This window comes from Haemorhous mexicanus, chromosome 26 (assembly GCF_027477595.1).
Source record: "Haemorhous mexicanus isolate bHaeMex1 chromosome 26, bHaeMex1.pri, whole genome shotgun sequence".
NCBI classification, from domain to species: Eukaryota; Metazoa; Chordata; class Aves; order Passeriformes; family Fringillidae; genus Haemorhous; species Haemorhous mexicanus.
Window position 1 is genome coordinate 6,741,885 of NC_082366.1, and position 62,676 is coordinate 6,804,560.

At 39.6% G+C, this 62,676-nt stretch overlaps 1 protein-coding gene across 1 annotated transcript; it reads left to right on the top strand.

Annotated features, from left to right (window-relative positions):
• Positions 1-51,562: 51,562 nt before the first annotated feature.
• Positions 51,563-60,594, top strand: ZC3H15 (zinc finger CCCH-type containing 15). The gene is made up of 10 exons (XM_059868096.1): positions 51,563-51,727; positions 53,578-53,679; positions 54,978-55,089; positions 55,794-55,946; positions 56,784-56,875; positions 57,907-58,089; positions 58,775-58,921; positions 59,124-59,228; positions 59,458-59,584; positions 59,802-60,594. Exons 1-10 carry the CDS (start codon positions 51,650-51,652, stop codon positions 59,993-59,995), a joined length of 1,293 nt encoding a protein of 430 aa, XP_059724079.1. The 5' UTR covers positions 51,563-51,649; the 3' UTR covers positions 59,996-60,594.
• The last annotated feature ends 2,082 nt before the right edge of the window (positions 60,595-62,676 follow it).

Below are 62,676 nucleotides of genomic sequence, written 5' to 3' on the forward strand. Positions count from 1 at the left end.
GATGATAATGAGTGCTCAGCTCCAAGGAGTGGCAGTTTTCTCACAGAAGGTGCTTTAGTGAGTAATTACATCCCTTCACCTGGCCTTCCTCTATTCTTAAGAATAAAGATTTTATTTGGGGCAAGGATAGCAGTAATGTTTTATTTGATGCTATGTAAAATGCATTTTCCATTATGTTTTAAATAGGTGAATTCAAAAGGCCAACAGAAGCAAGAGAAGTGTTTTCAGCCCGTTGATCATTTTGAGACAAACTGGAAAACTGCCTGGATTCAACCTGATAGCAGATGTATTTATTCTCTATTTGCTTGTTCCAACACAGCAAAACAGGAGTTGATGTGCTGCTTGCATTTCTGCCTGGGGGACTGAGGCTTTCTATTGCAGTTAATGGACCATCTACAAACAGAAAATTAATTTGGCAAGAACTCACTGATGTTGTGGCAATCAGAGGAGCATAGTCCATTCTGAAAGTAATTAATCCAGCCAACAGAGAAATAAAATATCAGTTGTTTGGAGCACAAGAACTTCGACACACGGACAGCAAAAGAAACAAAGCCTTTTGAAAAAGAGTTTAGCTGCAGAGGGACACGTACCAGTTTGGAACTGGTGCACACAAAAGGGTAGTTAACATTTCCAGTTATGGAGCAAGGCTGAAATGTCAGTGGAATGATACACACCTTACTTTGTTTAAAGCTGTGCTGCCTAGCAAAGTGCCATTTCTGTGGCTCATGGTTTCCTGACAAAAGCAGCACGCTGCTTTGAAAAACCCAATTGAAAAACCACTGAACCCATTTGCTTCCTCAGGTTGGTACTGGGCGTTTCCTCACAGTTAGCTGCTGGCCACCAGGAGGACGGGGAAGCTTCTGCTCAGAGCAGCAGCACACTCTGCCTCTGTGTGTATCCATGACTTCATGGAACCCAGGGCCCTTGATGCCAAGATTTATGCACATTTCCAACCCCAGGTACACACATTTGCAGAGAATTTCACTGGCAGGTTCATACAAAAAGGGTGCACATGGTTCCAGCAAAAATGGGTTTCAAAATCAGGCACCAGTCGTGCTGATGGAACATCCACATCCAGAAGCTGGATTTGTTAAAGCAGTAATGGGTGACTATTGGATAATGAGGTGAGCAGCAGCAATACTGATGGTTTTCTAGTCCCACAGGGGCACAGCAGAACCTCAGTCCAAATTCTATTGTATAAGACTTTCTTAGCTCTGTTTTTAAAAATACACTTTGAACATAGCTATAAAATAATGTCATCAAAAGGCTTGAAATCAGCCTACACAAAAGAACAGGAAACTGAATTGTCAGAGAGAGGAAGGACATTCATGGACAGCCTCCACCTGAGGAGTAGGAAAAAATAAGAGCGAAGCTGTTGGTATGTTTTGGCCTGTTGCACCTGCATTACTGGGGATGATACATCAGCAAATAAGGTTAAAATTTCATCTTACAGTGTTAAGCTTTGCTTGAAAGACTGACTAAAATAACCTGTTGATCAAGCATGGATTTGCAGCTCAGCTTTTCATTCCTAGACTATGAAATATACTTTGATGAAACTAGCAACTTAAAAGTTTTAAAGTTAATTTATATATAAAGGCAAGAGCATCTTCCCTCAAGGTAGATGCAGAGAGACACTAGGAATTCATCAAGGGGCACTCTGTGCTCCTTACTCTGTCCACTCCAGCTTTCTCATCACCCTCTGAAGACAGGCATATCTTCTCTCATTAAAAAGTGGCAGAAAATTACATGTAACAGCCTAACTTCTAATGAAGAACTCACGTCCAGCCAGCCAAAGGGAAGAGATTACAAAGCAACTTTGGGAATAACAACCATTAAATCAACCCAACACTGATTCACCTCTTTGCAATGGAATTCATCACAATTGGATTTATGGCCACGTAAGACTGAGTCAATCACTTAACAGGAGGCCACAATCCACTAAAAGATCAGTATCCAGAGGTCAGGGAAAGACAAATCCCAGCTTCTGTCTCATGGGCTGGTTAAGGAATTTAAGCTGTCTGTGAGGGCGTGAATCAGCACAGGCACAGATGCCCAGATTTGGCTCCTACTCAAGGAGAAGAAAATGCATTTGGAAAGCAAGTACACAGTATGTATCCTGCCTGCATAAACCCAAAATAATAGCACAGTGAACCTGAGACAATAGGGCACAGTTTACAGGACAGGTTTCTTCATCACCTAAGTGTCAGGGTGCCTGAAGAAAACAGGGCTGGCATTAAATGAGGATATATTGCTCTCACTGAGCTGCTAATAGATGTGATAAAGTGGCTGTGTGTCCAGTTATGAAACTCAAACTTTTAAGGCAGAATGCTTATAAACAAAAGAACATCTAAAATTTCATATATTCTGTAGTCACAGAAATAAATCAACATAGGCATTCTGCCTGTAGATGCTCAGATACAGTTAGCTCTAGACTGAAGGGAAAAGCTTGAGCAGGCACACAGACATACACATAAATGTATTACTGAGAAATAGTTTGGCATGCAGACCCTAAAACACTAAGGTTCTGGTCCTGATAAGTATTTCAGCAGTGGCTCAAAGCTTTGTCTTAGAGCAGAATCAAGTTTTGGCAATGAAGCAGCTCTACAATGTGTTGAACAAAAGCTGTGTGATTAGAAGAGGACTATGAAGGCTGGAATGAGGAAGAGAAAAGGAAATCCAAATTTCCCATTTTGTCTAAGAAGAGTCATGGACCTTATTTGCTTTTCTCCTTGCTGCAGAGAATTGGTGTTCTTTCCAGGATTATTTTTTTGTATTCTACTCTCTAATAGACTGTCAAAAAGTAAAGACAACAAAAAGCACAAACAACAACCAGAAAAAACCCCCAAACAAAGCAAACAAAAAACCCCATGAAAACTAAACCAAAAATCAGACCTAAACAGAACACCCACTAACCAACACCCAGGCATTCCAGGACAATCCGTGTGTCATGGAGGTGAGAAAGACAAGCTCCCAGCTGTGTCCTAACTAAACACCCATCACAAAAGAGAACCTCAGAGTTAGGTAAGCAAATTACCACATTTGGTAACAAGTGTTCTGCTTAATGGAAGTAAACAGCAAAGACAGGTACAGACTGATGCCTTCAGCCACCCCAGAAATATCTAGAAATAGCAGCAACAAATCCCAGGCAAAACCAAAATGTCAGAAATTTACCCCACTTCTGTAGGGACTATTCCCTATGGAGACAATTTGGAATTTGAAAATTATCTGTACTGAATACAGAGAATAAACAATACAGCAGAGAGAACAGAGCTTGCAAACATCTGGGGTTTGTTTCTTTAATTTTTGCCTAGCTTTAAATATTAAACTTCTTGGCAAACAAACATTCTAATAAAAACAGACTCCTCATTAAATCCCCCCGTCCATATTTTATTTGAAAACCACTCCTCTTTCTACTCAATTTTACAAGAACTTATTTGTACAAATTCTACTCTAAACATCCTAGCCCAGAATAAGGATATTTTTTATTAGAAAAATTGGAATTTATATTTTTAAAACTAACAACAGTTTCATTGTGAAAACCTTAAGCTTAGTCTTCTCTCTGCAGCCATTTTATCAGGCAAGAAGAGAAGAAATCACCCAAGCATGCTGCCAAGCAAATTAATATTTTTAATTAAAATTTTATCTTCTAAAAAATTGAGTGCTTATTAATGAATTCAAACATGTTTATAGGAGGGATTTTGATTGTGCATGTTCACTCTTTCTTGGCTGATGAGCAAATGAATCTAATATAAAATTAAAGTCTTCATTATTGCTGTGCCTCTTTCCCTGCCCAGCACTCTGCTGTGCCCAGCTCCCTGCTGCACAGGAACTCTTCTGGGGACACCTCATCTCAAGAGGGAAAATTTGTGTCTCATGTGGAAGCCAAGCATGTTGAGTGTCAGAGCAGGGAGAGCCTGCTCTGCTGGTACCCACAGCATCCTCTAATGGCACCAGAGCTCAAGGGTCCCTGTCCCAGCCAGGCAGGAAAAGAAAGAGAGCTCCTCCCTTTCCCCTTCACATTGCCTCCTGCAGTAGTTTAAAACTTTATTCCAACTTTTAAAATATATTTATTTTAGTTAAATTTGACTTTTTTAAAAAAATGCTTCTGCTTAACTTGTCATTTACTCGTGTGTGGGGATGTTCTTAGGGGTCCCAGGACGAGGGAAGAGATGAGAATCTTGACTCCATGTTTCAGAAGGCTGATGTATTATTTTATGATATATATTACATTAAAAGAAAACTATATATTAAAACTATACTAAAGGAAGAGAGAGAGGATTTCATCAGAAGGCTAGCAAGGAAAGGAATGTAATGATAAAATCTTGTGACGCAGCTGGACCTGTGATTGGTCATCAAGACCTGGTGATGCCACTCAAGGTACCAATTTCTCACCTCAGAACAAAGAAAGGGAATGCAGTGGGTGCAGAAGGAGTTTCAGGCAGAACTTGCTGAACCACAGCAGCCATGGAGGTCTGGTGAAATCTGCTGCAGCCATGAGACAAATTCCAGTTTCCCAAGACTGGAACATGTAACATCAGAGTTCTAGATCTGGCAAGAGGTTTTGCCTCTTCCTCCTCCTTGGAAGCCTTGGCCACTGGATGAGGTGGACACAGCCCCTGTCCCAAGAGTAATCTGGGATCTGACCAAGAAAAGCAGCACCTTTCCATGCCAACAACACACACTGTATAATACAAACTAATAAATTCAAAACTTTGTCCTGTTTTCCAGCCCAGAAGCCCAATAACTGAAATGTAGAAGTTATTTCTTCAATTATACCCAAAGGAGCCATAACTATGTATCAAAAGAAAAATCCCTATCCAAAAAGCTCTTGAATATAAATAGGAAGCATTTCAGAAAAATTATAGATAGTATATAATAAAACTGGTTTTCTTAGTCTATTTTGGACTTTGCTTTTTTGGTTTGTTTTTTTTTTCAACTCACCTCCCAATTTTTTGTTAGAGTTTAAGGAATTTGTTCCTTTCACAAAGATGCAAACTCTTTGAATTCAATCATGTGGTAGGGACCTACAGAGTATTTGCTTTTTTATGACTTTCAAAGAAACAGTGCTAAACTAAAAGTTTAAAGATAACAAAGAAACAGTGATAAACTAAAGATATCTAGGTTTAAAACAAAAATCATAAAGTAATGAACACCTCAAAAATTTAATTTAATTGGCAAGTGCAGCAACCATGAGGGATGTATTTTCAGTTTCCATCTCTTACAGCTTAGAAGCACCCCCAAGAGCAAGCAGAGGCTGTTTTGTATTCCAGGTACTTGCCCAGATCATTAATAGTATTGTGAAGATCAATACTTGAGAAATCATATAAAGTTTGCTTCCTACCCAACTCCTCTGCAGCAGAGTCATAGCAATAATTCAGATGCACAACAAAGAGGAGAAAACAATCTTAACTCCTGCTCCACAGCTCCAGGTAACTAAATTCTGAGTGAAATAAATTCACTACAGCCTTTTCTACAAGCTCACAAAATGTCTGGTGATTGTCTTTTTTCTCCTAACACCAGTTTTAAGCACCTGCTCCAAATCCCACATAAGTCAATGGAGCTCTTTCTGTTTACATCAACAGACTTGGAGAGAAAGTCCAAGTCAGATTCTCAGTTATCTCTGCAGACAAGTACAGAGCTTAGCCAGGGAAAAATCATTTCTTTCCTCATGAATTCAGGTCAATGGGAAAACTGCAAGACTGCTGGCAGATTATTTTTCTTCTTCTAATTCACTCCAGCTTTCTGCAGCCCAGCAGAGGCCCCTTGACACAGGCAATAGATGTGCTCACTGAAACCCCAGAAGAAATCAAAACAGGGCAGTGAGCCGTCTCTGAACTCAGCTCTGCTACACTGGGCTGAGCAAGGCAAAGCCTCTCAGAACCACAGAAACAAGGGAACTTCAGAGAAAAACAGAGGCAAAAAAAGGTACACAGGAGAACAAAAAAAAAAACCCTATGTTTCTGGAGAGCTATTACTATTGCATTCCTCAAATTCCACCCATTTTTCACACTTCAACAGTGATTCTTAGGAAATGTTTTAAACATAAGCTTGAGCAGTGCAGGTTTACCACATGTGATATTTTCCTATGACAAATTCGAGTTCCTTTTCTACATGCTACCAACAGGAAGCAAATCTAAACCTAGAAATTTCATTCTATATCTCACTGCAAGGGTCTGTAGCTTTGCTAGAATTACACCATTCAATTAACCCAGATTAATGGAAAAAGGAAGGAGATCAGAGCTTGAGAAGCTGCGGAGAATAGTGACAGAGAAGCAACCATGTGGACATACTGCTCTCTCCCACTAGCCACCCTGAGGTCAATACTGCCTTCTCTGGGGCTGCTCAGAACACAACCACAAGTGCTGGGAGGCCTCTGGGTCCCTTTTGCTGCTGTTCTGGGTCAGAAAAAGGCAAAGGTCTCTGTGAGGGCCATAAACACCACCAGGGGAAATGGAGTGAGGGTGTCCACAGCAGAAATGCCACCATCCTCCTTACCCAGCAAACTGGGATCTGCTGTACTCCATTATACAAAACAGATTTCTAATCATTTAGAAATCCACAAAAGTTTGGTTTCAACAAGCAGAACTTCTGATACTTCATCCTACATTTTCCACTCTGTTCTCTTATGCAATATCAAGAAAATCATTACATGAGGAAATACATGTTCACATTCTTTGCTCTGAATTGATTCTCTTCAGTAATTTCTAATATGATGCTCCAAGGGTGAAATGAGCCATATTAAATGTCTATACATGTCTAGGATAGACAAGATGTTTCCAGATGCTCAGATAAACTTAACTCCATGCACTCACAACTGGCACAAGTGCTGGATCTTCCTCTGAAGCTCAGAAATTTTTGTCTGAGGGAAAAATAAAAACAGAACTTTTCCAACAACTAAAACTTGCTAAGAGAAGTCAGACTTCTTTTTGCTGATGAAGGCTTGGGTGTTACTTTGCTGTTGTGCACCGTGACCCCACATTTCCTTCTGTTCTCAAACACATCAATGCCCAAGCATGAGATCTACAAAAAACAACTGCAAATATGAATTCCCTACAATAATAATACAGAACAGCAGAAAAAATTAATCATCTGAAAATCCATCAATTATGTTATTTTACATACATATTTATTTGGAACATGGATTATGAAAGAGTCCACACATTCCATTTGCTTCTTGGGCTAATTTTGAAGGCATTTTCCCAGCAGGATCAGAAAGTACCCAGTGCAGAAGAATCATTCTGGACTTGGCACTGTGAAAATCCATTAGTAACAACACGTTAGTTAAGTCAAAGAGCTTTAAAAAGGTGTCCAAAATACTATAATGCCTCACAAACTCTCACTTTGCACTTTTCTTAATTCACACACAGTCCTAAGACTAAAAACACCTTTATGGAAATCCCTAAAATAAATGCACCACATTGTGGGGGGGGGGGGGGGGGGGGGGGGGGGGAAATCACATTTTATTTGCTTTATACTTGGTCTGATCATGAAGCTCAGTGTCCTCAGGATGATATCTGCAGCTTCTATTAAAGCACAAATTCCAACCTTTATCTGCATCCCCACACATCACTAAAATTCCACATTATCCATCCTGCTGTAAACATACAAGATCTAGCCTGAAAAAAGTGGCATGATCTAAGTATAAGCTCCTTTTTGACATCACATATTAAGCAGCTTTAAAGGGAGGGCAGCACAAACAGCTCACATGGTTTCCCACTGACAGCAGAATTCCAGGCATCCTACCACCCTCAGAGACAGCCAGAGAACACATGACTGCACTTAGACCTGGGAATGTCTATTCCCTTGGCATCCATCAACAGAGGGATTTCTCTGTTCTCCCAATTTTTTTATTTGGCAAAAGCTGGTGTTGTGGGGTTTTTTGGGGGGGTTTTTTTGGGGGGGGGGTTGGTTGGTTTTTGTTGCTTTGTTTTTTGGGGTTTTTATTTTGCTTTGGTTTGGTTTCTTGTTTGTTTTTGCTGTTTTGGTTTTGGTTTTTGTTTAGGTTGGTTTTTATTTTTGTTTTGTTGGGATTTTTTTGGGGGGGTTGCTTGCTGTTTTAGTGGTTTTTTAGGGTTTTTTTGTTTGTTTTAGCTCTCAACTTTTTCAAACTTTTAAATGATTTCTTTCTATACCACAGTGTTTATGAACACCTGTTTCAAACACAGTTTCTGAAACTTTTGCACTTTAACCAACCAACAGTGAGTGGCAGCTTGGATGCAATCTGTTTCCAAGCTGGGTGTAAAGGTTGACTCCTCAAATTGAAATCAGCAAATACAGCTAAAATATACAAGCCAATTACTTTTAGGCAAGTTATCAAGTAAATGCAGAAATAAAATCAAATGAGATAACCTACTGCATCTTAATTACCAGCAATATTCTCTCTTGCTTACGAGAATCTAAATATTCATTAATTCTGAGCAATTAACAATAATGAAATGAAAGCCTGTGATGCTGAAGTTTGGAATTAGGTATGCCAGAGCTCAGTAAAAGATGCATGAATTAACTTCTTCACATTTTCTATCAAGAGCCCTTCAGGAGCACCGTGGTGACAAAACTATTTACTGTAAATGCACACAGATCAGGGTGGGGAAGTCTGAAGAAGCTGCTAAAGCAAATGTTTATTGTAGACACAGGGGGTGACAGCACCTTTTACATCTCAGTGCTCCATGAAGCTGTGTGTTCAATTCAAAGCACAAATACTCAGCTCTCCATCCCCAGAGTGCTCAGGTTTGCTAAAATAGCACCATGACACAACAGCTGTGTAGATCTATCCCAAAACACCAACAGGAAAAAAGAAAATTACCAAGGAACCATTTGCTTATATTTTCTATTTAAGCCAAACAAGCCTCTGGATCTTACTTGCATGAATTCCTCACTACTTGGATCTGTTTGACCTGTACAGTACCAGCACTCCTTCAAAGTGATCAGGAAAGGCAAGTACAGCCCAGAAGGAAGCTTCTGCAGTTTCTCAAGGAGGTGTAACCCAATCTTTCATAAACATATGCTATTCAATCATGAGTAACAGATTCTGATACACCAGGATCACGGATTTCCACATCTTGCATAAAGCCACAAAATAAGAAAACCAGAACCAAAACAAGGTGCACAGTCTAGTCTTTCCTCAACCTGCCTGCTACAAAGAAATTTTATATGCATTTGAGCAGCTTTCTTTCCTAATAAATTAATGCAACTTCATAAAAGATCTTCAATTAGTTATTGTTATATGACCTAAATTAATGCAACTTAGGTATGCAATTATCCAATTTACCCCTAGAACCATCTCACCTGCAAGAGAGCTGTTTTTTCTGATGCTGATATTAAGCATACAACAACGTTAAAAATGTTAAGCTTCTAAACTTCTGCTGAAAATACATTGGAACTACTTATTTAACTTAGGGCTACTAATAAGAGAACAAATGAGAAATCCCCAAGGAGACATCAGGAGATAATTTCAAACATTGAGCACAGAGAATAACCAATTTCATTTCCTAATCATCAGAGGTACCCCCATGTCTACACAAAGACTTATTATGTTATATTCAACTTGAAGGTTAATTAGAAAGTAGGTTACCAAGGGCAAAAGGTTCTGGAGGTATAATTTTTCTCTCTGCTTGCAGTGATTTGATATGATCTATGGTAGAGTTTAATCAAGAACCACTGCAAATGGGGAAAAGCATTCTTTACAAGTCCTGAGGATAGGCCACCCCTCTGATTCTGGCCATTCTTACAGATACAGCAAGAGGTCACATTTATCAAGTTTATCCCTTAGTAAGTGTTATAACTCATTGAATCAGATGCCCCTTTGTGATCTTCATTTTCTACAAGTCCTAGTGAAGATTTAGGAAATGCCCTTCTGGCTCCATTGGACTGCAGCTCCACAACCAGGGCTTTTGCTTACTGCACCTGACACTTGGAAGCCTCTTCCAGGCAGCACACAACATCTGGAGTAGCCAGAGTTTGATTTATCTCTTCTACTTCCACATTCTCAAGAGAAAATACCCGAGTTTGACACTTTGCTTCTCTGGACATTTTACTGCCTTTGTGCCTAATCATTTCCTGGGTCAGGTTCTTTTATAATTTGAGAGTGTAGAACGTGTGCATGTCTGAGCTTACTCTTTGCCACCCTGTGTAAATGTCACACAGGGAAGTGCAACCCTGCATTTTCCTTTCAAATTAGACTTTTGCAATCAGTTTAAAGTTAAAAAATACACAACAGCTACTCCAGGACAGACAGTTGAAATATTACAATTTATGCTATATCAAGGTACTTTAGAAATTCATTTGTTGAATTACTTATTGATTACTTTGAAGCATAAAAACTAAGTTAGTCCTTAAATTATTTACTACACTATTCTTCTGTAATTTTGCTTCAGAATTCTAGCCAAGATAAGTTAGAAAATTTAGGTTATTTCAATTATGGAAATTGGAATTAATTACTAGCTAAAATGCCAATAACACAATGAGCCAAGCTCATGCTTCAGTGCAAGTTAAAATTCACCAATAAAAGCAGGGCACAAAAAGAAAGTATGCCTAGCCAGTAAATTAAAATCCATCATATACCAATAGAGCCTGTATTTAGATATTCACCACATCTTTCTCATCTTCTTCCTTTCTTCTCCAAAAGCATAGGGATAAGAGCTGATAAGGAGGAATGTCCACAAGGTTTCCTTTTAAATGCATTTTTGTGCATTTTTTCTCATGTATTGTAGATATTGCTTCTGTACATATACAAAAGTTTCCAGCTCATTTCCACGATCATTGTAAAATCTAGTCCATACACTACACTCCAATGAAGTATCAAATTCACAAAAAAGAAAAAAAATATAAATTGAAGTGTGAGATGGATGTACCTGTACATATCTGAATGCCACTCCTTCCTACTGATCTGCAAACACACAGTAAAGGAGAAGTTTTTCTTCCTTATTCATGGCTAGATGTCTAAAAATTGCCATGGCAATCCTTAAAGCCTACAAAAACATCACCCTGGATGTTTATGCTGCAGAAAGCTTTCCATTATGTGCAATGTGTATTACTTAAAATCTCTGCATACCTAATACCTGTCCCAAAATGAGACTTGCTGAAGTCATTGGAAGATATGCTGCAGCCAAACGATGCATTTCAGAACTACAGTGTATACATCGTCTCATTTTCCTCGCATGCAAAAAATAGATGAGAAGTAACAATCTAATCTTGATGATGAGAGTGACTGGTTCAAAAATATTAGCAATAAAAAACCAGCATTAACAGCAGCAGCTCGCCAAGGCTGAGTTCTCTCTAGTGACAAGAGCACCACCTATGGACCTACAAAGTCGTCCTTTCATCGGGTTTGATCTTAAAACACACTTCAGCTTCCAGTCTTGAATCAGTGCAAGAAGCTTCAACTGTCACCAGGTATTTCTTAAGAGTAGGGTAGCAATTTTAAAGAATTTTTATCAGTTAAAAGCATGGTCCTATTTCCTTAAAACAGTCACACTTTCAGAGTATGAGCTCTAGCAAAAAACTGTGTTGATAAAGATGAGGACATCTGGCTTGAAAGGGACTTCCCACATCACTGCCTTTTAGTGGCAGTCCTTAAAAGTTTAGGGTGGTCCTTAAAAGCCAAAGACAGAGAGAGGTGAATGTACAGTGAGCCAAAGTTACCTGGATGAGAGGGTGGGGAAGCAGTAAAAAGGCTGGCTGCTGCTCAGGGGGCTGGGACACCCCTGCACTCTGACTGGGCAGCTTCAGGCACCCTCAAGATGCAGAGTAAAATAAATAATATTAAATAAATCCTTTAGTGCCAAGGCCTCTCATCCTTTTCAGTCACTGAGGCTGCACTGCTCACACAAAAGGCTCAGTCCTGAGGGACTTGTCAAGACCCACGCCAGCCTTGGCCTGATTATAAATACCCTGGTAGTGATAACCCTTTAACTTGACAGGATGTTGAAAATGTTCTGCTAAGATGAGAGAATCAAACCACTACCGTCTTTTCACTTCATAAAAGCAAGAGCAGACTTTTCTATTCCTACAATATATATAAAGATACCATGTGGCTTTAAAAGGTAATTTAGATTAAAGAAGACTGGGGGAAAAAAAAAAAACCAAGCAAGCTGTTTTTCCGATTATCTAAAGAGTGGGCACACATGAATAATATTGACTTATTTCTAATCACTGCAGCAACTTCCCACTTTGCAAAGAGCAAAAACTAAACCAGAACACAACACTCTTCAGAAAAATAATTCTCCATGTTTTTCTCTAAAAAAAACTTATTTTGAAAGAGGTAAATCACAAGTAGCATTATGCCTAGGCAAGCTACAATTTCATTTCGTGTCTGCTTGCAGGAGTGTGTAACATAATACACTCCACATTTGCATTCAAGCCATCTAACATAGCATGAAGTCTGCCCATCTCAGCTGCATGTCATGATAGGATATAAGAGGAAAAGCTCTTGGATCATCTTTTTCCTGTCAAAATAGTGTGATATTAACATAAGGAAAAACCCGTTTCTTTGCTTAGCTAGTAAAAAACCCACATAAAGTTTTCTAGTGTTTTTCTTGATTTGAAAGCACAAATTTAAATTAAAAAAACACTGAATTTGCATAATTTTTTCTCATCAGTCTTTTAAGTCACCTCATTAAGAACAATCAGACTCCTTATGTGTAAATTTTAGGCAAAGAGATTTGGAAAGCTACAGCTATTAGTGCTACAATTACTTGGTTCTTATCTGAAGTGACGAACAAAATCTAAGGGGTTTAGCAGTCAGAGTTACAGCCATGTAAACCAGCTTCCCTGGTTTATTTCCCTAGGATTAACAGCTTCTGTGTACTCTGAATAAAGTCCTTCAAACCATCAGTGCTCATCCAGTGCTGTTCAAGACTGCACATGACCAAAACAAGGACCTATCCTTTGCTACAAAGCCCTCCTTAGAAGCCTGAGCTCAAGAATCAATGAGAAAATAAGGCCAAGGAAACCTAGGGAAAGTGGCTGGATCCTGAATGGCATTACAGTAATATTTAATAGAATAGAGAGTTCAGCCTGCTACTGGGAAATCATAAGGAACACTTAGAAAATAATAAAAACAATTCTCATTTTCACACAACCCTTTGGACAATACTCAGAGCTTCAGCCAGAAATCAATCAAGATCAGGACTGTCTTTCACCCATAATCACCAAGATGCTTTAGCAAATGCACAGGTATTTGGTCACTGCTGAAGAGTTCAAAGACAAGGAGCCCAGGAAGTGGAAACTGCAGAAAAGCAGACTAAACAGAATTGTCACACATGCAAGTCCCTATACCACATGACTTTGACCTTCCATATGAGCATATAACTCTGCTGCAGAAGACAGAAGGCTTCAGACATTATGAGCAGAACAGAGGAATACCAAACAAAGATCTCTTGGCCTAGATGACAGTATCAGCACACCAGGAAGATGCCCAAGCTAAAAGTAATTCTTAAAAGAAATGAAAGAGCAGCTCTTCAGATACTGCACAAAGCTCTTCCACCTTCTGAGAAAGGCAGTTACCACTGGCACATTTAAATGGAGCAGTGACCTCTCAGGTGTGCAAAGACTCTTCACTGCATAGCAACTATGGGCTTACACAACAGAAACCTGCAGAGTTTGAAAGCTGAAAAACAGGAAGCTGAATTGCAGCTGATGTAGATCAAATGACTGGTTTGAAAGTCACCCTTACAGCAGCAATCCCTCCAGGGACGAGCAGGAAGGCAGGAATTTGCTAAAGGAAGAGCTCTGGAGTTATGAAATGATGGGATTCTTGCTGGGAGTATCAATCACATGAATCAGGGTAAAAGGGATGTCATAGGGATGGGTTTACAGAAAGAATTTCAAAGATTTACAGATGGCCTGAGGCTGAAATGCCAGGCAAGGTCCTGTCAAGGAGCCATAATTCCTACATGGAATAGTTGTAGGATTCTTCACAGCTTGAGTCAAGCTGCACTCATGTTCCCTGTGAAAATTCAGGCAATTCAAGCCATTCTCTTGTACTGCTGTATTAGACTTTCAACTGATGCAATATAATTTATTATTTAACAACAATTTAACTTTGCAGTCTCTTTTATTAACTTAAGGACATAACGATGCTACTAAATTTAACTACTGAGGAATTCACAACAAGAGGCCACAGGAGAATGCATTGAGATAGCAGTTGTAAGAAAACACCAATCTTCTGATTTGTTTGCATTAATTAGCAATAAACTTATAATAAATCTATACAATCAACACTAAATTTGTGAAAACAACTGGCAGAGAGAAGGACTCCCTAATGAGAGCTCAATAGAGAAGACTGAAAACAAATGTCTAATAGGTCTGGAGCCTCCTACAACCAGAAAAATCTGGGTGAAACAAAAGATTTCAGTTACGTTCTCTTTTACAAGGGAGACATTTCTGACCACTGGTTACCATGAGAGGCAAACCCCCACTCTCATATTTAATTCCACCCCATCCCATTTATACTGAGAATTGTTTCCAGAGCTCTCAGAGGTAAATACCATTTTTCTAGCCCAAGCAGAAGAAACACTTTGGAGTTGTTTTTGAAAGAAAAAAGTCCACTACATAAAACATGGCCCAAAAAAACCTTTGCAAGGTAGTTTTAATGAATCTTTCATGGTTCAATAAGCTATTGTATTAGGTCATTCTCCTGATGAAGCAATGCTCCAATCTCATTATATTTAGTCAGAAAGAAATAAGCTGCTAGTGTTATTGGATTTCTTATAATTAGTTAAAAAGCAATTTTTTCAAATTTCCTTTGCTTATAGGGTTTGGAAAAAACCCAAAAAGTTGAGGCAAGTAATATTGTTCTGTATTTAAGTAAAATATAGTGTTCCACACACAATAACCATTTCCTGCCATCTGACAGTTGGGATGTGCTTTTAGCCTCTTTCTACTACATCCCTCCTTCATCTCTACTTTTCCAAACAGCACAGCTGAGAATGAGCTCAAATGGCTGAAAAGCTCCAAAAGCAAAAGCACCAGGCAGCCCCCATAGCTGGTGGTAATTAAGAGAAAGTGAATCAGTTGCTTTGTACAGCAGATAAAGAAAAAGCCCAGTCAGAATAACCTGCCTCATCATGACATTGTGCTCCCAACAGAAATTAATTTTGTGAGCTGTGGGAGTCTGAAACAAACACGTGAGGGCTAAAAAGACCTAATGCCATCATCTCAGCATGGAGAGGAAGATTGAAAGGTTCTTTCAGAGTAACGGTTACAGTCTCTGGGTAGGGACAATGTTTTCCCCCTGTAGTCTTTATGAAAAAAGAGCAGAATAAATAGTGCCACATGTCCTCACAGCTGGAACATCTGTGACTGAGAGGTTGGCACAAATTCATAATCACACATGACCACATGAATCTAGCTATAATTGACAGGCACAACTGTAATGACAAAATCCTATCGATTTTCCCTGGGCCCAGAGCTTCTCAGCCTTGAAGCACTAAGCTGTGCTAAAAGAGCATGAGATTTCTCGAGCATTCACAGAGAAAAATATCCTCACATTTTGTAACCTATCTCTGATTTTTCACATGAGCCCAAAGGCAGCCTGCAGAAGTTGATATAAAGGCATCGGATGAAGGTTGCTAAATACACAGAACTCATTAAGTGCCTGCTTCAGAAGAGCTGGAGTCTGGAAAAGCCTTTAAAAAATACCAAATATGCTTATCCTGCTTCTGGGTAGAAGTCTGCTGTGAACACAGCTAGAAATGGGCTCATTGAACTCCATGGAGTTCCCTAAAGCTCTTGTTTCACATGAGATACAAAACATGAAATTGCAAGTCCTTGTACACAGATGATAAAGCAGCACATCCACAACAAAATAAATGCTGTTTTATAAAACTACAGCTTCTTATTCAACATGATGAAGGCTCTAAAAAGTTTTAAAGCAAAGCATGAACTATATTACCCCAAGTAAACAGCATGAAAACACAACTGATGGGAGAAAAAGCTCTCTCAGATTTTCAAAATCTCCACTCTTCTCCCCACATTTAAGTTTCTTCTAGATTCATGATTATTCTAGTAAAAATTTCTTCACAGGGAGTTCCCGTGCTCCCAAAGCCAAGCCCAACACTATAACTCTGCAGAATGCCTGGCACAGGAATTGCTGGATTAACAGGATTTTTTGACCTTGTTGCATTCATCCATCATATTTCCAGACTGATACAATTAAATTGGGCTACTTTAGACATTTTCTCCATATTCAAAGTTTGTTCTGTGATTCACATGCATTAGCAAAAGCAGCATCAACTGTTCCCTGCCACTGTAGTTGAGCACATTCCTGCTCCCAATTCAGCAGGCACATCCCAGCTATTACCCAGGGAATGCAGTGATTAGGCAGCTTGCCAGTAAACAGTCCTTAAAACCGCTCATAAAAATTCCATTTAGAAAAAGCTTTGTTTCTTGCTCAAGAATTTGATAAGATATTGCAATAACTGCTTAGGGACATATTTCAAGTCCACCAAGTGAGTTAAATCCCATTTCCACACACACTTTCATTGCTTTTGCAGTTTAAAAACCTATAAAGTAGTTCTTGTGTGCATGTAAGATGCAATTAATTTGGGTGCTGCTTTTTTATAAGCACACACTTAGAAAATCCTAAAAACCTGCAGTGAAAAAGGTGAAAATACCCATAAAATAGTCCACAAAAAGCAGAATCTCAAGTACAAATCTAGTGGCAGCATCTGAATCAGAACGTGCCCAGTCCAAAATCTGTTCTTACTGATGGAGACAGCACAGCATCAGAGTCTGCATATTATTGCACATGAGGTAATGCCCTTCATTCACAGGTCCCAGAAATTACCAGAAACAGTCCATTTTATAGAAGAAAAGTCCATTTTATACAAGGAAATCAAAGAAATGCCACTTTTTTGGCACAGTAATCCTTAAACTTAGAGCATCAGTTTGTTATCCACAAATGGAAAACATTTAGCTTGCTTTAACAGCTTCCTATAAAAGACAAGATTCAATTGCAACATTTATGACCTAAAAGTGTTTCGGTCAAAATAAAAATGAAACTCAAAATTATGATCCTTTTTTAGGATAATAGCTGATACTTATTAAGCAATAAACTCTTGCTCCCTCCTATTTTTATTTCCTCAAAAAAAGCAACATACTAAACCTCAATGTAATCTCATGTGTTCAGGCTCCATTTTTCACTTGTTTTGGGAAAAGGGCTTATAAAGCTTCCTTGAAAGCTCTTTAAGAAACAAAATCTTTCTAGTTTAGTAGAGTAATAGGGTGCATATGAGGGCATCAAACGAAAAGGAAAATGAGCTGTCCTGAAAAAGTACTACTGAAAGCCTTAGTACAAACTGCATGACAAGCTAAAATAAAAATAATTCTTTGTTCCTTTGTTTTGACCAAAGTCTTAACATTTAGGACATGTAAACCACTGCCATTTTCGAGTCAATCTCTTTTCTAACTGGATGCAACCAGCCCTAGCAAACATGGCAAAAACTGAAATGCTCTCAAATGGTCTTGGCTCATGCACTAATCCATCCTCACATCAGATTAATCTTGGCATGAAAATTATGGACCTTGAATGTGAGTGCTCTTGTAAATTAGGTGACACAGCAAGCAAATCAAAATGAAATACAGCAAGAAAAAGAATAACTGGAAATATTAATGTAAAGCAGACTTCAAAAATGTATTTGGGGAATTGTAACAGTTGCTAAGGGGAAATGGGAAATTAAAAGCTGCATTTTTAAGGAACTGTGTAATGTTTTAATAAATATATGTACGTGTGTGTAGATGTATCAAAGATACAGAAACAAGAATGGGGGAGATTAACTTTGAAAATACCTTGATCTTGATAATGTTGAAAGACAGAAGTCATTTAAACAACAGAAAACCCTCAAAACCAATAGCCAATAGGCAAGAAACAATACTAATATTTAATATATTGATAACAGGTATTAGCTTCCATTAGGAATGTAAGTGTACCATCAGGCCATATGTCCATTTAACTCCATCAGAAAATGATAACACTAATTTTTATTACATTTCTGCATGACAGTTGAACTAGTCAATACTGAAGCTCTCTGAGCAGAGGGAAGCAGGGCACAAGCAGTACAGCATTACTCATCTCATGAAGGCCTTCATGACCATGAGGGGCTGTGACAAACCTGCAGCAAGCAGAGATTATGGCTCTAAGACATGGACAGCAGAAGAATTAATGGCCACCTAAGTCTAATCCACAAGGTTCAGAGAGCTTTGCTCCCCAGGCTGTCATTTAAGCCCTCAGAATCTCCGAATTTATGACTTCATGCTCAGAGTCACAGAAAATGCAACTCCCTTCTTTAAAAAGGTATATGTAAATATGTGGAAAACCTATATACAGACCCACAACACGCCCCAATCACATCAATGCTCCCTGAACATACCATCAACATGTAATCTTAGAATACATTCAAGTTACACCAGAAACGAGCATGAAAAGCCACAGAAAATCCTGCCAGATTTCTGGCATTCCTTGAACGTTGGGAAACTAAATTATTTTCCAACCTATTATCAACTATCTGAAAATAGAGAGTGACATTCCTTCTAGCTAGAAGAAAACATGTTTATATTTAGTTTCCTCAAAACTGCAACACTGAAAGCACATTTATTCCCCCGAATGTGAAACAGCCTCATACCTTGAACGATCTGCTCAGCGTGCCGCTTTTCAAATCAGACTATGATAATTTCTTTTGACAGATCACTAAATAACCTGGAGAAGCCGGTGCATCAGCAGTACAGGACAGTTATTGCCTCTGACACCTGACTGCAGCAGAGGAATTCCTTGCAATGGAATCAAGAGTAACTGAGCCCTGCTTCTGTAGAGTCCAGCTGACAGTCAGCGCTGCCAGCTGGGTGCAGCACAGCTCGGAGCTGCAGCACCACACTGCAGCCATGGCAGCTGCATTATGGCACTGGGCTGGTCATCCAGAGGGACATGAGTGGCACAACACAAACCACAGCAATCAGGGAACTTCAACTGCTGTTGAAAATGTACTAACTGAGGCTAAAAAATCCAGGATTTTTGCAGAGCAAGACTGGTTTCACGCAGCTAACTTGAAAAGCCATCCTACTGCCTTGATTGCAGACCAGCTTCACTTGTGCTCTGTCACATGGTTTTATCACTGAGGGCCTTTTTCAGCCTTCTGTTTGCAAGGGCCTTCAGCACTGAATTCATCTGGTCTGTTCAAACAAGTCAATGCTTTTTTAGTTCCAACACTTCACTATGAAAATAGTTTTCCATCATTTCAGTAACTAAAACAAAGAACTAAATGTATTCTGAAAGTATTAACAAAGTATTTCAAAAATGGATTTAAGTCTAAATGACACAGAAAGCAAGCATTCCCCCACAGCTAACATGTTCATCTAACTGCGACTCTTTGGTCATTATATCAGTTGGTTCTTCCCCAAAACAGAACAAACCCTTCCAAATTTGGCCAGCAGACCCCTGGGCTAACATGCACAGCAAGGGGGATCTGCAAGATGGACAAATGCAGCACCACACCAGCACTACTGCTCTTTGGACTGCTTGATCCCTGTCAGGACAGCCGTCACAAGTCATTCCTCAATCTCCACACCCATTCTCCCAGCACCTTGCTTGCCCAGGCTTTTCCTCTGTTCCATGGGGTATCCTCCAGTCCATCATCCCAGAGAGCTGAGAGCCAACTCATTTGACACAAACAGGGTATGCTGCTGCCATGTTTTTAATGGACTTTAGGAAAAAAATGATTGGCAACTTTACTAACACATTACATTGCACTGCCCCCAGGCAGGGTTGTTAATTTAGGCACCATTCAGCCTGGGTAAAACTGAGAGCCAATGTAATTTATAATACAGTTAAAGGCAGAAGTAGACATCCACTTCAGATAATTCCAACACTCCAGTTGGCTACCAAAAATCAGACTGTTACAAATACTTGCCAGAGATCTCGCCTGTTACAGAGGGGAGAAACACTCCTCAGAGGAGCTAATGGAACTGCAATTCACATCCCCAAGGGACACAGCTGCTTTCAGAGCAGCTCCTCACAGGTGCTTTGCTCAATATCAGAGCTGGATTCAGAGCCCAGGTGCCACTACTGCAATTTTCCATATCTGGCCTGAGTTAAATCATGCAGATGCATTTCTGGCAGATTCTAGACAAAGACATGGATTAACCAAACTGGAGCAAAGGTATCCTACTGCTGTATTTGCATTAATGCCTGCCTGACGTGGCTTGTGGCATGAGGGTTATCAAGAAAAAGGACCTTGATTTCTTTTTTCAATGCAGAACACAGATTAACAGGTCATTCCAAACTAGAAATGTCTCAGTTACCCCAACACATGCAGAACACTGCCTTTTCTCTATAGAACATCTGGCTGTCCCTCCCGCTGGCCCCCACGCCAAGCCACCTTTGGACACCCACCACAAGCCACATCACAGGCTTCAAGCAACAGCCACTGCAGAGCTGAAGCAAAATGCTTAACAGTAAAAACATCAAAGTCAGAGCAAGTTAAAAGGGTGCCAGTTGCAGGATGATAGCCACCATTAAATAAGAAATTGTTTCATAGGCATTAAGAGCCCTGTAATGGCTCACAGGGGGAATTAATAGAACAAGATAAAAAAGATATCAAGTTACAGGTCTGATTGACTGGACTTTTCAGTAAAGTTCATAGGAAAATCGTTTTGTGCAGAAGATCACAGAGTAGCTTAACTCAATATAAAGGGAAAACCTGACAGAACATTTCCCTTTCAAAGGCAGACAGCTGTATGTGGCAAGCAGAGCACAGATCTGGGTATAACACTATAATCACATTAACTGTTGGATGCACAAATCCTTTTGTAGCTGCAGCTTTCGTATTTTCCCCTCTATATTTGGATCCTAACTGTTTTTCGCCACCAATAGTATGTAATTAATGATATTGCAAGAGGAATAAAGTTTTGAAAAGTCATTGCAAAACCTAAGCATTTAGAAAAGGCCCATGGGAAAGGCCACACATATCCATACCCAGCCCTATCTTTTACACAATTCATGTAAATACAATAGCTACTAACATACTGTCAGATAAGACTCCAACAAACTTTTGAATTTAACATTAACATGCTCAATTTTTTTTCTTTTTTTTTTTTGCATAGGAAGGGATGCATTGTGTTTTGGTATTTTCAGATCAGTATTTTTTGTCAAACACCATTTCACATCATATAAGCTCTAAACCAAATATGGAATTAGAAAGAAGATAGGTTCCATATAGACAGTGTATGAAAGTGTAATTAAAGGAAAATTTCTGCAGACAGAAAACAGCAAGGAAACAGCACTTGGTTCCAGCAGCTACAAGTCACCTGTATTTAAATCTAAAATCACTGATACAATTCAAGTCCAGGTGATTTCCCTCAATTTCCAAAAACCCTGTTATCAGAAATGCAAAATAAACTTCTGGCACTCAATTAATGATGTCAGCCTCAGTCTAATACATCAAGGCAGAGATGGTCACAGCAGCAAAGAGCACCTGTCCAATTGGCCACCACATCCAAGTGACTCAAAGTTACACTGAGCAGGACCAGCAGAGATCCTGAACACCCTTATGCACTGCTTCTGTATGGAAAAGGAAAAAAACCAAATTCTGTTGAATCTTGTCCTGCTTTATGTGCTGGAAATGTTATTGTACTCTAGAAAGTAAAATTCTATCCCACGGAAGTAATTTCACATACTTTAAGTATGTGATTAAAAAATACAATTAAAAAAAAACTGATTAAAAAAACTGAATGAAAATTACATGTATTAAGTATATAATTACCCACATTACCATTAATTCCATGACCACTCACTCCCAGCACTCAAGTAAACACAGAACCAGACTATTGTAGACTATTGCTTAGTATGCTGAAATCACAGGTTTTTAAACTGGTTCCAGTTGTCAGCTACAAAACTCTACTTTTTTGATTCAATAAAATAAGTTATTTCATCTTAACTTGGCCCTTTTACACTCTTTAGTTTTTATCTCAACCATTCCTATTTTATTCTGAAACTCCATAATTGTGAATATAAACAGCTTTAATCTATTTAATGAGTCATCACGTTATTTTTAAGTTAATTCAGTATTTTCCCAGTTCTCCATGACATTTTACTGCAGGCTACAGAACGCTGAATATTCTAGCACCAGATAAGTACAGCAGTAATTGAATATTAGTCTAGATGCTTGTGGGCAGGGTACTTAGGGACATGACAAAATATCTACCAGCATAAAAATGAAAATGTTTTATCACTGTGCAAAGCCAGTCAAACACACTGGTTACTCCAAGAAAAGGATTTTTAGTTCAGTTATTAAAATTTTATTTCATTCACCTTCAATACCATAGTACTGCACATGTTTTCCAGTTGTCCAAAGCAGCAAGAGAATGGCTCTCACACACATCAGGATGGACATGGAAAAACTGGTAAGATCTCTGAACCCAGAGTTGGTCCTTGCTTCTGTAGTCAGGCACAGTCAGGAAAACCTGGTGCTCAGACAAAGCCTGTGACAGTGTAAAAAGCTCCTCAAGCCTAGTCCAAAGTAAGATTTTACAAGCACTAACTTCACATTAGATTGAAAATTTGGCACTCTGCTTGAAGATCTAATTCTACATTCAAAAGCATTTAGTAATAAACTAAGTATTACTCTTCCCTTTCAAAACATTGATGACTAATTAATGCTCACAGTTTGGATTCAGCCAGCAGGGAAATGAACACAGCTAAATGCAATCTTTCAAATTAACAGGCTATCTCTATAAACTATAAAATTATTCTTTAAACAGAACTACTGTTTTATTACTACTGGGATCTTAGGTTCATTATGTTCTCATAATACTCTCAAACATATCTATTAATCTGCATAATTACAACAGGCAAGAATTAATTCCAGACAGATGCAATAAGTTGCTTATTCATTCTTGATTTCAGCAACAATTTTCGCTACAGATACTTATATTTCAAAGAAAATTTCCAGTGCATAATAAAAATTATGTCTTATTCCTAACATCACAAGTGTAGCTGCTAACATGAATACCAAACGTAACAAAAATTAAGTGAACCAAGCACTTCTCTGAGTCCCAAACTGCACAAAACTCAATGTTTCTACTGAGCTGCAAAGGATCAAGCACGGATTATTTTTCTTCTCCTCCCCCCCCTTGTATTTTGTTTCACAATTTAAGAAAAAAAATAAATATTAGGTGTTGTATCTGTGAAACAGGGATAAGTTAATCATTCAGTTAATCCTCAGCATCACCTGCAAATAGTTTAATTATTTGATAAAACAAAAATAGAGTTTCTAGAGCATCTTCCATAACACCAACTTCATAATTAGCTCATAAATATTGAAAGCCTTACATTTACATTTATAGCTAGGAAAACTAAACCAAAAATTCATTTCTTGTCAGTCCAGAGGACCAGAATCAGATCCCTCACCTCCTCCATCAACATTGACATGAAACAGAATTGTTTGTGACTGATCTAAGCAAAAAATCCAGGTGTTCCATTCCACACAATATCAGTATGGGATGGTTGTCCACCCTGATCCCTCAGGCTAGTGCTGCAGCCATGGCTGTACATGTCCTTTTAGTGTTCCTCTTACTCCTCCATCTACATAACTTGTGCTATTTACCAAATTCTGCTCCAGATTTTGAAGGATCTTTGTGTCTTAGATGCTGCCTCTACCTCAGTTTTAAAGTTCCTCCCATTTGGTTTTCCTCCCTCTAAGTAAAAAAGCTATGTATTTATTTAAATACCTGTATGTTTAATACTTAACTACTTAATTATTCTCATCTCTCTATTTAGCAGCCTTTTTGAATAGCACCCTTGTTCATGCCTGGTTTCTTATACTCTAGGGCCTCAGAATATAATTTACAGTGTTTTCTTGATAATACATGTAATTTTGTCATTGAGGATATTTAGGACTATTGTTATTCTGCTACAGACAACATGGTGTGCCAGAGAAACCACACTGTGCAAGTGTTTTAACAATGATTCACTAACGAGTTCATGGCTCTTTCTTAACAAAACAATAAAATATGCATTTTATATACTCAAAAACACTCCTCTCCCTTTCCCTTCTTCCCCAGCTTTTCCAAGGTCACAGATACAGCTGTAACAACCCACACAGTACTGGCAAAGGTTTATTCCAAACCTCATATAAAGCAATCAGCTCCAGATCCCCCAGAAAAATCTTTCTGTTCAATGCAAAATGCACTGAGGTCAGAGGGAAGATGATATTGCCACTGGAATAAATAAATAATTCCTCTTACTGGGTTTCTCTTCACAGCAGACCAAAGCCCTACGCTATCCAGCACATTCTTTGAAAGCTTTACCAAGAGGGCTTCCCAGCTGTCAGTCACAGTACAACATGGCCCTCCAGAGACATTACAGAAGGTAAATTGTTCAATAATTTATCAGCTGCTGTTGATAGGAGGCACTGCAGCATATTGAGCCTTGTTATTACTCCTCATTATTGAGAAGCTTTTTCCCGTTCTCAGCCTGAGACAGCTGTGCTGCAAAGTCTTCATTCACAATATGAAGAAGTTAACTAAACAGGATCACCTCACTCTTGAAGATCATCTTAAACGAGACCTGAGCAAATCCTTGCATTTTGAAAACTGAACTGCCAAAGGTACAAACAGACCAACAGGCAGATGACTATTTGGTTCGTTTCGGAAGGAATAAGACAACTCCTCTCCCACAACAAGCTTAGGAAGCTCACCCTTAAATTAATAAGCTGGCAGGGGACCACAAAATTGCTGGAATATTCTCTTTGAACCTTAATCTCAGCAGAGGAACCCACTAGGGAATAACCACAGGGCATCATGCACCAGCATTAAGTAAAAAGTGACTTAAACAAAAAAATAAAAGACTTGAAAAGTTGTTCCTCCATTTCCCAGCCTCCTAATTTCCCACTACAAGCCTTTTGCTCTTCAGTTGCAGTTTCATTTATTTGTTGAAAAGTACGAGGAAAAATACTTTAACCCATAATTTGTGACTAAAAATTTAAAGACTATATCTTCTAAATGAAAAAGAGAGTATTCAGCAGCACTGTGCTTCTGCATTCAAGAAAGTATATTTTGGGACAGTCAACTTCTGAACATCATCTGATATTCTAAGAAAGGAGGTTTTTCACTACACATCAGTGTAACTGCTAAGCCCCCAGGTTTGCTGCTAAATAAATACTCCTGTCTATTAAAATTATTTCATCACTATTGATCCTCAACTTGTGCTTCTCAGATTGTTATATTTTAGTACATTTCAAGTGTGAGTTTTGAAAACACAAGTCAGTATGGATGTGTTTAAACCACTTGAAAATGTTCAAGAAGTTGCCAGAGTTCACACTCCTTAAATATCACCTAAAGCATTAATTAAAATTCCTTTCCAGAGGGGTGGAAGAAATCCTGTTATACAATGGCACCTACCCCTAACTTGCTAAAAGTAGAGGATGCATTTCGACCTCTATAATTTGACGCTGACAGTGAAGTTACACAACAAAAAATCTCTACTGCCAAGGTAAAATGTGCAAAGATGACAAACAAATTGCTGAAGTTCAAGCTGGCTAAGTTGGATTAAAACTGGCTGAACTGCTGGATTCAAAGGGTTGCTGTCAGCACCACAGACCATCAGTGGCACAGCCAAGGGGCCAACACGGGGGTAAATATTGCTGCCATGCACTAAGGACCTCGATGATGGGATCACCTAGGCCTTCACCACTTTGGAGGCACCAAACTAGGAAGAACAGATGGCAGTGCTGCCTTTCAAAGCCACCTTTCCAGGCTGGCAAAGTGGTCAGACAGATTGTACCAGAGAAAGAACTTTCTTCAGCATCAGAACAATTATCAAGCCCAAAAACTTGGATATATTCAAAACCCAACTGGACACAGCACGGAGCAACCTCTCCAGTTAACTTGCTCCAAGCAGAACAGCGGGACCCAACCACCTCCAGAAGTGCCTTCCTATCACAAACATCCCAATGAAGCAGCTGCCTTTAGCCTTTGGACAGACACTGTGGGCAACTGCACACTTTTTCATTACGTGCCACTAAAAAACCCAATGGATTTTCTGTTTTTCACAGAAGTCTGACAAAACCCAGGCTGTCACATCTTGTCTCACACAGCAGATCTTCAAATTGAACAACATGATCAAATATTTCTTAAGAAAGTATATCAAGGGCCAGTAAGGCTTTTTCTCTTTTGCATGCAATTTAGCAAACGTAAGAAAGCATTCCACCGTCTAACCACTTTTCAAAGCTAAACTCTTTGTAACTGTTTGCTGTGACAATTAATTACACCTGGGTTGTTTTTTTTATAATGTTGGGTTTGGGTTTTTTCCCCTGTTACTTTCCTCTAGGGCTCTCTCAGGGAATTTTTCTTTGCTAAGAATGACAAAGTTATGTGCCTCAGGCTAACTCTTTTTGCATCTCTACCTCCTGAAAGAGTTACTCAGCCTGTTCCTATAGCTTTGGTAAGCCACCTGCACACAAGATATTACCTGCAAAAAGGTGGAGCAGCCTTCTTCCTCAAGCACAGGAAAGTTTAAATATCTTGAAGGAATTCCCATTGACTGGCGACTGCACAAGGTACAGACATGAATCTGCTCTCCCTCAAGACCTACAGTTTTGCTCATTCTGAATCATCCATTTGGCAGTCTGTTCTCAGCTCAAACTCCACCTGAGCCACAAGTTCAAGTTGTCTTCCCTTCCCTCTGCATTTTTTCCTCACAGCCCTAATCACAGATGACCTGCTGTACATTGAGTACCCACCAACACCCAGGAAATTCCTGCTCAATCATTCTGCAAAGCTGCAATGGCCTGGTCAATGTCCCTGTCCAAGCATAAACTGCAGGAAGAACAGGAGCTGAACTGATACCGCTTCTCTTAAAAGCAAATTTAGGGAAAACACAGACTTCTGATACATTAAAGGAGCATATAAATGAGACAAAACAGACTAATGAGATCAGGCAATGAAATTTTCATAAGAATAGAACATTATGACTAAATTTCCTGTGCTAATTAGGGTTACATTCTGAGCTTATTCGATATATTCCTTTTACAGTAAAATAATTGCTTGACCAATGTGAATATTTTTCATGCACTCTATGGTAGGTGTCCAAGATGCAGACTTTAAAGTCAGCAGTGACTTTTGATAACTGTGAGCTTAAAGAAGTGACTGCCTCTGTTTTACCCCTAAATTTCTCAGCCATCTCATCTCAGCTTCCCTCCCAGTGCTGCACCTTTTTGGGCTCCTCATTTTCAGGGTAAGGGGGACTATCCCAGGGGTGAGACACACAAGCACAGGATTCATACTCATCCAAGAATATTTCCATAGTTCTAACAGTTAATCAAATTACTACAAATTGAAAAGTGTTTGATACAAATGGGAGTTAAAATGCAATTCTGTGCCATCAAACAAAAGGAAGACAAGCTTTTTATGTCTCCACTTGTACTTGACCAGAAATACAGCTTCCTTTTACTTATTTCTGCTGCCCTCTGTGCATGCAAGTTCTGAAATTCAGGCAATTTATGTCTCTGACAGGAAGAATAAACTTGCACAACTACTCAGGGCTGTGTTTCCCTGAAGGAAGCAGTTTGATACAATTTGTCAAAAGCCAAAAGAGTGCTTTAATGGACGATTTACTTCAAATGACTGCAGCTGTTGCCAAATAAAGGAACAGAGACAAAAGATTAAAAATGGTTCTACCCATGCCAATATAATTCTCAATGATTAATGAATAAAATATAACCTTTGCTCTCTCCCCTTTTTAGTCAAAAGCAATAAAAGTAATTAATCATTCCCTTTCTGTGGTTTGCTACATCTGATGTTCAGTGAAAGCACGTGGGGAAATTTCAGTAGGTGCTGTTCACAAAGTACACACACACAATTTTTGAGCTTATTGCTTGTCCTGGAAGTAAAGCCAGATATTCCCTCTTCAGTCAGAGCTCAAAAAAAAGTCACCAACAACTTCTCTGAAATTCTACATACCAAAGAACTCCCAAAAAAGGCCCCCAGAAACACCACACCCTGACTTGGTCCCAGGAGACTGCAATGCCCTCCCATGGCACTAGTCTCATGTATAACACTGCACTACCACACAGTATTACAAGCACAGCTGGAGCACACAGAATGAGCAATATCAGCTGCACAAAATGAGCTTCAGACAAAGAAAGCTCACACTGTTCATTTTGAAGGCCTTTCTTTGCCTCCACACCTTTCTTTGTTGAAATGATGAGAATGAAAATATTATCCAACAGGAAACACAGGGAAGTTAGGACAGAAGCATTTCATTGGACCACAGGGAAGATTTGGTAGTTCAAGGTAGTGAAGGAAGCAAATGCAGCCAAACCCAAGACACAGCTAAGCACAGCACGTGAACATTAGTCCAACTGCCCCTCCATGCAACCCCGTCCTTCAATCATCCAGTTTTAATCAGCCCTTGGGCTACTCAGGCATACTAATCCACAAACAAAGAAGAGAATTCACATCAGCTTGATATTCCCTTTCAAGGATCCAAGTACAGTTCCCAGTATTTCTACTCCTGGTAAGAATTTAGGTACCGGAGCAGCCTCACTGCTGATGTTTACACTTCCCCAGGACTGGCAGGTCTTTGAGCTCAAGCTCCTTGGTAGTACCTAAACATTTCATCACCTTGAATTTTGCCTTCACTTCGTCCAATACCCGCCTAGCATTTAACAGAGTGAATACTTCCATATCATCATTTACTGCACGCGCAGATGAGTTAGGCACATCATTAATTCTCACTTTTACCCACAAATTTAATTCCAGATGTTCCCAATATTGCTGTGCAGCAGGCAGGATGCACACGGCAGTGTGCCAAAAAATACATGAGCTGTGAGACTGGAATGTCGTTTTTGTTGACTAATGTCACTTTTCCATCAAACTCAAGGAGTTCCACTGGGCTTGTGAATTAATTTGAAGAACAGGGTTTGGCTTTTTTCTTATTATGCTTATAACTGACTTCCCACCTAGACAGGCGTCTTAAAATTCCAAAAATAACAAACCTGGATATGCCCAGAAGAAAAAATGCCTTCCAAATGCATCAAATCCAGCAAAACACTGCTCAATCACATTTTATAAATCCTAATACAATGTATAAAGATAAAATTTGGCTTCACACATACAGAAGTCATTGCCCACATCAGCACCTCCAGTGCTCTGGCTTTCTGTTCAAAGCACTGGATCCAACTCTTTACATTTGTCATGTTCATACAGTTACAGGGGGCCAGTTAACACTGTTGTTTTAAGTGAAAAATGCCAGTTAATATGTAATTAAATGCTAAAGAAGAAGCCATGGTGAATAAATCCTGTCTTGTCAGTCAGGAAGACACTAAAATAAATATAATCTAAGCATGTTTGTCCTGTATTGCACTGCAGCTAGCTTTGTTACCTAACAGAGCCACTAACAAACATCACATTCACACATGCACACCAGATAAGGACTTGTCTTTTAGGCTCAAATAAACACAAACTTCTAAAAGCACTTCTGTAAACACCCACACATAGCATAAAATACCCTAAATGCACAATACTTAAAGCAACAAAGCATCAGGTGACAAGCACTCCTTCACTGTCACCTACAGCTCCAGGAGGAGCTGTTTCGGCCTATTCCACACGGAAAGCATTTCCTCCAAATTCCTAAGTCACAAGCTGTCCCCAAGGAAAATCCAGTGTACCAGGATATCTTCCACTTTAATCTTCCATCAAAGAAGATGAATTAATTTGTCAGAAAGCAGAGCAGTCAGGACTGCATGCACTCTCCTAAAGATCCATGAAGGAATCACTAAGAGAACCTCTTGCCAACAGGAGAAAAATAAAACATATTTCCTATATTCCATAAGCACAAAAATTTTGCTAGACCAATGGACTCCCATATTTCAACCTACATGATAAGGCAACTCTTACTTCTTCAATATTATATTTTCATGTATGATAGTTAAGAAAAATACTCAAATGTCACTGTTTACATTACAGAACTGAAATGTTCACTTTGACCTATGCATTCAAATTAAGATGGGGTGAAACATGGAACTATTAGCTGAATAGTTCCACACACACTCAATGCCCATACAATTATTCTAAAAAATATTAAATACTTTTACTACCAAACAAACTCCAAGTTACCCTTCCATCCTGTCACAACAAGAATCACATACAAAGTTTTCTAGATCAGATTCTCTCTGGCTAGCTAAACTATACCCTTATTTGCACTATTATCACCTTTGACAGAACTGTTTAATAGCTACTAGGAAAACCCAAACAACTTTGTTCTGTAGACTGAATCAGAAAGAATTGATCAAAGTTCATCAATGACAGTGTAGGAAACATGGAGGTTTTCTTGCACTTGGAATAATAAATCACTGAATAACGTTTTCTGAAACTTATCTGGCATAACAAATGGCTACAAATTAAGTCAAAGCCATATGGCAGAGGCTAAAGGGTAGAGCACAAGATAAATTTTATTATACAGAACCATATGCTGCACTTAACGTCCGTGATGACTTTGCCTTTCACCACGGATGATGTCTATAAATCAGCACTGCAGATGTGAGAACTCTACTAAACTCTACAATCAAATGATCTTGAGCACATGAATTCAGTATTTTCCTTTATCACTCTGTCTCAAAGGGTTACTCATGTTCTGGATCACTTTTGTACTTTTGCAGTGTGTCATTTTTAACACTGCACCACTCCGGCAATACCTAAAGGAAAACAGAATAACCCATTCCAAAACCAGGACTCTGGAGTTCTCCACATAGATACTCTAAGCATCGGAGTACTGGGCAGAACTTCCCACAGAATCAGTGTTTCTGAACCAAAGGAGCTGAAATTGTGAGAGCACTTGAACGTCTGCATGATCGGGATTCAACACTCTGCTGCAGAGCAGCTCACTCCTGCAGCTCATGCAGAGCTTGGTGTTCCATACACCTAAAAAAATCACAGCCAACATCCCAGAATAAAATTGCCTCGATGTCAGGTAACCAGGTGAGCTCTAAACAAAAAAAGAGCTTGGCCACAGCAGCCTGACAACTTAAAGCTGTGGCTGCACAATAGGAACAAAAATAAGCCAAAAATGTGAAAGGCACACACTGAGCTGGGGAGGTCAATCTTCTGCTGTGTATCAGAAAAGTTATCTACAGTTCAGACATTTCTTGCTTTCTACACAGAGATTACAATGTTTGAACAACACTAACATTGCTGAGCAACACACAATCCCTTCAAATGGAGTTTCAGTTTTGAGAAATAAAAATACTAAGCAGAAACAGAAATACAGTACAACTGACTGTTCAAATTAGTAATTTATGGTGAACTGAAGGTAAGATGCTTTCAAAGAAGTAGTTTAGCAATTTCTGGTTTAAGAGTATTTAAAAATACACTGTGTTTTCATTGCCAGTGCCACTGGGCACATCACATGAAAGATGTTTCAGAAAACTGCTCACCGCAAAGGTCACATCTCAAGGTAGAGCTCTTGCACTAGTTATGAAAAAGGCACTTTTCAAAAGGAAAAGTGAAGGTTATTTCCCTACTCTCTGACCACAAGCCCTCTTTAAAGCCAGGATAACTTACACTTTTTTCTTCACTTTACCAGCTTTCCTTAAGTGTAGATTTTTTCATGAGTTTGAGACACTGCTACAGACAGTGCAACACTGCTTCCTCAGCACCACATTTATCCAAGCTATAATCTCTACTAAGCTCATTTGGTACCATTTAATACATATTTATGTACACACAAAATGGCAAGTGTGGTTGCATGACAACCAAAAAATGCTCTTGGGGATTTATTGCAATTTCCTCAATATTTCATTATTACAGAAACAGTAAGAAGAGAAGCCAACCAAAAGGGTGAAAAGGTGGATTTACACTGCACAGCATCCCAATTTCTAAGAACAGTATGGACTTTGCCACCTATTCCTAATCCACTCTCATATAAGGATTTAGAAGTTTGATCTGCAAGACAGTTCATAAAAGGCCACGAAAGAAAACATAACAAGTACTTCACAAATTTAATTTCATCTCTGATCATGAGGTTCTCTCATGATTCCTAACTTCAGCTATCAAACACAAATTTTCAAATATAGTAGTGCAACATCCCTGAGGCCAGAGTCTGTGCCTCCTACTTGCTGCGAGTTACAGCTAAGAAAACAAAGTTGTATCAGTTCCTTTGAACTAACCCACTTCAATTCAATTTGAAATTGAATACTGTGGCTATATATTTTAACAGCAAACAAAAAGCATGCACAGCTGAGTTTCAGAATCTATAAACACTCACATGAAGAACATTTTCAGCTCCACGAGTGTTGAGTATGACACAGTTAACTACCTCCAGTACCCAAGAGATGTGTACTGAAATAGCTGAGCAGTGTCACTAATTTTAAGTGGACATTCAAAAACCAAACCCAAACATTAACATCCCACATGTCCTGGCTCTGTTAGCTCGGCATTGGCTGTAAACACACAATTTTCATCCCAAATATTTATCACGGTTTGCTTGATATTTGTTGTTCCTACAAGTATTTCAGCTTGTTTTTACTCACTGTACCAGTCTCAGGTTGTAAACACAAGTGGGGTGTGACACTCCCATAAACAAGTTTATCCATGCATCTGCAAAACTGACTGCATGAACATCCCATCTGCTGACACAATTATACACAGAAAAGTGTTTAAACTGCCATTACGTACCAGAACATGAGAAAATGCACAAGATCCTGTATTTGGTTACTGCAGTTTCCTCTTGCAGCAAGGGGAGGACAAACCGGGGGAAGCAATCTCTTTGTCCTAGCATGGACACAGAAGAAAATCAATTAGTCTGAGATTAAATTCGTGTGATAATGAACTTGTACCTTAGTTTGTTCCCATCCCTTGCAAAATATTCCCCCCTTAAAATAACAATCCTGTTCTTCAGGCTGCATTTCCACTTTTTCTATGTTAAACACTTCCAAAATAACCTTGAATATCTGAGGAATTCAAGTTGTTGAAAACAGAGGCTGGGAGGAAAACAAATTAAACAGATTTGTTTGAGCCCAGTGTGCATATGAAAATCTTTCCTTTGGCTTTCCACAGCTCCATCTGCATGGTGATCTCTGTAGACTCACACACAGACTTAAACTTGACATTATCTAATGTGTCTTGGGAAAAATCCTGCACAGCAAATTGAATTTTTAAAAGTGGTACCACATTCAATGAGCAGCTAATACATTATATTTACTTGAACTGCAGCTGAATAACATTAAGGATAATAAACTCATTTGGAATTTATATTCTTTACCTTACATTTGAATATACATTTTAGGTGCACATGTTACACTATTACAGGTTTTTCTCAGTCTAGGTTTTGTGCAGAAATTAGCTCCAGTATATTTGCCGAGTGAGGGGAAAAAAAGCAAAAACCCCATAAATTCACTGTACACAACCTGGGTCTTGTTCAAGTCTAGCAGAGGTCATTGCTTTCATTAAAAATAACAAACCTTTGTTAAAAATAATCACATACAACTTCCACTTAGAATTTAGTTTCAATCCAGTTGCTTGCCACTTTAATTCAGCCCTTGCTCCCACTGTGTGATATGCAAATGTTTCTCATCTGAGCCCCTATGGCCAATGCAGGGTTTGAAAATAATCAAAGAGAACAGTGTGCAATTTAAGGTCCTGACAACATGTAGAGAAATGTTGTTTTATGCTTGAGGGAGCTGTGCACAGACCATCTGCTGCCTTTGTGATTCCCCTGATGCCTGTCAGAGCAAGGATGCAGGAAAAGGCACGGGATGCAAACAGAGCCATCACCATGGAGCCTGGAGTTTGGGAGGAGACCCTGAGACAGCCCAGCACCTCAGTGAGGAGCACTTGGATCATCAGACCCCTGCCAGGTGCTGGGAGCTCAGCTCCAGGACAAGGTCCCCAAGGGAACAACCCCCTGGGCACTGTTTTGTCATCAGGGCAGCATTGCACACCATGCAGAGGGACTTAGGCTGATAAGAGCAGCTAGCACTGAATCACACACAGTGATAGAAATCAGAGGAAAATACAACTGTATACCTGTATAGAAGATTTGGTTTTGATTTTTTTAGTATTCTAAGAAGGCCTATGTAAGGATGAGCTTATACTGCTTTACAGCCTTGTCCCTTTCCCTTCTCTCCCTCAAGGAATGAAAATGACACTGCCTGCAGAATCCAAGAACCGATATCCAGCTGCCTCAGAGATCACCCATGTTTATCTGAGAGAAACAGATTAGTCAAATTTACATCAAAGCATAAAAGAAAATAAACTCCTTCAGGATTATATTGCACATGAAAGATGAGGAGATCCCTTTAAAGTATCCCTGCTCTTCAAGCTATTGTATTATTGCTTCTACATGAAACATTGTTGAGTCCAACATGTTCTTCTGATTCCTAAACTCTGTTCTTAAGACACCAATCCTCCACCACACTATGATAAGGATTTTAAAGCTTTTTACCTATTTTATTATTTGGTTTGGAGATTTTCACCAATGAGCCAATATTAGATTAACTGGGATTCCCTAGAAAACCTGCCTGCTATGGAGATAAACACAACATATCTTGGAGTTAAAATTGCTGTTCCTTTCTCATACTTTCAGTCTTCTATCCAGAGCAATGAAAACATACTCAGAGAAAGAGAATAATTTTTCTTTATACATCATCTTGATTTTGCAATAATTTTTTCTATTTTTTCCTTTAGATAAAAATCACTTGTTTTAATATTTTCTCTAGTACATGCCAATGAAGCAGATACAATGAAACAGGAGAAAAGTCTGAACTATCCAGATTTCAAAATTATAAGTGCACAGGAAAAGGAAAGCAGCTATACAAGAAAAGTACATCCTCCTAGCCCATTTTACACATAGCAGGATCAGAGTAAAATTAAAATTTCTTGTCTTTTTTATAACAGTTGTGCAAACAGGTGATCCGGGTGCCAGACCAAGCTTTTCCCCACCTTATATGGAAACTCCAGACAAATGCAAACAAGAAAAAGCAGGTGGACAGCCTAACTACTGACACACTTCAGAGAAGCCTTCAGGGCGTCTTTGTTAAATGGTTGCCAGGTTCTCCTCAACTACATTAATAATTCACTTTTCTTGCAAAGACTGCTACAGTTGATTCCACAACTCTGAGAAAACACTCATTTCAGCAAGTCTTCCACATACCATAATTAAATGGAATTCTCTACAAGTGAAATAATTCATGGTAAATGCCTTCACTGAGTGGATTTATGCCTCCATGATGTTCTAAGTGACACATTCCTCTCCCCCTCCCCTTTTTTTTCCTTCCTTTTACACATTTTTTGTCTCAAAATGTAATCATGATGTTTGCCAATAGATTTCACAAGTCTCTAAGAATCTAGTTCTTGAGTAAACAAAAATCAGAGATAGATATTAATATTTGTCACAAATATATTTAATTTCCCATTTCAGGCAGATCCCCTGTTTGGTTTGTTTAATCTCTCTGCAGTGAAGGTCACCTCCTGCATGTATATGGAGACTCACATATTCCTTGCCTCCTTCCCTTTCTCTGCCCTCTTCTCATCCCTACACATAAGCACATGGCTGTACAGACCTGATAAAGAAATTAAATTTCATGAGCAAGCTACTTTAGTCTTCAAATCACCCCTGAGCAAAATATTACCAAGTAAGGGACACACTGCAATTAAACATGAAGAAACAGCTGCCCTAAAAAAAAAAGTGAAAAACACTTATTAGAAAGAATAGACAGGAGTCAGGAAAAACTAAACTTATAGCAAAATCTGGTTCCTTACAATAATTAAATTTGTAGCAGTGCAAAAATAAAAAAACCACTATTTCTATGTTTCCAATTGTCTTCATACTTGTCCAATTACTAATCCAGATATGAAAACAAACCAATGTAATTCACTTCAACTTTATCCCTGGAGATGCCTTCTTGAAATAAAATTCAGAAGCATAGCTTCTCAGCTCCTATTAACAATTCATTTCTGCAGAACACAGCTAGGCAGAACAATGAGACAAAACTTCTAAAACAGAATGTATAACCAGAGCCAGAAAATTATTTTGAATCTATTGACAGCTTTGATATTAAAACTTGGTTACAAGTTGAAGCTTGTAACAGGAAGTAATATTTCCTACAGGACATTGCAGGACTACAGAACAGTTACAGCTCGTAGCTAAGTCTCCACAGGCCTGGAAAACATGTTTTTAAAGATACTCCTTCAAAGGATTCATCCATAGTTTGGACTTTTGAAGTACCAGGTAAGCACAATGATTTGAAGACCATTAGAGCAACCCTGAAAAAATAAGAGCAGTCCATACAACCTCAAATTGTTCTCTTTAAGGAAAATACTGGAACGGCAAATTGTCACAAGACAAACTCACAAAACTTTAAAATGATCACAAGTTTTCTCAGCTGCTCTGCAGTATTGCTGCAGTGTCCTCTGCTTCCAAATAAACAGGCCTTCAACCATTTTTAGCTGCAGCTTAGCAGAGGTGAGAAAAATAGTGCTTCTGCAGACACAGCCTACAGTTGGAAGATGCGAAATACTTTGAGACATACAAATACAGCACCTCCTCTCTCACCCCCCAAAAGCAGTGCTAGAGAGACCCTAATTATGAAAAACTCTTTGTATGCAAACCTCTGCACACTAACAGGGAAAGTTAACAAGATGAAGAGAACACTTCAAGGACTGTAAGAAGAGTTCCCCTGTAAATTGTTTTAGTTCTAAAACTACTTCTAGTATGAAAAGTTTATCACTTCTGTGATAGTATCTTGCTTCATCCAAGTTCCCAAAAGCACAAAAACATCCTAAGAAAAATAAAACAAGTACTGATTTTTTTTTAAACACAGCAGAACACAGCAATATATTCCCCAACTAAGTAAAACAAGTCACATTATTCATTGCCACTCTGCCTTTTCTAATTCCCTGGTGTAAGCAAAGGCCATTGGTCTAACCTGAAAGCAGGGGTTATCATCCAGCATCAAACTTAGCTTCGTGCATTAGGTCACACCTGGAATGATTAATCAAAGCTGCAGTGATCAATGCCACATCACAAGTGGCCAATCCAGAGGACATCAAAGTATCCTGTTACAGCCTCTCTGAAGGATCAATCTGAGCTTCAGAGGGTATCAAAGGTAGAGAAAAGAAAATTCTCACCCCACAGAAGCAGCAAATAAAGCTCTCTCTAGGTAGCTTCACACAAAGAGGAAATTATTTTACTTAAATTTGACATTTCCATGTTAAGACACAAGTTTGTCACAGGCCCCCTTCACAGCTACATGAGGGTTTGTTTGTTTTAAGATGAGTGCCTAAACATCACACTCAGAAACAACTGCAGGCAAACACAGAACTGCATCAATCCCAGTCAGCACGGAATGGAAAAGGAAAAGCAGACATAAGGAAGTCAAAAGCCAACTAACAAAACCCAAAGCACAACTTTAAAGACAGCTCTATTCAAGCCAACCCAGGGAAGAACTGCCACCTGCATAAGATACAGGATTTTGTTCAGTGTTACAGAATACCAGGTTTTTTATCCTCATCTACCAGATGTGCAATTCTCTATTTTTACTATGAAGTTTATGAGTGACCCTGAAATCTGCAGCCATTTTCCTTTACTTCATCCTTTCCAAAGTGACCAACACTTCAAATTAATCTCTAATACAAAGAATACTATATGCACTAACACCTGTCTGTTCTCATTTAGTGTATCAAGGTGTGAAAACAGCACAACAGTGTTTTAAAAAAAAGTGTTCTCTGGGACAGAAAAATTGAGAATAGGCTAACTTTTAGTACGTTGACTTTGCCACAAATCACTTATCGCCCAATGAAAAATTAAAATGCAAAGGGCAAAAAACCAGTTCCCTCAAACTGGAGGAAGATCTACTTGACAAGTCAGTCACATTAGCGATCTTCAAATCAAAAAAGAAACTTCTACCTAAACACAATGTTCACACCCTCCTACATACAGAGCCTATTTGTAGATCTTCCACTGTACTGATGTCTGAAAACTTTTAATTTCCATTTCTGGCTAAAATTATTTTTATCTTGACGTAGGTTTGATGTCAGAGAAATATTGGATTAGTTTAAAGTATTCTAAGTAGGGCTTGTCTGCCCTCCTTTCCTAAACTTATTCAGCCTTTTCCTTTGAAAGCAAACACCATTCTACAAAATCCTGCATCATTAGTCCCACACCTACAACTTCCCCACAAGTCTCATGCAGCTCCATCCTCTAATGCCACAAGTGCCCTGCATCTCACTGTAGGAAACCATCACTATTCTGGTCCCCCAGTTCCTGTCCATCTTCCCCTCTGCTCCTATTCAGTGGTACTACACTGCTAAACTCTTCTTTGGTTTGTGTCAATTCTGCCCACTGCTTTTCCTACCACATTGTCAGGCTCTTGCTGCAACCCCTGCAATCCATACATATGTTGCCTTTTTTAGCACAGCAACAACCACTGTTCCAGCCTTGCAGACAAGTTTAGGGCCAAAAAACCCAGGACTACATTAGTGTAACATGAGCACTGTCCAGACATAAAGGCAGCCAGGAGCCACAGGAACATGGAAAGCACAATCCTAATCCTGAGCTGGAAAGCACTGCTGAAATGCCACTTTCAGCTTGATATTGCACTAAACAACTGCATATGAATGACATCTGCTTGGCATGGAGCACATGCAGAAGACAGTTTCTGGTCAGGCTTCAAACACCAGGAAGACACAGTAGTTCTACTAGTCCCTATGTCCAGCTACTCAATAAAATTGTATATTCATGGAACTTTTGGCACAAGTGTATCAAGTTTTTTCCACATGCCCCACTCAGATAAACAAAAGACCATCTCCCTCAAGATGAAGCAGAAAAAAAGAGAATTTTAGAGGGGGAATTGTGCAAAAGAAATTTGCAAAAATTAAGAACATGCTAAAGTTTTATTCAAAACATATTTCCTTTAAAGCCACTATAAATTAAAATGTAAGTGTTAAGCAACTTTTGAAACCTGTAACCAAAGCTCTCAAGTATTACTGAGCTTTTGACAGAGCTGTTCTAACATTCCATAAGTTTTTGCCTAAGATTTTAACTTGTCCTCATTCAGATGGAAAGAAATCCACAAAGATCAGAAGCTGCTACAGGAGTCACAGAGAGGCCACTATTCCCAAAATAGTGAGGAGTTTTTAGGCTGCTTCTCATGTATACCCAGGCGATATGCAAGAGTCTGGTTTAATAAGGCAGAGCATTAACTAGAAGTAGGACATGCAAGATTTGATCTCTTCCCCCTTTCACTCCTACATTTGACAGTCTGGAATTGGGAGAGTGGCAGGGTTGCCCTCTTTGAAGTTTCACTGAAATAGACTACATAAAACAAGCTCCCATTTTGATGAAAGCACATTTCCACACCCCAGATAAATCCTGTTTAATCAGAAAACCCCTGGTCAGCTCCTTTGGAGCATCCATTCTATGGGATATCTGCTCTCTGGCACAGAAGCACTCTGGATTGATGAAGTAAAACAGGTAAGAGAGGAGATCACAAAGACTTGGTTAAGCATGACCCTTCCTCCCAACCAGTCTGAAGAGTCAGACATAACTAACAGCATCTTCCACATGAGCACCAAGCAAGAAGTGACCAAGGGACAATACCCGAGAAAAAGCCTTCAGCAGCCTTTGCCTCTCAGTCCCATACCCTCACTAACATTTCCATGAAGACAATTCGTATTCAAGGTTGCTTCCTGAACTCAATCCTGACTGTATGACCTGCAAATGTGCTGGCTCTGGTGTCACTGACTGCATCAACTGTGCTGATGGACCACTAAGCTCCCCAGGAGCTTCTGAGTGTTTTTAATATGCACACAAATAGGAAAGCAAATAAGCTACAATTTAAAAAAAACTTTAAAATTTAAAAAAGCAACCAATGGAGAGTCTTTGAGCTTCCAAAAAAGATAGCAAATTGTTGTAAAAAACATAGCAAGCATGCAGTGCCAAACAAAATATTGCTTAGGAAAGCTTACCAAGTCTTTAATACAGTATTATTCTGGCTTCCTGAGTCAGAGATAAAGACAGAGTCAGAGTCTATTTGACATATCCAGCTTAATTGCACTCAGCTATAGCACTGCCATTTTAAAGAAGCCAAGGATCCAGAAAGAGTGGTTCAATGTGGGATATTCAAGAATCTCTCCTTAACATTTAACCAGCTCCACAGCCCATGTTCTCATCACTTATGCCATGTATTATATAATGCACTTTTGCTTAAAAAGTATTACCAGGATAGCTCTAAAAGCAGTATTTCTGAATAGAGAGGGGAGAAGATGAAGACAAAAAGAATGTCTCTTCCATATGTTCACAAACAGGACCAACTCCTGAGACAGACACTTCAGCAGGCTGCCTTCAGCACGAAAACAAGGACAGATCCTCAAGCTCTCAGGAAGAATGCAGCGAATATAATAGAGTCAAAATGTAACAATGAAACCTGAGGGTGAGGTATTCTACAGCTTGCATAACACAAAGAGAAATCCCTCAAGCTATCCTAACTGGTTGGAATAGGATAAAAAAGAAACACCACGCCCAGAAAAGACAACAGTTACTCCCGACTTTCAGTCACTAACAAGGATGTTGAAGTACCTTACAACACATAGTCTGGCTCTCCAAATTCATTCAGTAGTACAACTTGGATTGCCGTAACGTAATACTTCATATTTCTGAATATATACTGATTTCTCATATTCATATTTTCCTTATGTCTAAATGAGCCAAATCTTCCTCACTTAAAATTACTTGCCCTACCAAAAGGAATAGAATTATAGGCTAAGAAATTCAAGTAAAATTCATTAGATTTGGCTGCATGCAAGAGCCCCAACAGTTTTGCTGTTTCTACTTACTAGAAACTTACTTAGCTTACTAGTCTGTTAAAAATACATTATAGTGTTGGTTAAACACTTTTACAGATCAGCTCAACTCAAAATAATGTCTTTTGATTTTTTTAAATTACATTAAATGATTAAAGTTTTCAAACCACAACAACTTCCATCTGTACAACAGGTATAAAGAGAGCAATACATCTCTCTAAACATCTCATCGAGGTATCCCACCGTGCTGATCAATGATACTCCCTCCAGTTTTGCCCCTCAGATAACACAGGGAAGAGCATTCCCAACAAGTTTAACTTCATCACAAGTTGGACTGTTCCTTCCAATAATGAACTTTGGATCCCTGGTGAGTAAGTTACATTTAACTGGCAACATTCTGGGCTGCTTATATTAACTGCAACAGTCTGAACAGCTTGAACTTCAATAAAATGTGCACTAAATGACTGAGCTAATTTAACCTCATTAATCCTCAAACCAATAGAATAATTTGATGTCCACACAGCAGCTTGTGCACCGCCTCCAACATAAACATGGCCCTGCAGGAAATCAACAGCAAAGATGTGCTGCAGCCCTGCTGCCAGGGCTGTCACGGCTGGGAGAGCCACTGCCTAATTTCTGAGCCCCACCAACAGCTGCAGTGCATGAGTCACACACTTTGTTTGGTCTTGTTAACAGCCAAACGGCTGTTTCCAAACTGGATGGATCCTGACATCTCCCCAGTGCTGTTTCCTTCAACTTCCATTGAAGGAAAAGTTACTAGCAAAGAGGATAGAAATCAGGAGTGATCGTTTCCCCACCTCTCCAAAGCTCCTCTGCTCCTGGATGAAAGTTTGTGTTGAACATAAAGTTCTTAAACTTCAGTTGAGATCCCCATCCTCAAGAGACATGCCTTGAATGACAATGTTAAAATTACACAGAGAAAATGCCTGCAGAGTGCCTGAGAGCCACATCCACTTTGTTAGTGTTTCATTTTCCCCTCAGTAACTTGGCCATGAGGGTGCCCAGCACAAATGCTGTTTTCCAATCACATGGCAGAGATGCTCTAAGAAGGTTCTGACAGTACAAGCACAACACTTTGATAATTCAAGCTCAGCCTAGATTTTGCAGCTGGCAATTTTGGGCTACTGCCTTGTATTCAACAGAGAATGAGAGAAGTGAGACAAAAAGGAAACAGAATCATTTATGTCTTATCCTCTTCTACTTAGCCCTTGTTAATCCTAAATCTTAATTCTGGAGCATTTAAAATGAACAGCAAGAACTTCTAATTGGAACTGCATTGCAGAGAAGCCATGGAATCCACCTGCTCTCTCTCCTTATTGCAGTTCCCTGCTTTAAAATGAATATATTAAAAAATCCCAAGTGAGGGTCTCCCAGTTTCTTATAGGGAGGTTAGCATGTGCTTTACTTCCTTTTTCATTAGTGCACAGACTATTTTGTGCTCCCTGAGAGATTTTTACTCTCTTCACCCTCTCTCTCCCTTTCTCCCTCAAAGTCATTGAAACATCAGTCAGTCTAGAGTTTGTTACATATGCAACTAAAGAAAATAAATCTGAATTCTCTGTGATTTTGACAAGACAGCTTTTTTCTTTTTTTTTTTTTAAAAAGGCACCCAACAGCCCATGAGTTGTTAAGAGGCTTCATTTTCCTCAACATGCAATTTTCTCCTTCTCCAAAATGCTCACCACAGTCACTCATGTACATCAAGACAGCAATAGAGAGCACAGGATAACCTCAGTCCTAGTGGTTAATATTCTGAAGTGCCTCTTCATACCATAATGCATTTTTTGAAGCTAATGATTGCATAGGTCATAAAATACAGAACCTACTCAACTTGGAGGTCAATAGATGCTTTTGTGGCCACATTTTTGCCACATCACACGGTACACATCCATTTTGTTCATCCTGCCATGCAGTGACAGCCACCCCTCTGAGTCTGCCATTACCAGAAAATGTGAAGATCAAAGAGATGAACCACACTGCTGTAAAATGACCTTCAATTTACTATTAAATGCATAAAGAGCAGGGTGCATAGGCAGGCATATTTTTCAGGAGGAAGAAAAGTTGCTTTATCCCCCCCGATGAAGGTTATATTAAGAAATCCTATATTCACTGGATTACCAAAAATTAACATTTTCAGACAGAGTATCATAAAATAATGCTGAGTGATCAAACTCTGCTAAGTTCAATATCTGTAACTTTTTAGAGATCCCCCTCCTCACACAAATGCCAGCTGCTTTCTCACCCAATCTGACAGGGACCCCAAGCAAAATCTTACACACCCCTCCAAGAATTTTATTGGAAGCAACAAATTCAATACTGAAAAATTAAGTTGTTTGCTGCATGTCTCTGTCTTAGTTTCATAAGAAATTATTAACCAGCTGGAAGAGCTGAGGAAGAATAATTTGCTTTCCCTTAAATCACCACTATTAAAAGGTCACCAGTGGCACACAACAGATCGGGACACACCAAAGAGATTTTGTATCAGATTACGAGCGCACTGCTAGGACCACACAAGGCTGTTTACCTAGGCACCACGCCAGGCAGTTTGCATTTTCTGTTTCAAGCAGCACAAACAGGCAGCACTGGGTGCAACATCGAGGCCAATGCCTGAAGCCATTTCCCAGTGCCTCCAGACAAAGCTTCATGCAAGTGCTGCCTTTCCCAGAGCACCAGAAGGGGCTCAGTGGGGTTAGCAGAGACACAGCAAAGCAGTGGGAGGGCTACTGCCAGACTTTCGCACACATTCCATTACACGCACAAGGCTGACATCTTCTGGCAAGATGCAGTTTGACTTCTTTCAAATGTGTGTCCTAGAGAAAGATTTCATTAAGCAGAACTAGGGACTAGCTCACTGGCACAAACCCCAGCTTTATTCCCAAACAAAGGCCTACCAGATATTGGAAGTTTTGCCTGAGGTGCATACTGCACATTTGGGATCTCTGAGAAATGCATTCTTTTTCTTGATAAACTATGAACAAGAAATCCATATAAAAATATAAGCAGAAAGTCTCTGTACTTGGCAGCCACAGAATCACAGAGGTTCTGTGGATTACCCAGTGTGGGTAACTGCTCAGACTTGAGCACTTAAAGCAGACAATAGTTACACACTTAAGAGCAGACCATTTCCCTAAAAATCAGTGCAATATCCTAATCCCTCTAAATCCAGGGAATATTTCCGAGCTGGTACGTGCAAGCTTCTTCTCTTCAAGTAAATATTTTCTGTTTCAAGTTTAGACCTTAGAAGTGTCAATTGATACATTTTCTGCTTCAAGTTACACAGTGCCGGCAGCATCCACGCAAAAGATGACAATGGCTTCACTCCGGTGCTGACACTCACAGGGCAATGAAATTCTTTGGCTAAAATGGAGTTTACAGGGAAAAAAGATCTCAGAATAAAATGTGACAGAAGAGAAATCTTAGCCAAAAGGCTGCTCACCTTAAACAGCCATGTCCAAAAAGCTAATCAAAATCAAAACCTCTATGGTCTTCCACAGAGGCACGTACATAGAATGAGCACTGCCACTGGGATTCAAAACATGCTGGAACAGGGGAATTACAGCCTTTCCACTGTAATTTATGAGTCCTACTCAATAACCAGCTGGTCTAGAGACCAGATAAAGACCAGAAGAAAGCTTCCCACTGGATCATCACTTGCCTATGCCAAGTCATGCATCAGTACTCTCTCAATATTTATTTTTATCATAAGTATCCCATGCTCTTTTTTTACCATGCTATCAAGATAGACAATAAATTATCCCAGAAAGCTGAGAAGGTAAAAGCTTTTCCTTTCTGTGCTCAGAAATCCTACCTCTCACAGATGCATCAGCACAATTATTTTTTTTTTTTATGATAGTCAAGTAGTATAAAAAGCTGTCCCAAATTCTTCTGTAATTGTCTAATTGAGTACAGCAACATAATCTCACAAAGCCAGCATTAGAAAGTGATAAAAAACTCCCTCTAAAAACTATGCTATTTAAACTATAGTCTTAATGATGGATAGTTGTCTATCCACTAGCTTTTTCCATGGTAAAATTCAATTTATATTCAAAATACCACTGTAACCTTTCAGATTGAGAAATGCAGCAGAACAGACATTTTTCATCAGCTCATGGCTTATTATTTAATAAAAAAGGAACAGATTTCGATCAACACTTATAACTAATGTGAAATTCTCAAACAGTAACAGTAGTGCAAGTATGCAAAGCATCCCAAAGAATTAGAAATCTGCAAAAACTAATAGTTTTTAAAAACACACCCTTAACTTCTCCACATACCAAATTCAAACAGCAAACCAAATCCAGTTATAGCAACAGACACATAAGACCCAGAGAAATAAGAATATGAAACAGTTCATAAAAGCAAAATCATGTCTTCCAAGAACATGCTACAAGGTAAAAGCATTTATAAAATCACTGTATTTGAATCCTGCAGTGGTCTTGCCAGGAGCATATTTAAAGCAGCTTCATTAAAGACTGGAACAGAGGCAGCACATCAGGCACAAGGTAAACAGAATAAAAGTCTCAACAAGCCAAAAAGCAACTTGTTACACCCTCTAATTCAATTCCTGCTAGTGGCAACTGATGCAGTCTTCCAATTTACCATCACTTGGAAACTAATACAAAAATACCTTCTAGTATTCCCCATGTCCATCACTGTTTATTTGAAATTGAGTTGCCACTATGCTGAAGAGATTACATTACATTTTAATGTCCTCTAGAAAATCTCCTGTGATGAGGAGCACAAGAGAGTGGTTCTTGTTAGTTTAAACCATTCCTTTCCTTAATTTCTGAATTTTACTTTGATTTAATTACTCTCGGTGTTCTGTTGTCTTATATAACGTGAGTTCTAACGTCATTATAATGCAAGAATTTCATACCACCAGAGCTGCATACCTCCTCAATATTTCTCCTGAGGAGCTCCTCTAAGCACTGACTATTCCTGGTCCTTGCAGCAGCCACCAGACTCCTCTCTCCAGAGCCCACCAATCCACTCTTTTATACCACTTGTTCTTACTGCCTACAGGTGTGGCCTGTTGAGATCAGGCCTGCTTCTAATCTTGAGTAGTTGGTCCAGCTGCAACTCACTGGGGGATAAGACTACCTTCTATGCCACCTTCATTTGCCCATACTGTATCCCCCTGCAGAGTTCTACATCATCACTGCCCAATTCCTCAGAGATCTTTAGCCACAGAACAAGTGAGGACTACTTTTTGATTCATCAAAAAATAAAGTCAACCAACACTCTACTGGTACTGTTTGCTGATTTTGATTTGGGTTGAGGTTTTCCACTGAATTTTAATTAGTAAGGAGCCCTAGAAACATTTGTTATTGCGTATCAACCCTCTCAAAGAGTTCATGTACAAGTCACAGTGGATGTTGCCATTGTTAGGCACTTAGAAAATTGGAAGTGATTATTGATTAGGCAAAAGCCATGTCTTCCAGGGTTCTAAATAGGACTACATGAACCAGGCTACAGAGAAGAAAAATTAATCTTTCCACAGTGGCATTCTCTGCAAGCAGCACAAGCATTTAATAGCAGTGCTTGTAAAAAGAGAGCATTTCAGGACTGCACAGAAAAGGTTTTTCAGGAGATTGGTAATTGGATGCAAAGCATTAGATCATGAGTGATTCAGACATAATCCAGCACAGTACTGACCTTTGGTGGTTACTGTTCAAAAGCCTAAGAAAATACAGCAATGATCTCATTCCAGTCTTGAGTGAGAAGGTATCAATTGCACAAAAGCACAGACACAGCTGGAGTTAATTGTCACCCTTGTTGTCAGTCACCAAGGAGATTGTGGATTCTGCCAGGCTTCAGTCCACTCAGACATTGTCTAGACTTGTTAAAAAAGTACATTTTTCTACTTTAAAACTACAACCTATGAACCCTTCCTCAAACACAAAGACAGCAAGGCAGAGATACCTCAGTATTTTTTCTGAAGTTAAGCAGGGTCTGTTCACATGAACACCCTAATTTGACTCCCAGTTCTATAAGCTCTATTATGGAATTGCTTTTTGTTTCACTTGTTTAAGAGGCCCAGGCAGGCTGAAGGGAATTATTTGGCAAACATGCCACCCACTCACACCTCCAGTCACAGTCAGAAAAATCAGGAAGAACTCCAGCACATAACCCTTTAGTACACCAAAATTCACACTGTCAGTACAACACTAAGCTGTTATTTTGGAATACAGGGAATTGCTACCCCATTCCTACTCCTATTCAAAACAGAATAGCAATCTCATGACCTCCTTTTGCAGGGGATAGACGTGCCCAGGAACATTTTTATCCTTTGCTTTTCAATTCTCTGACATTTAACATCTTGTGATTTCTTCCTGGACCTAGGATGGAGATGCAGTATTCTCCAAAAAGAGAGAAAACCAGGGTCTAGGAATCCAAATATACAAATCTTTAGTAATTGGAAGGGAGAATAGGCTGCCCAAAAGACTTAACACCCATGTAGAACTTATGATATGTTGGTTCAAGGTAGATACTCAAGAAACCTTGTTCTAAAACTGCTCATTGAGCACTAGATCCATCACTAAAACAGAAACCTCGTTCACCAGGTAAAATGCACTCTGAATAAATGCACCCTTTGTTATCACACCTAAAAAGAAATCCCACACAAACTTGCTGTGTTTTTTTACACATTTAAAATATTAAACTCATGTCAAATACAATTTGTATGGATTTCTTAAGTCTAACATTATTGTTGATATAGTGTGGGCAAACTTATAATCATTTAAGAAGACTTCTCACAGAAACTGACTCATAAATGCAAGGTTTACAGAGGTCACAAGCAACAAAAATCTAAGTTTTACAAAGCTTCTGGATTATATTTTAAGGCTACCCAATCACAGACAACAGAACCAATTCTGTGTTAACATAAAGAATTAAGCACAGTTTATCTACCAGCCAGAATTAGAATTAATTTAGTGATTATAAATGATGAATCAATATTTCTGTAATTAGTCAGGGGTCTTCTTGACTGTAGCTCAGTCAAGAGCAGCTGAACATTTAGTAACGCTCTGCTTCTTCAGCTCTAACTCTGAAACCACCTGTACTCATTTATCCTTAAACCAGATACATTGCCTAAGAAAAGTCTGGCTGACTACAAGTTTAGGTTAAGTCATTAGTACCACCATAAATAGCTTGTGTATATGCTTTTAATGATTAGAAGAAAAAATATCACTCAGCTTCAAAGATACAGCACATAATGATCTGCATTTCTGGATTCTGTCTACAAGCTAATTATTTGTTTGGTGCTCCAAGCAATTAGTTCTTGTTACTGGAAATACTATTCTACACGGGGGAATTCTTCATCCTAACATTTTCACCCTTTTGATGGGAGACATCTATTTATAAGGTTTAGTCTGCCTTTTTTTTTTTTTTAAGTAAATGGAGTTTGCTTGTTTGGACAGGTTTTGTTACTTTTGGGTACTTAAGAGCAATTTTAAAACATTCCCATCCAAAGAGGTACCATACAACAAAATGGGATTTGAAAGGTTAAGGATCATCTGTTCTGACTATTCATTTCTGAAACAATTCCAGTAATGCTTTCAGCTGGAAGAGCTATTCCAACTTGAATATTTCCTTAGTACTGATAGTGTTCTCATGGCTATTAAAAAAAATTTCAGGCATCCAAACACAACTCTCAGTTAAAATATGAGTCAAAAACCTCTACGAGAAATCAAATGAGAAATTTTCCTTCAGCCTAGGAGACTTCTCAAGCATAAAACACTCTTTAAAGTCCATTTCTACATTCATATGTAATTCACATCTGCATCAACTCACCTGATCTTTCTTTCAAGTATAGACAGCAAAAAGAGATGTGGAACTGTGTGCATTTACACACAAATTTTGAACAAGGTACACTAATTCCATTTACTGTCAGGAACCCAATTCATCCCTATCACCTGTATAATGCATGTGCACATAGAAGCAGCCTGGAAAAAAACGAGGAGGAGGGAAGGGCAGAATAAAGAGGCATAAAATCTTTGTACCATTTCTGAGAAAGTGACAGGAAATGCTTGGGCCATGTAGCGTCTTTGCAAAAATGGATTCAAAATTTCCCATAGCTGCTCTCTAAAGCACATGTTTGTAAAGCACAGAGCACCTTGATGGGATATTCACTACCTGCTCCAGCTTACTTTTGTCTCATTGACTGAAGTTGTAGAGCAATGCAATTGAAAAATCATTAACACCTTAACAGCCACATGACTGATGGACCTACAGCCAGCTCTTGTCATTTTGTGGAACTGTAAATTGTGAACTACTTGCTACATTTCAGTTTTATTTTCTCTGCACTTCACAGTACATAACACAGCTGACTTGCCCTCAGTTACCAGTGTCATCTTTGCCCTTCTTCCAAAACGTAACAAGGTCATGACTCCTGCCCCACCTGAACCTGCTTAAAACAATGCTGCTCCTCAGAAACTTGCTTTGAATTGCTTGCAGATTTATCTCTATTTACCCTGCCTTCAGTCTAAATAAAAGAAAATTCATAGGATTATATCTTTCTAATAATACAAGCATTGAAAATCATATAAACCTCAAGAGAAGCCATTGACTATGGCAGCATCTTCCACCTTGTTGATCTCCCCACTTTGTTCTTTGCAGAAAATCCATGAAGTTATAAGCTGGACCAAACACCCTCCAGGGAAGGCCACATGACAGTTAAACAACAGCCGGCCCAAGCTAGAAATTAGAAATAAAAGCTAAGTTTGGGTCCATGTGTCACAGACCCTGGTCTTCTTACCAGTGACTTACAGCTTAAAATCCAGAGAAATCACATATATCTAGTAACTTTATGAGGAGTATCCAGATTTCTTTTTGCACGTGATGCATCCTTGCCATGCACAAAAAAAAAGCCTTGTGGAATGAGAGGTGCTAACATTTTCTAACAAATGGGATGACATTACAGAACAGGATCCTTTTTGTTACTTGTGAAAAGAACATGCTCTTGGTGCAATTGATTTCACACATGAAAGGCAACAGTTTCAAAGACCAACACTGCTATTTTTGGCCAGTTAGTAGAAACCCATTTCTAAAGCTGATAGCAGCTCTGACAATTAATTAGAAGCTAAAGATCAAGCATGTCAAATCCTTGTGAAATCCCCAGACATGAATCGGAATGACTCCTGAGGGCCTCCACAGAGTTCAGAGCAAGAATTCCCTCTTTTTGCAGATGATCTTTCAGTGCCTCTGAGCTGCACAGATTATCAGCATGAATATTTTATGGAATAAGATCAAGGTAAATAGAGCCAGGAGGTGCACAATTTCCTGAGTTTATGTACAAGAGACTTGCCACGGGTAAATAAATGCTCAGTTAGGCACTTATACACATTACAGCCAGGTGAGTAGTGGGGAAAGGCTCACAAACAAAAATAAAACATATTGCAGGGCAAACTGCAATTCTGCCAGTCCACACCTGCAAAATTCACTTTCCAAAGCCAGGCTAGGCATTCCATAAAGGTTCCTAATGACCTTATGCAGGAGCAGTACAGCTCTCAAATACACTAAGAACATAAAAAAAAAAATTAACAATTATGCCATAATGTTCTTCATGCTGATCCAGGTCAGGGTGGGAGCTGAAGGACATTGTCCTTGTGAGCTCACAAGCCAAAGAAATGACCCAGTCATGGCAAAGGGGATAGTCTGCACTCTGCCAAGCAGGTTGAGCTAATCAACAAATCTGAACATCCCCTGCATCTTCTTGCATAAGAAATCAGTTGAAATAGTTTGTTGTTATGGATTCATTTCCCAAAAAATTACCTGAAATAGGTTGGCTCAGTAACGACTTGAAGCTTTCCACAATACCAAAAACTACTGATTATCCTGGAAAAACAAAGTGGGTTCTAAGGTACCATTCAGCCTTCCTGGAAAGAGACCATGCCAACAACAGGAGGTAAAGCACCGCCCCTGACAAACAGAGCAGCGTCCCTTTCCCCTCACAATGAAACCATCGCCTCTGACAAGCGCTGTCCCTTTTCCCTCACAATGGAACCACCGCCTCTGACAAGGAGAGCAGCGTCCCTTTCCCCTCACAATGGAACCACAACTTCTGACAAGGAGAGCAGTGTCCCTTTCCCCTCACAATGGAACCACCGCCTCCGACCAGGAGAGCAGTGTCCCTTTCCCCTCACAATGGAAACACCGCCTCCGACCAGGAGAGCACTATCCTATTCCCTCACAATGGCAGAGCAGTGTCCCTTTCTCCTCACAATGGAACCCCTGCCTCTGACCAGCAGAGCAGTGTCCCTTTCTCCTCACAATGACACCACCGCCTCTGACAAGGAGAGCAGTGTCCCTTTCTCCTCACAATGGAACCCCTGCCTCTGAGCAGCAGAGCAGTGTCCCTTTCTCCTCACAATGACACCACCGCCTCTGACAAGGAGAGCAGTGTCCCTTTCTCCTCACAATGGAACCCCTGCCTCTGAGCAGCAGAGCAGTGTCCCTTTCTCCTCACAATGACATCACTGCCTCTGACAAGGAGAGCAGTGTCCCTTTCTCCTCACAATGGAACCCTCGCCTCTGACCAGCAGAGCACCGCCCTATTCCCTCACGCCCTTCCCGCTACCGAGCGCCACACACCCTCCCTTGACGTCACGCATCCGGCCCCACCCGTGACGCATCTCGCACCCCCCCGCCCGGTGACGCCAGGCGGCGCGCGCCGCCTGCCGGGAGGCGATTGGCCGGCCGGCGGCGCGTTCCCATCGTGCCCCGCGGGACCCGTTGCGCCTCCCCCGCGGCGGCGGCGCGGCCCGAGCCCGTCCCGGCCCTTCCCGGCCCTGCCTGGCCCGGCCCGGCCCGAGCCCCCGCGGGAGCCGCCCCGGCCCACCCCGCCATGCCCCCCAAGAAGCAGCAGCAGCCGGCGGGGGGCAGCAAGAAGGCGGACCAGAAGAAGAAGGAGAAGATCATCGAGGTGAGGAGGCCCAGGCCGGAGCTCTCCCGCCGCGGCCTCTCGCTGGGCCCTACCGCTCCCTGCGGCCTCCCGGCGGCAGCGGCCCTGGGAAGGATCCCGGGGCCGGAACCTCTCTGTTCTCGGCGCGGGGCTGCTTGGACCCAGCTCTGGCCGGCACACTGCCGGGCCCGAGCTGCGGTGGGCCTGAACGTGACGTGACAACCGTGCTGTGCTGTCTCTTTTCCTCGCCCTTTCTCATGTGCATCCCGGTGTGCTGTGTGCCCAGAGTCCGGCTGGCTGGGGTGTAGGTTTGTGCTTTTGGGGGTAGGATCCGATGGTCTACAGAGATCGCTTCACGTCTTAGCGATTCCTTGGTTCCTTAGTCAGATTTGCGATGGGTTCTGTTACAATTTGACCACACTGGAGGAAAAAAAAACTGCTAGAGGGCTGTGTGTGTGAATTTATGCTGAAAATACAACCAGAGTAGTTACAGAAATTTAAATATTTGCCTGAATTATTGGCATGAAGGATGCTGGTCAGGTGAAATACCAGTAATGAGTGTGTTCCTTTAGATCTGGAGTTGTGGGTTGTCGTTTCTGTGCTTTTTTGGAAAGGTGGGTTAGAGCAATTGGTCTTGTGTTCTTCTGACATTGGAGTTCCTGAGGTTTTTGCTGACTGCAGCTGCCCTGGAAAAATTCTGCTTTTTATTACAAAGAAATATAGCTGAAAGGGAAAAGGCTGGCATTGATTGTTAAAAATAGATTTTTATGTAAATCAAATAGGCAGGGATTATACTTTCCATGCTGTACTTTCAGTGGAAATCAAGAGTATAAATGATAAATTTTCTTTCCCAGCTAATTGTTTTGACTTCTCCAGTTAGCACCAAGTAACATAGGGAGCATGTTGTAAGTGAAACCAGCATGACTGGAAACTTGGACCTGTTTATTTTGTAATTAAGTTGTAATATGCTTTGGGATTGTTAGACTTCCAAAACCATATTTACACTGAGCTGTTTTCACTGGATGAACATCTGTTACTTTTTCCTTCAAGGAGGAAAATGTTGGTATCAGATCAAAGGCATGAATAAGTTTTTGACACTGGTATTTCAGTTACAAAAAATAATTTCTGCCTCAGCTACTTATGTGAAAATAAGCTGGTTTTTTGGATTTTTTTTGTGATTTTTTTTTCATAGGTTTGGTATAGACACTTCTCCTTAACAATTAAGCTGAAGATACAGAGGAAGAATTGGTTTAGGCAGTAAACAGAAATTTCAAGCAGTGGATTTTGGGACACCTCTTCAGACCTGATGTAGATAAAGACTTAACTTCAAATTAGTACAGTTGGAAAAGAAAAAGCTCCCAATGCTTGAAAATAAAAAGTAATATGTCACATGTAGTAATAGAAGAGTGATGTGTGTTATATAGATGCCTATCTGAATAGTTGAAGATGGAAGTAGTGAGTGATTTCAGGTAGATAGAAGAGAAACTAGCAGTAGTTATGGCTAATCAGTTGTCCTGTTTCCTCAGCTGTTCCCTGGGTAGTCTCCAAAACCATCTTGTCCTGCTGCCTTGAGAGGCCTGAGAGAGCTGTGTGTCCACTCTCACACTGATACCCAGCACGAGGAGCTCTGCTGGTGACAACAAGAGCTCACACAAGGGCCACGTTCAGGAGGGTCTGCTGAAAAGCCACTTCTGAAGACGATATGAGGAGTCTGAATTTTGTCCTTACTGTTTCTTGTGTTGCTTGAGGAAACAATCTGTGTTTTACTGAAAGCCTGAGATGAGTGGCAAGGGTGGGGTTTCTGTTGTTTTGGTGGTTTGGGTTTGTTGGGTTTTTTTTATTAATATGGCTGTGTTTATCTCTTGTTTTAGGACAAAACATTTGGCCTAAAGAATAAAAAAGGTGCAAAGCAGCAGAAGTTTATCAAGGCTGTCACTCACCAGGTTAAGTTTGGTCAGCAGAATCCACGTCAGGTAAGTGTTTATTGTGGAGTGTTTTCCCACTGCAGAGTCAAATCATCTTTCACTCTGTACACAGATGGTCAGGAGCTGAGGGAGAAGTTGAGCTGTTCCTTGCCTCCTGTGACTGGCACAGATCTTCCCAGCAGTTGTTGTGCAAATCTTGTCTAGCTGTAAATGATGAACCTGTTTGAAGGTAGTACAGAGTATGGGGGATCATTGGTTTTCAGTTTGTTGTTTGGTTGGCTTTTGTTGTGAAAAAAGAACTGCATCCCATCCAAACTCAACTAGTCAGGGTGAGCATTTGTCTCCACAGTATTCTGGTGGTAGCATAATTCAGTTCAAGGTGTACCTGAAATGAAATTGTAGATACTGGCTGTCAGCAAAGTACAGTTGCCCTTCTTTCTCTTTTTTTTTTCCTTTAGTCCCACCTTATTTGAGAAATAGTGAGCAATTAAAATTAACAAGAGTTGTTACTAAAACTGGAATTGAAAGAAGATAGAAGTATAAACCCATATGTTCTCATTCTTCTCCTTACAGAATTATTTATTACAATTTTAAGTGGACACAAGTCTGTCAAGTCTCCATCTATTTAGTGAACTCTTTGATCAAAAAACCTGAAATTTTGAGCTGCTGTGTGCAAGTTGGCTCTTCTGTATGATGAAATAAAATGAGATACAATGTTTACATTATACTCAGTCAGAAAGCATGGATTTAGTGGAAATGATCCAGGTCTCTTATTCCTAGTGCAAGCTAGCTGTTGCATATTTACGCAGCTTTCTGTCTTCTGAATAAGCCTATAAAATAATAACATTTGCATTAGCTCCATCCATGATGTAGTGATACATTTCTTGCATAACAAGGATTAGCAAGCATGTTCTAAATGTCTAACGTTTCAACTTCTGTGGACAGATTTCTTGGAATTTCTACTTGTTGTATAGATCAGAGCAAAGCAACCTGTAGGGGACTCAAGTGAGGCTTTTTTTGTGCAGATCTAGAGGTAGTTGCCCTACAGAAAGAGAAATTTCAGTGCCTCTCATTGGCTTTCCTACCTGCGAAGGTGCAGTAGGGTCGCTGTGGCACTGAAGGATCTGCCAGCCCCTCTCCTCCCTGGCAGATTTGCTGTCCCTCCTGTGAGACACGTCAGTGCCAGTGAAGTGCACCAGCTGCACACCCAAGAGCAGCAATTCTGAGCCTTGTAGGCATCACAGGTTGTTTCATTCCTGCCCTTGTAAACTGATTCTGAATGATTGGCTGTTTCAACGTGCAGTTCGTGTGAAGTGAGTCCTGGCATCCTGGTCTTACGTTTATAGGTTGCTCAGTCAGAAAGTGAGAAGAAACTAAAGAAAGAAGATAAGAAAAAGGAATTACAGGAATTAAATGAGCTCTTCAAGCCTGTGGTGGCTGCACAGAAAATTAGCAAAGGTATGACTAATTGATTTATCTTCGTTTATGTTTTCTTATTCATATAGCTACGTAAGGTGTAATAACCCTTCAAAAACACCAGTTGTTATTTTAATGAAATAGGTGTGACTGTTTCCTTCTCCATCTAGTGTGCCAAGTATTTTGTCAGTCATGACTTGACCTTGTTTCAAGAAGTCCTCTGGGGTCAATAGATCATTAGAATACCAAAAGCTACATTGATGGTGGTCAGCACAGCTGAAGGTATTTGGCTGTGTTCTGATTCATCAGTTAGATGCTTCTGGATGTGTGGCATGATTTGTGTGCGTGATGGTATTTGTTTAAAACAGCCTGTCTCCCCAGGGAAGTGTGACCATCCAAAGAAAGAACTTAAGATCATAACTGTTATCTTAGCAGAAGACTTGTACTCAAATCAGAGCAGTAAATGTTCCCAGTTACTTGTATCTGACCTCATGATTAGCAGTAGCATTTGGTTTGGGTCTTTCTTGAGGTTGGTTATTGAACAAACAAATTTTGTGATGTTACCAAGTTTTTACTGACCTGTCTTCTGGAGTTTATGTGCAATAATTTTTGACAAAAGAAGTGTGATTTTCATATATTTAAGGTATATATTTTCATTCTCTACTTATCCTCGATATTCTCAGAATTTCTAATATATAACTTTTGCTTAAAAACAGTAATAAAATATAAAAACTTCCTTCACTCAGGTGCTGACCCAAAATCTGTAGTTTGTGCTTTCTTCAAGCAAGGCCAGTGCACTAAAGGAGACAAGTGCAAGTTTTCTCATGATTTGTCCTTGGAAAGGAAGTGTGAAAAACGAAGTGTCTACATTGATGCAAGAGATGAAGACCTTGAAAAAGGTATAATAATTGTAGAAAGTTACTGCTATGCCATTCTGATTCTGAAACTGGAATTTTATGATGAAGTGTCTTCTGTATTGTGGTTATGACCCTGGAGAACAGTGACTGTGGCAGTGTCGTGTGTTCTGTCGTGCAAGCTGAGCAGTATTTGACCTTTTTGCAGTTGCTGTTTCCCTCTTAAGCTCTGTACAAGGGAAAGGGGGAAGTGCAGTGAGCAGTCAGAGTTGTCTTCCAGAACTGCTACTAGTGTTTGGCCAGATGTGCACAGTTCTACACTTAGGGTCCTTGCGAATTTTTTCTGTGACTTTCTCTCCCCAAATGACTTGTTGGCTAAATATTCTGGATTTTACTTTTATTTAGCAGGGAGTAGAGATTTTATAGAACTTGTTTTTTTCACATTTCCTTAGTCACAGTCTTTACTTGAATTTTAGCCTCTGTCATCCTAAATGTATCTGATGGGATCCCACAGACTCACTGCTAATGCTGTCATTGGTGATTTGCTTCTTTCGGTGGAAGCTTCTTCTAACCTTACACAGATAATTTTGTATTATCTCTTTCAAGCCTCCAGTTAGAAAAACTGTATTTCTGGATGCTACCCTCCAGCCTTCTCTTTTGATCAGTTGTCTTGTTTTTCTTATTTTCCCTTGGAAATGGAATGATGCATTATTGAGTGTTTAACTAAAACACACTTTATGCATTTCAAATGAAAATTCCTAGGGGTATAAGCTGCTTTAAAGGTAAGAATTGCATATTAAAACTTACTGGGCAGAAAAGCAGCTTGCTGGCAATGTTCAGTATTTGGATTTTTCTGTGAAACCATCTGTTGTCTTTTTCTAGATACAATGGACAACTGGGATGAGAAGAAGCTGGAAGAAGTGGTGAACAAGAAGCATGGTGAGGCGGAAAAGAAAAAACCCAAAACCCAAATAGTATGTCTTCTTTTTTCCTTTTTTTTTTTTTTTTTTAAATTGAGCTGTACTAGAAGGAATTAAGTGCAGTGCAGTCTGGTGTTAGATGTGTTTTATGATGATGTAAAAATTTAGAATGGGATATTAATAATAATGTTCTGAGTAGATGGCTGGCCTGATGGTATTTCTTGTAATATCTTTAAAAATTAAAAAACCAAAACCAGAAAGAAAACCACAGCCCAACACCTATTTTCAGTCCATAAAAAGTTTTCTGCATTACAAATGGATAGTAGGTGAAGTGCTTTATAGAAATGCTCAAGGTTTCAGCAGCATATCTAATACATCCTAATTGCTTAGAAAATGTAAGTATTGTAATTAGTGAAATCTGTTATTGCAGTGACTGTGATATGTATTGACTTATCTGTGTACTGGGTGACATAAATTTATGAATTGAGAGTAATTAGGAGTTCCTGGACTCTAATTTAAACAATATTTTTTAGTTCTGCACTAAATGGCATAATGGGTTAATCCCTTTTTCTTTCTTTGGGACTGTTTCACCTCCTTTTTAATACCAGGTAATCAAATAGTCTGTTGGTACGGCCTAAATTTGCAAAAGTTAAACATTACTGTGGCTAAATATAAACTATGAATTGCTTGTTAAAGGTCCTAGGATGGCATCTTTACCTCAGGGTCCAGAGCTGGAAGATTTAACAACATGTGAGGCAAATGCAATTTGTGTTGTTGAAAACTGCACCAATATTGGTGAGCAGAAAGAGCTGTGCTGCTGGTTTTACACAAGTGCAGAGTTGCCAGTCTTCTGTCATCTTGTCTTTTTTTGATTGGGATCATATGGAGGGACAGAAAGCTGTTGGCCACATGAGTTTTAGATATCAGTTGCACTCCTTTGTCTGCTGTTTTTAGTAGCAATGCATTTCACATGTTCCTTCTGTTCTGGGCACGCCTGACTTGGACTGACTGAGTTTCTGAGATGGGGTGTAAAATGCTGGGGATGGAAAGAGGACGCAGTGCTGACAACCTTTGCTTTTATACAGGTCTGCAAATACTTCCTTGATGCTATTGAAAACAACAAATATGGATGGTTTTGGGTCTGTCCAGGTGGAGGAGACAACTGTATGTATCGCCACGCCCTCCCTCCAGGCTTTGTATTAAAAAAAGACAAAAAGAAGGAAGAAAAGCAAGATGAAATTTCATTAGAAGATCTAATAGAAAAGGAGGTAAAGTTGTTAGGTATCTTTTGGTGGTAGTTGTTTTCATTACTCTGAAGAGACATGTAAAAAATTTGCTGATTTATGATAAAAATCTATTAGATGTTTTTAGAGCTGGATGAGCTGGGGCAAAGGATGCATAGCATTGATTCATGGTTTTGTTTAGAAACTATTTCTTAGAGAATAGAATTAACTATAGCTGCATGCTCAGTGCAGCTGTTGCTTACCCTTTTTTTAGAGACTTCTATTTATCAACTGCTATTCCTCATTTATCCATTACAACTGCCTCAGTGGCTTTTCTCCTCCCCAGCTCAGTGTCTCCTTAGTTCTCCCTCAGCTCTCAAATGAGGCACTCACACCAAGAGCACAAGGCCTTCTGAGGGTGTTCCTGCTCTGCTTCTTTCTGTCAGCATTGCTTGGCAGTCTTACTTGAGCAGAGCTGAGCTCTTGTCTTTCCTTTATTTTCTCCTCCACTTTTCCTATTGATTTTCATTCCAACTCATCTCACTAACTGGAAAATCCCATGTTGAGTCAAATGTTAAGAAGGTGATGCGTGTTTAACAGTGTAAGAGTCTCAAGAGGGACTTGGAAAGAAATGTTTTCAATTAGTTTCTAGAAAAGAGTAGTTAAATATCTAATTTGTTATAGCCTTTGGAAAGAGTTTCTAGCATTAATCAGTCTCTTCTCTGGACAGCGTGCTGCCTTAGGACCAAATGTTACCAAAATTACTCTAGAGTGTTTTATTGCATGGAAGAGAAGAAAAAGACAAGAAAAAATTGATAAGGCTGAGCAAGATATGGAGAGGAGGAAAGCAGATTTTAAAGCTGGCAAAGCATTGGTGGTAAGTTTTACAGTCCAGTTCTTAGTGTAAGAAGAGCAAGTAAATAAAGTTTTGTGAAGAGGTAGCTGGCCTGAAACTGTTTTGCTTATTATTATTGTGTGTCATTTTTGCTTCCTTTTTTTTGTGGTTGGTTTGTTTGTGGTTTTTGTAAGCAGTGTAAGTGGCATGAAGGGATAACTGAAGGGTTTTTTGCTGTGAATAGATCAGTGGACGTGAAGTGTTTGAGTTCCGGCCAGAGTTGGTTGATGCCGACGATGAAGAAGCAGATGACACCCGTTATGTTCAAGGAGCAGGAGATGATGATGAGGTAAAGGAAACAGGATTAAATCAAGGAATGTTTTAGTTGCAGTCAGGTTTGAAAAATGTCAGTTTGAAAGCCCTTCCAATGAAATTAATAGGCTTGGTTTTAATACTGCCACCGAGTATATTTTATCAGAAGGTTCCTGTTGAGGGTGACAAATGTTGTAGAAATCTTGCAGAAGTGAGGATTTTTGTGGAAAAGTAATTCATGTAGAGCATCTTGGTTTATTTTCCAGACAGAAGACCCCGTGTGCATAAATGATGTAGATTTGAACCTGTATGTCCCCAAGGCAGTAGAGGAGACTGGCATTACAGTGGCTAGTCCAGAGCGATTCAGCACATACACTTCAGTAGAAAAAGATGGTAAGTTATTTTTTCCCAGCCTGTTTTCATAGTTGATTATCCAGCCTTGAATATTGACCAGGTACATGCAATTTGGCCAATATAAATCTGTGTGACTTTCAAATAAAGTAGCTTCATAGTTTCAAAATTTGAAGGCCTGTTTAGTAGGATTGTGAATTCAGTTGGTGAATAAGAAACTTGTGACACTGAAATGCCTAAGAATTATGTTTATTTTCAGATAATAAATTAAATGAAGCTTCTGGTGGTGATATAAACAACAGCGAGCAAAATGATTTAGATGAAGATAATGATGGAGATGGGGAACTGGAAAATGGAGTCATTGATGCAGTTCCAGTTGATGAAAATCTCTTTACTGGAGAGGACTTGGATGAACTAGAAGAAGAACTAAACACTCTTGATTTAGAAGAATGAACTAAAAAGCTCCAGTGAGGAATTAAACCTATGTGAAAACTGACTACATTTTTTTCTCCTTTTTGAATAGAATTCTTAAACAAGATGTTTATGGTTATGCAGCTGAATATGATGGGCACGTGATATACGAGGAATGTTTTCCTTCAATCTCATCTACTCCAGTCTTGGCTATGCTCACAGTAAAACCTTCAGAGTAGTGCAGAATTACCCGACAGCTGAATTTGCAGACAGTGAGATTTAAACTTCCGACTAAGAGTAGGAAGTGAAACTGCTTTGCCAGTGTGCCAGTGGGCAATTTGACATCAGGTACAGTACAAAAATCCAAGTACACATTCTTGACAAAAAACCCCGCATTTTTATTAGTGATTGTGTTGATTTAGAAACTGCCTGAAGGGGTTTGTAGGCAGGGTACTCTAATGGAGCTGATGCAGATTATGCTTCTTTAAGTGGTGATTAGCTTTATTTGATCAGCTGGATACTGAAGATTGTGAACTGATACTTCATACAATACCAGTACGGTGCCCTCTGTTTAAAATGTTTTAAACTTTCCCACCACCTTTTGCCAATAAATCTGTAAATAAAAATAATCAACTTTAAAATACCTGTGTTGATTTTTCTCTGCTAAGTAAGGATATCATACCAACTGTTAAGAGCTGGATTTTCTAATAGAGTGGTAGATGTTTTTCTCTGCAGTCTTGATACAGAAGTGATGATGTTGGCTTCAGTTACGTTTGGGCTACCTGCCATTACAGTTTTTTTGTCTACTCTTGATGCAGTGTAAAATTCAGCAGCCAGCTTTTCTCCCTTGCTGTTCTTGTTCCCTGCCCACCCATTAACTGATGTGATACCTGCTATACATCACTGGCTGCTATTCCAGCCTCATTCTCTCCCCACTGTCTTTTGTAGATTAGTGAAGACCTCAGGCTCTGCAGGGCAGGGATGTTACAGTCCCAAACATGCCTGTCATCCCTTTGGTGTCCTCTAGATAACAGAAGTTGTGCAGGGGTAAGTTGCCTCGGGTGCTGTACCCTGCAGACTGCACTTCATTCAAGCCAGTGTGTCCTTTTCCAGTGGATTGAGTGTCAGCCACCAGGATTTCTCTGCAGGGTGCTTTTCCAGGGGGCTGCTCCTCCTTGCCATACTCCTGTGGTGTCTGCCACACTCCTGCTGTACTGATGATACCCTTTGTATTGATTTTTCCACAGCTCTTGAATCACTGCTTCCAGACCAGTAGGAGTTATGGCATTGTTAGTGAGTTTTCCCAAACTGCTTTTGGGTGGTAATATTAGCTTTACTGGTTATTTCTGGCACTGCTGAATTGACTCTTGTATCTTGAATGCTATTTCTAAAATAGCAGGCTTAGAATTGTTGGCCTTTTTTGGGATCTTTGTGGAATTCATTTTTTCCTGTAGGAGCAAGAAGCAGTGCTTGGGAGAAAGAGGCCTACTGAAATTGACTTCTAAATGCAAGTGTTTAAGGAAAAGCCGCACTATCAAATATAAATATTTATTTATGCAGATTTTTCTCCTGTGGCCATAAATAAACAGATTTGATGGATTATTGTATTATACTGGCCAGCAATAGAATACCTGGCTATCAGGACACTTAAGGATGCAATTCATTTGAATGTATGTTGCATAATTTTTCAAAGTTGTATATTTTAAATGGGAATAAAAGTAATTTAATCATTATCAAGGAAGAAAATGACTATGTTTTGTATCTTAGGGGTTGGTTTATTGTATATAATACTCATTTGGTAATACTTCTCTGTTTCACTGATGTAAATAGCTTAAATCTTGTCCAGCATTTTGTTCATGTTACTTGAGTTGTACAGTGGAGGAATGTCAGGGTGACTTAGTAATTTCAGCTAATAAAACCCCGATGGATAGGCAGAGAGTGTCTGTGTGCCCTTTTGGGTCTAAAAGGATGGTTGTGGTGCACAACTCCTTTGTACAGGTATCAATATTCAGACAGTAACCTTGCATGCCGCTGAAACCCACTGAACATCTGTAAGCTAGCTGAAGAAAACCTGATTTTCCTAGGCAGTAGCTGCTGACAGATGACTTCAGGTGGGCAGTAAACAATGTCTGGCTGTCCCTGTTTGGTTTTCACTCTTTTTTCCTCTCCACTTACTTTGGCACAGCCCCTGGCTGGGCTTCTTCTGCCCAGATTTCCCACCATGGGAGCAGGGTGACTGCTCTGCAGGAGCCCTTTGTCAGGGGAACATTCAGACCTCTGAGGGTGGGGAGCCCTGTGCTGCTGCACGTTCCCCCTGCTTTCATAGGGGCTGCTACAAGTTCTTCTCATTTGAAGAACCTTGCATTTGTAGCTAATGGGATTTCAGCCAATAAGTGCTCAGTTGAAAATGAATGCCAGGGCATTGCTTGGAGTAGATGAAGTATTAATGTTCAGGATATGAGCAGTGATAGGAGGGAGTTCACTTGGATGTGACGTCACTAAGTGGTTCTTACTGATGCACATTTCCTCTGATAAATTACTGATAATTTCTCTGAAATTACTCTGATAAAAGTCAATGAGTCACTTCTCAAAGAATGAGATATAATCTCAATGCAAAAATAATGGTATCTTCATTTCAGTGACTACCCAGTCAGTATGGGTCACAAATGCAGTATTTCAGTGTAACAAAGAGCAGGCAGGCTCCGTGCAGAACCCTTGCTGTG

Bases quoted from the DNA above. Each gene is read 5' to 3' on its own strand.
- ZC3H15 (XM_059868096.1), top strand. From the start codon at position 51,650: ATGCCCCCCAAGAAGCAGCAGCAGCCGGCGGGGGGCAGCAAGAAGGCG. The intron at 55,090-55,793 runs GTATGACTAATT...TCCTTCACTCAG, and splicing joins TGCACAGAAAATTAGCAAAG to GTGCTGACCCAAAATCTGTA. The intron at 55,947-56,783 runs GTATAATAATTG...GTCTTTTTCTAG, and splicing joins AGATGAAGACCTTGAAAAAG to ATACAATGGACAACTGGGAT.